At 42.5% G+C, this 72,089-nt stretch overlaps 1 protein-coding gene across 1 annotated transcript; it reads left to right on the top strand.

The window, feature by feature from the left end:
* The first annotated feature begins 25,242 nt into the window (after positions 1-25,242).
* Positions 25,243-49,863, top strand: LOC132829682 (C-X-C chemokine receptor type 5). The gene is made up of 2 exons (XM_060847031.1): positions 25,243-25,395; positions 48,768-49,863. Exons 1-2 carry the CDS (start codon positions 25,357-25,359, stop codon positions 49,824-49,826), a joined length of 1,098 nt encoding a protein of 365 aa, XP_060703014.1. The 5' UTR covers positions 25,243-25,356; the 3' UTR covers positions 49,827-49,863.
* Positions 49,864-72,089: the final 22,226 nt, after the last annotated feature.

Raw genomic sequence — 72,089 nt, 5'->3', positions numbered from 1 at the left:
GAAAGCTGTGACTAGTGGAGTGCTACAAGGATCAGTGCTGGGCCCTCAACTGATTGCAATGTATCTCAATTACTTGGAGGAAGAGACCACATGTATGGTCGCTAAATTTACCAAATGTACGTTGTCAAGAGGATACAAAAAGGAGGATTGGTGGTCACACTCCACCCAAATCACAAGCCAAGTGGTTGTACTGAAACATATGTCATGGTGATTGGTGTGGGGATCAGAGTCATAGAGATGTACAGCATGGAAACAGACCCTTCGGTCCAACTCATCCATGCCGACCAGATATCTCAACCCCATCTAGCCTGGCACCCGGCTCATATCCCTCCAAACCCTTCCTCTTCATATATGCATCCAGATGCCTTTTAAATGTTGCAATTATACTAGTCTCCACCACTTCCTCTGGTAGCTCATTCCATACACACACGACCCTGTGCATGAAAATGTTGCCCCATCTGCTCTTACATTTTTTCTTCTTTTACTTTTTTTTTCTGTATTACTTACTTTCTGTGGAGAGCCTAGTAGCTTCAAGCTGTCTAGAGCATTTGAGGCAAGGTTTCTTCCAGCCAACATTGGGAGAGTGAACCCAACGTGGAGGAGATCAAGCCCACTATGGTGGCAAGAGAAGTCAAATGGCACCTGTGTTGGTGGCAAGAGCAGGCATCTGCAGTGGAGTGCAAGCCCAGTGGTGATTGAGCCAGTGGGGTTGGAGTGCAAGCCCAGTGGTGATTGAGCCAGTGGGGTTGGAGTGCAAGCCCAGTGGAGGTTGAGCCAGTGGGGTTGGAGTGCAAGCCCAGTGGAGATTGAGCCAGTAGAGTTGGAGTGCAAGCCCAGTGGTGATTGAGCCAGTGGGGTTGGAGCACAAACCCAGGGCTGGATTGAGCCAGTGGGGGTGGAGTACAAACCCAGGGCGGGATTGAGCCGGTGAGGGTGGAGTACAAACCCAGGGCGGGATTGAGCCAGTGAGGGTGGAGTACAAACCCAGGGTGGGATTGAGCCGGTGAGGGTGGAGTACAAACCCAGGGCGGGATTGAGCCGGTGAGGGTGGAGTACAAACCCAGGGTGGGATTGAGCCAGTGAGGGTGGAGTACAAACCCAGGGCGGGATTGAGCCAGTGAGGGTGGAGTGCAAGCACAGGGGAGATTGAGCCAGTGGGGGTGGAGTGCAAACCCAGGGTGGGATTGAGCCAGTGGGGGTGGAGTGCAAACCCAGGGCGGGATTGAGCCAGTGAGGGTGGAGTGCAAGCACAGGGGAGATTGAGCCAGTGGGGGTGGAGTGCAAACTCGCAGGGGATTGAGCCAGTGGGGGTGGAGTGTAAACCCAGGGGAGATTGAGCCAGTGTGGGTGGAGTGTAAGCCCAGGGGAGATTGAGCCAGTGGGGGTGGAGTGCAAACTCGCAGGGGATTGAGCCAGTGGGGGTGGAGTGCAAACCCGTAGGGGATTGAGCTAGTGGGGGTGGAGTGCAAGCACAGGGGAGATTGAGCAAGTGGGAACAGAGTGTAAGCCCAGTGGAGATTGAGCCAGTGGGGGTGGAGTGCACGTCCAGGGGAGATTGAGCCAGTGGGTGTGGAGTGCAAACCCAGTGGAGATTGAGCCAGTGGAGGTTGAGTGCAAGCTCAGTGGAGATTGAGCCAGTGGGTGTGGAGTGCCATCCCAGTGGAGACTGAGCTAGCGGGGATTGGAGTCCAAGCCCAGCATGGTTTAGCACTTAGGAAGGACTGTAATGTTGAACATGTAATTTTATTTCTTTATTTTTCTACTTTGTACCTTGGATTTTGTACCTAGGAACCTTTGTATGTACTTAAAATGGTGTCAGGAATGTCAACTTTATTCACTTTTCTCTATAGTCCTGTATCCTTGTACTTGAGTACATGACAATAAAATCTAATTCTATTTCTAATTACTTTAAACTGAGAAAAAAATAAAATTCTTAAATGAGCAAGATTTCACAGAAATGTTGAACATCCTGGGACAATTGTGGAAAATGTCATTGCTGACCTCTACAAATTAGTGGAGAATGGTGACTATGGAGCTTTGAAATCAGAATTCATATAAGATGGAATTATTAATGAGTCTTTGTCAGCTTTATCAAAGTGCAAAAAGACATGGCTTTGGGGAAAACTGTGAGAATTGTACTAGAAGCAAAAACTAGAATAACTCAGAGAAATCCTGAGATATGCTCAGTCCTATCAAAGGAGACCAAGAGAATCTATCCATGTGATAAGATATAATGACTTCAGACACAAATGGCAAGCCAACACAAAAGAGTAGGCCAAACCGCAGCTATTCAGAGTCAGCATCAGTGCTGTGGAACTAAAAGCCTCACAAGCTCAAGTGATGCCCCATTCTGACAAAAGAATGCTACCTTTGTAAATCTATCAGACAGTTCCAGAAGTTGCACTGAAGTAGAACATAGTTTCAGAGCTACAAAAATAATGATTATTAATACAAAGGGAATGATGCAGTAGAAACCCATCCTTTAGATACAAATATTAGACAGTATACCTCCATCAGAAAAAAATACTTCAGGCATTCCTAAGGGAAAGACGTATACATCAGTGGACTTCTCATTCTTTTAAACTTGTCAGAGGTGCGAGTATCATTGTCCTATCTGAAACAGAGTTACAGTCTACAGAGATGAAACTCCATGGCACAGGAGGAATAATTCTCGAGGGCAAAAGTTTGTATATGCAACAATTGATATAAGAGAGTCAAAAATGTTTACATGTTTTACAATCAACACTTTATAGCCTTCGTGCTTGGCTTGACTTCAAATTTCCTCATATTAGCTGAAGGAGATCAACAAGTTCCAAGGGAACAACTGTTTCAAAAACAAAGCACTGTCAATTAATTAGTAAAGGTGCAACTGGTAAAGGATTCTATTGGGCTTCCTAGGTTCATTGTGGAAACTAAAAAAGAAGAAAGAACCTTTTGAGATTACCTAATTTTTTTTATTCACTCTTGGGACACGGGCTTCACTGACTGAGCCAGCTCTTTTTGCCCATCATTATTTGCCCTTGTGAAGGTGGTACTGAGCTGCCTTCTCACACTGGTGCAAACTATTTAATGGGTACACCCTCAATGCCACTAGGGAGGGACTTCCATGATTTTGCCCCAACATCATTGAAGGAACCAAGTCAGAATGGTGAGTGGCTTGGAGGGGCACTTGCAGATGGCAGTGAACCCAGGTATATGCTGCCCTTGTCCTAGATGGCAGTGTTCATAGGTTTGGAAGGTGCTGTTTAAGCAGCCTTGGTGAACTTCTGCATTGCATCTTGTACTTTGTACACACTATTGTTGCTATTGGCAGAAGATAATTCTTTCATACTGTCAACCCGAAGGTGGTTGTAGACTTTACAGGAATGCTGGAAATGTTTTCATAGAGCCATAGAGTCCTACAGCACTTTGGTCCAAATTGGTCCATGCCAACCAAAATGTCCATCAATGCTAATCCCATTTCCCTGCACTTGGCCCATATCCTTCTAACCTTTCCTATCCATCTATTTGTCCAAATGCCTGATAAATATTGGTAATGTACCCGTCTCAACTACTTCTACTGGCAGCTCATTCCATATGCTTACCACCCTTTATTTAAAAAAAAGTTGCCCCTCACATTCCCTTTTATTCTTTCCCCTCTAGCCTTAAACTAATGCCCTCTAGTCCTTGATTCCCCAACCCTGGGAAAAAGAATAAGTGCATGCCTCTCATGATCTTATATACTTCTTTAAGATCCACCTCAGTCTCCAATGCTCTAAAGAAAAAAGTCCTAGCTTGTTCAACCTCTCCCAGACCATTGAGTCCTGGCAACAGCCTTGTAAATTTCTTCTGCACTCTCTCCAGTTTAATAACATTCTTCCAAGGTGACCAAAACTGAACACAATACTCCAAGTGCAGCCTCACCAAACATCCTGTACAAGTGCAATATAACAACTTCCCAGCTGATATACACAATGTCCTGACTGCTGAAGGTTCATTGTGCCAAAAGCCTTCTTTACTGCCCTGTCTGCCTGTGACTTCACTTTCAGAGAATCTGCACCTCAACTCCAAGGTCCCTTTGTTCCACTACACTCCTTAAGGCCCTACCATTCACCATGAAACTCCTACCTTGATTTACTTTTCCAAAAAGCAAGACCTCATACTTATCTATATTAATTTCCGTTTGCCATTTCTTGGCCTACTTCCCCAGCTGATCAAGGTTCTGCTGCAATTTCTGATAACCTTCCTCACTGTCCAATTCACCTCCTACTTTAGTGTCATCTGCAAACTTCGTAATCATGCCTTGAATATTCTCATCCAAATCATTGATGTGGATAACAAACAGCAATGGACCCTGCACTGACCCCGGAGGCATTCCACTAATCACAGGCCTCCAGTCTGACAAGTATCCTTCCACTATTATCCTCTGCGTCCTACCATCCAGCCAATTTTGTGTTCAATTTACCAGCTCGCCCTGGATTCCATGCGATCTAATTTTCCAGAGTAGCCTCCCATGTGGAACCTTATCAAAGGCCTTACTGAAATCCATACAGATTATGTCTACTGCCCTGCCCTTGTCAACCTTCCTGGTCACTTCAAAGAACTCTAACAAATTTGTGAGGCATGATCCCCCACTCACAAAGCCATGCTGACTATTCCTAATCAAGTGCTGTCTTTTCAAATGTATGTGTGTCTTATTTCTCAGAACCTTCTCAAGTAACTTTTCTACCACAGATGTTAGCCTTACTGTCTATAGTTCCCAAGGATTTCTTTGCAGCCTTTCTTGAATAAGGGCACAATATTCGCTATCCTCTAGTCTTCTGGGACCTCACCATGGCTAACAATGATGCAAGAATATCAGCCAGGGTTCCTGCAATTTCTTCTCTAATCTCTTGCAGTGTTCTTGTATATATCTGGTCAGGACCAGGAGATTTATTCATCTTCATACATTATAATACATCCAACACCACCTCTACTGTGATATGGACTGTCCCCAAGGTATGACCACTAACTTCCCCAAGTTCCCAAATCTTCATGTCTTTCTCCATGGTAAACATGGAGGAGAAATATTCATTGAGGACCTCACCCATCTCCTGCAATTCTATACATACATGTCTGCTTTGGTTCTTGAGAGGTCCTATTCTCTCTCTACTTATTCTTTTTCCTTTAATATACTTAAATGACCTCTTTGGTTTCACCCTAATCTTTTCAGCCAAGGCTATCTCATCTCCCCCTTTCGCCCTGCTGATTTCCTTCTTCAGTAAACTCCCATATCCCCAAATATCTCCAGGGATTCTGTTGCTCCCAGCTGCCTGTACCTGAGCCATACCTCCTGTATCCTGGTCAAAGCCTCAATATCTCTTGTCATACAGGGTTCCCTATTTCTGTCAACCTTGTCTTTCATCCTCACAGGAACACATAGACCTTGAATTCTAGCTATCTCACTTTTAAATGCCTCTCATTCGCTGGATGTTCCTCTGGCTGCAAACAAACTACTCCAATCAACTCTGCAAGCTCTTTCTAGTTTTATCAAAATTTGCCTCACTGAGCAAATTGAAATAGCTGATTTGAATTTGTTGGAAGATTTCTTCAAACCCTTCCTATTCATATACCTATTCAGATGCCTTTTTAAATGTTATAATTGTACTTACCTCCACCAATTCCTTTGGTAGTTAGTTCCATACATGCACCACCCTCTGTGTGAAAAAGTTACCCCTCAGGTCCTTTTTAAATCTTTCCCCTTTCACCTTAAACTTACATCCTACCCTCGGAAAAAGACCTTGACTATTTTCACCCTATCCGGCCAAATGGGACTAGGTCAGATTGAGATGTCTGGTCAGCATGCACAAGTTAGACCAAAGAGTCATACAGCATAGAAACAGACCCCATGACTCTATGATGAACCAACATAAATTCAAAAGCAACATTTTGATCCTTTGCCTTTGAAAGAAGAATTGACAGTTCAGTGTCAGAGAAAATGTTATGTGAGCAGCAGTCTAACGGCAACACAACTTAGGAGATTATGACTGAGTTTAAAGGTCCGACACAGATGATGTTATGGGACAACTACCTGAGTTAGCAAAGGAAGAGTTCCTCTGAAAAGAAAATTCAGAATGTTATAAGTCATCCTAATAAGATAATGAACTAACTATTATGTTTAGCGGGAACGACATCCGTCATGATGGACGCATGAGAGATAAAAGATCTTCAAATGGAAAAGTGGTTCACAGACCAATTAAGGTCAACAGAGACCTCAAGCAAAAGGCTGACTAATCTTCCATGTTGGAGGAAAATGAGTTCTAGAAGAATTGTGAGATATCCTGACCACTTGATTTTGAGAAGATAGAGACATGGGTGAGATGGGGTAGTGGCAAATGTAAAAGTAGGTTGACTAAGGAAAATCAGCTTGGGGAAGGTCTTATGAAGAAAGGCTAAGGGATTTGAGGCTATTTTCTTTGGAGAGATGAAGGTTGAGAGCTGTGGGAGATTAGAAATGTAATTTCTGTAGGCGGGGGGTGGGTGTTGTGGGGTGGGACATTATACAAACAGTCGCAGAATTCATGTAGAATGTAGCATACTTAAAGCTAAGACTTTAATGAATATAAAGGGTCTTTTAAAGAAAATAGTTTTAAGCTAGAAAATAACTATGAAGGGTTGTAGCTAACCACAAAAGAAGCAGCAGCGGCATTTCACAATAAAGCTTATAGTATGATAAAAGAAACTGAATAAAAGAACAAGCTGTAACAAACAAGGAACAAAGAATGCAGACATACAAAGACAGCAGGATGGCCAGATAAGGAAATAACTAGAAAAGAAAAGTGAGGTAACCGGCTCATGATAGGATGAGATTAGACCAATGAGAAAAGGGAGGAGTGATTCAGCAAATTGCAAACTGAACAAAGAAAGTTTACATGCTTTGTTACGCGTGCATTTTTGCTTGATTGCAGAGGTGTCCAGTACTTGCAAGGCCGTAATAAATTGTTCTTGTTTCCAAGGCTTTATCTCAGGCTGATTTGTGAGTGAGTTCTGTATCTCACAATTGGGGGCTTGTCCGGGATTAAAAACTCCGACTGCTTGACACTCTTGGGACAACGGGAAGGTGCACCTTGACGATTTCGGCGATCTCCAACTCCCTTGTTTGCCATTCGTGGTTTGGGCGAGTACGATCCGGACTGGGAGACCCTGGAAACAAGGGGGGTCAGACCCGGCGGGTTCGGTCGGGCAACTCTTGTGCACAAGACCCGGGTAGGGAAAGGTCTTAAAGGATATATTCTGGTGACCGGGGGCAGCGGTATTTACTGCAGGAATTGCCGCGGGACGGGGCGCACCGAAACGACCAGGTAACTCTGTACACAGACCAAGGTAAGAAAAGAGATCTTTAAGTATTGCCTTGGTGGTCGGGACGTACAGAAAGTACGGGGAATTGGCGATATATAAAATAAAGCATATGTCAATGGAAAACAGCCCGTGTCAGAAGGGCTAGTAGCTGAAGGGCTACTGAGGGTGTACTTCGTAACTAACTTATGGCCAGACGTCCAGAAGAATATTCAAAAGCTAGAGGAGACATTGCGGGAAGCTCATGGTGTCTGTGTGTGTGAGAGAGAGAGAGAGAGAGAAAAGAGCTGTACGGCTCGTAGAAAGTTTAATCCTTTGTGATTTGGTTTGAATGCACATTTGTTTGGTGGTGATTGAATGTTTGTGCTTTGTTCCCTGGAGCTCGAGATCTGGGACTGTTTTGAATCTGATTTCTACTATGGAAATTTTAACATGATTTCTTTTAAGATTAAGGATTTTACAGATTATGAAATAAAATGTTAACTCCTGTTCTTTTTACAGTTCATGACAGGCATACAAAACAAATTACAGTTTCTAACTAATCTCTTTTATTCTTACATAAAAGTGATTTATGGAGAACAGTTGAAATCTCAAAAAGCAGATAATTGGTCAGATTAATTGGACGAGTAAGGTGTCTAGTCAGGACCTTGAAGGGGGTGTGGAAGAAGGTGACTCCGGACCTCATTAAGATTAATTAAATTAGCAACAATGGAAGGCACAGGGAGTTGCCTGTGTAATGATCGATCTGTAAATAACATTAAAGGGGGATATATCCTGGCCAACAGTTCTTTGGGGAGAATGTTGGGTAATTGGGAACACAACTCCCGGACGTGGGAGAAAGATAAGGCTACAATGATAAACTATTGTTGTTTCATTTGGACTAGAGAAAGCATTAAGGAGTCTGGTTTTTTTTGGCCCAAATATGGGTCCGATGAAGATTGGCTGTGTCAAGATCTTAATATATATGTCAATCGAAAAGAACCGTACAGTCAAAAAGAGTCCGATTACGCGGCTTGCTCGATAGGGGATGCGGGGGTAAAATTATATCCCACAAAGGCGGAAGAATCAGGGAAAGAGCAAGAAAAGAATGAACAAGGGAAACCACAATGGGATCCCTTAACCTGTTTACCGTCCCCATACCCTCCTCTAGAGACATGTCTATCCCGTCTCTACAGCCAGCCTACAGCCCCAGAACTGAAAGCAACTCCAGTAACTGAAAGAGAAACGGACTATGAACTAAAAGATGCAGAACCTAGGGGGCCCAGAGTCACTTGAGCCACCACATGTAAAGGAGGGGCAGAGATAATGGAAAATATAAAATTATGTCCCTTAAGAGAGGTCCCGATTGGGGACGGAGAAATAGGATACGTAAACGCTCCCTTAACTAGCAGTGAAGTTAGGGTCTTTAAAAAGGAAATGAAAAGTTTAATAGAGGATCCGGTTGGACTAGCCAAACAATTAGGTCAATTCCTAGGGCCTCATTTATATACCTGGGGAAAACTGATGGCAATTTTAGGAACGTTATTTCCAGGGAAGAACGAGGTATGATTAGGAGAGCGGCTTTACCGGAATGGTAAAAGAAGTATCCAGTTGGGGAAGAAGGGGCCCCAGCAGAACAGAAATTCCCAAATGTTGACCCTCATTGGGAAAATAATGACAGAGAAGAAAGGGGGTCAATGCGGGATCCACGAGAAAAGGTAATATTAGGAATTAAAGAGGCGGCACCTAGATCACAAAACTTTGTTAAAGCCTTTGAAGTATGACAAGAGAAGGATGAAACCCCTTCTGCATTTCTTAAAAGGCTCAAGGAGGCCACAAGGAAGTATTCGGGAATGGATCCCGATAATCCGATAGCACAGGGACTTTTAAAAGTCCAGTTTGTAACTAAATCATGGCTGGACATACAAAAGAAATGACAGCAATTAGATGGATGGAGTGAAAGACAGATGGAAGAACTGTTACGTGAGGCACAGAAAGTGTATGTGAAAAGAGAAGACGAGAAGCAGAAACAGAAAGCCAAATTGATGGTGGCGACAGTAGAAGAAATAACAAAAAGGAGAACGGGATCGGGGATAACAGGAAGGGTAGGGGAGGACACGAAAGATAAGGGTCAGATACCCGGGAAAGGAGGCAACAGGCAGGGTGTTACCAATGCGGGAAAGTGGGGCATTTTAAATGGGAATGCCCGGAATTAGCACGAGGAAGGGAAGCCATTTCCCTAATGACTTTAGATGAAGATTAGGGGAGTCAGGGGTTCCTTCCTCCTGACCGGGAACCCTTGATAATTTTAAAGGTGGGACCTGAAGGGGAGGAGGCAGTATTTTTGGTGGACACGGGAGCGGCAGGACCATCCCTAAGTTTTAGACCTACCGGTGTAAAATTGACTAACAAGAATCTCAGGATTTCTGGAGTAAAAGGCGAAGAATTCTTGGTGCCTATTTTTGAGCCAACCCTAATTAGAGGAAATGATGAGGAAGTGACAGGACAATTACCAACTGTAGAGTTCAATGATAGGTTCTTTAAAAAAACTATATTGTGGCGCTCAGCTCTTCTTTGTCCTTAAGAAGAAGGGTCTGTTGACCCAGACACTTCCACTTGAGTTCGCCATACATCGAATACAACCGGGTGATTGGGTCCTGATCAAAACCTGGAAAGATACCAAACTGCACCCAAGCTGGGAGGGACCATTCCTAACCCTCCTGACTACTGAAACAGCCATCCGAACTGCTGAGAAAGGGTGGAGTCATCACACTCATGTTGAGGGCCCTGTGGATGCTCCTTCCCCTTTGGCAGAGTGGCAAGCACATCCTACAGACAACCCTCTGGAAGTCAAGCTGAGCAAAAAGAATAGACTGTGATAAGAGATTATTAATTATTGGTTAAAAAAACTGTATCCCAAAACAATTGTAAGTGTTGCATGGACTCACTCCTTCCTGGCATACAAAGGGTTAGGGAATAGACAGTTGGATTGTGAGCTGAAATGAGTGGTCAGCTTTATATTGTCACGATAAAATTGGCGCTAGCTGCCAAGGGGCGTGGAAAAAATCATTCTACCACTTTATGCTAAACTAAAGGGGCATACCGACTGTTGGGTATGTGCTGAGATCCCACACCATGGAGAATCCGGAATTCCTCTCACGGTAATACCACTTACCGAAAGAGAAGTGTACGATGTACAACAATTTGACTTGGGTTCAAACAATACAAAATGGAGATCTGACAGGGGTAATTATAACTTTGCGGGATGGTTCCCTCAACCAGCCCCGAAAACTCTGGGCGCTATCGATGGCCTTAGTGTTTCCCCACCGAAAGGAGCCGTAAATACCACTTGTTTCTGTAATCAGAATAATGCCGCACCCTTCCGATTAGGAAAATCATCTTGTGTACACAGCAGCCAAGCTACTCTCACAACCATTCCCCAAGTATTGAATGGGACATATTGGGAGTGTGGCTTAAAGGCCTACCCATTTATCCCCGGCGAGAAGTACATTGGGAGTGGCGGATGTAACGGGAATGGGTGCTGGGACCATCCAGTTCAGACAATACCCCAAAACCAGAAAGCTGGAGTGGCTGCTGCTACCTCGCCTATATAATTCCCCACTTTACGCTGTTAAAGACAGCCCCAAAAATATCTTGGAATAAACAGGGAGGAAGGCGAGTAACCCGGAAAGTAATCGAAGGAGATCGCCTCCTCTGGACTTTGATACCTATGTATGGGACCGCTCGAGCAGGAGTAGAAATACAGAAGTTGGCGGCTTCCCTGGAAGAGTTGGCCAACAATACTGCTGATGCATTGGCCGAAACCCAATCCCAAGTAGCAACCATAACGACCGAAATGATTGCCACTAGGCTAACGACCCTTCAGAACAGGATGGCTCTGGATTATATTCTAGCAGAGAAAGGTGGTACCTGTGCACTAATTGGAGAAGGTGGTTAGTCAATCTGGCTATCTATGGATTATTGATATTAGTGGGTCTGGTGGTCGGGTTCAATGTCCTAAAATGGTTAATGAACCGACTGATGACATCCCTTGGGGAAGGAACCCAAATAAATCATCAGATGCTTTTACAATCAGCAGGTGATATGCAACAAAGAGAAAGTCAAATAATGCTTCTAGAGTTCGAGGGACGAACAACACAAATGTAAAATGTAAGATTGTGAACCTCATCGCCAAAAGGCATAAGAGGGCAGAACATAAGAAAATGGATTAAAGGAGACCTAATAAGTGCAGAAACAACAGTTTTAGAGAAAAAGAAAAAAGGGGAATTGTGGGATATTAGAATTGTAGTTTCTGCGGGGGGGCATGGGGTGTTGCGGGGTAGGACATTATACAAACGGTCGCGGAATTCATGTAGCATGTAGCATACTTAAGGCTAAGACTTTAATGAATATAGAGGGTCTTTTAAAGAAATTAGTTTTAAGCTAGGAAATAACTATGAAGGGTTGTAGCTGACCACAAAAGAAGCAGCAGGGGCATTTCACAATAAAGCTTATAGTATGATAAGAGAAACTGGATAAAAGAACAAGCTGTAACAAACAAGGAACAAAGAATGCAGACATACAAAGACAGCAGGATGGCCAGATAAGAAAATAACTAGAAAAAAACAAGTGAGGTAACCGGCTTATGGTAGGATGAGATTAGACCAATGAGAAAAGGGAGGTGTGATTCAGCAACTTGCAAACTGAACAAAGAAAGTTTATATGCTTTGTTACGCGTGCATTTTTGCTTGATTGCAGAAGCGTCCAGTACTTGCAAGACCGTAATAAATTGTTCTTGTTTCCAAGGCTTTATCTCAAGCTGATTTGTGAGTGAGTTCTGTTTCTCACAGAGCTGACTTAATTGAGACATATAAGATAATCAGAGGCTTAGATAGGGTGGACAGTGAGAGCCTTTTTCCTTAGATGTGATGGCTAGCACAGGGCGACATAGCTTTAACTTGAGGGATGATAGATAAAGGATAGATCTCAGAGAGTAGTAGGGGCATAGAACGCCCTGCCTGCAACTATAGTAGACTAGTCAACTTTAAGGGCATTTAAATTGTCATTGGATAAACATATGGATGAAAATGGAATAGTGTAGGTTAGATGGGTTTCAGATTCGTTGCACAGGCTGGTGCAACGTTGAGGGCCAAGAGCCCTGTACTGCGCTGTAATGTTCTCTGCTCTATGAATGTAAACCTGCACTAAATTAGACTCAATCTGACAATGTCACTGCCTTGCTTTCTCTGCCATAGAAAGCAATTTGAGACCAAAATGTTGAATGTTTTCAAGAAAGAGATAGATATAGTTCTTACAAATAAAATGATCAAAGGGTATAAGAAGAAAGCAGGAACATTATACTGAGTGTTGGATGATTAACCATGATCTTATTGAATGGTTGATTGGTCTCAGAGGAGCAGGAATAAACCTTTCAGCCTTATTTTCTATGTTTCTATTGTCACACAGATTTTAGAAAATAGAATCTAACATGAGGTCCCAATAAGGAGAGACATGCCGTCTTTGATTCTTGATTGACTAGTTAGGCATACAAAAACTACATAGCTTGCATGTATTGATATCGTGTGATAAACTACATCTAACGTTAGGTGTCTTTTCTCATTTAGATTCATTGCTACTTAGATAAGCCCTTAGACTCAGCAAAGAGAGGAAGGTTGGTGGCAATACTCCCTCAAAACCATTCCACATCATAGGTCAGAGGAGATAATCTTACGGTAGCACTGGGCCATTCCAAGGTCAGAACTACATACTGAGAGATGCACGAAAGGTTGGGATAGCTGTTGCAGAGGTTCGGTAGGGAAAAGCCACTATTTGAAGGCTTTCAGCCCTAGTATACTGAGGGGCTAAAATTGCTGATGAACCACTTGTGCTGTGTGCTTGGTGTGGAACATATAATGTAAATGTGACAAGTATTATAATGGTATTGAAGCACCTTTCAGTGGAATGAGATGCATGTGAAAATTATTTAATTTTATTACACTTTCTGTAATGGTCCAATTTGAAATGTTTTGGAATGTAATTTTACAAAGTTTATGAATAAAGAATATGTTTGGAACAAAAAAAACTTGTCCTGCCAACAGGCTGCACATCTAGATCTGCAGCTGTACTCCCGAGAAACATTCAAATAGCTCCCACTATAAGATATTGACAATGAAAACTGAGCAGCAGTGAACCTGCTAGCTATTTATACCTGCCCAATTCTTTTCCCATTAAGTGATGGCCCCCAAATACCAATTCTGTTCTCATTGTGCATTTGGGTGATTTTTGCGCATGTCTGCCCAGGACTATTTGTTAGAGGAAGAATGTAAAACATGCAGTTTGAGAATGAATAAGAAGCATATACATACTGAGCAGAAAATCCAGGACAAGTTGTCATTTAGAGTCATTGAGATGTACAGCACAGAAACAGACCCTTTGATCCAACTTGTCCATGCCAACCACAAATCCTAACCTAATCCAGCCCCATTTGCCAGCACTTGGCCCATATCCCTCTAAACCCTTCCTAAACATATATCATCCAGATGCCTTTTAAATGCTGTAGTTCTACCAGCCTCCACCACTTCCTCTGGCAGCTCATTCTATACATGCATCATCCTCTGCTCAAAAAGTTGCCCCTTCAGATCCCTTTTAAATCTTTCCCCTCTCACCTTAAATCTGTGTTCTAGTTTTGATTTCCCCCTACCCTGAGGAAAATATCTTGACTATTTACCCCTTATCAAGAATGATAAAGGAAACCAACACAGCAGTAATGAGAGAGGATACAACACAAAGATCTTCAAAGATCTGGGTAGAGCTTAGAAATAAAAAAGGAAAAATGATCTTTCTGGCATTATAATACAGCCTTCCCAACAGTTAGAAAGAGTTAGAGAAGCAGATATGTAAGCAACTCAAGAAAAATGTGAGAGAAACAGTGTTATAGTCATAGGGGACTTCACCTTTCCTAACATTAACAGCAATCAACTTGGTTTGAAAGAATCAGACAGGGTGGATTTTTTATAGTTCATTCAGGAGAGCTGTTGTACCAGGATGTAGGTGGTCCTACTAGAGCAATACTAGACTTAATCCTAGGGAATAAAACAGGTCAAGTGGTTGAAGTTTCAGTGGGTGAGCGTTTTGAGAATAGTTCCAAACTCTGTAAATAGTTTAAAAGTAATTATATCAAGGATTAAGGATAGTGCAGAAATTGTGACTAAATTGGGGGAAGGCCAATTTCAATATCATTAGACAGGATCTACAAACATAAACTGGGAGCTGCTACTTGTAGATAAGTCTACATTTGGAAAGCAGGAGTCTTTTAAAAAAAGTATAGTGAGACATCAGGACCAGCTTGATCCTCTAAGAGTGAAGGGCAAGGGCAACAGGTTCACAGAACACTGATGTCAAGGAATATCAAGAAACGGAGCATATGTCAAGTACAGTGCATTAAAAACATGGGAGGTCCTTCAAAAGTGTAGACAGTGTAGGAGATTACTTAACAATGAAATTAAGAAGGTAGAGAGGGGAATCTGAAATATCTTTTGGTAGATGGGATCATGAAAAACCCCAAGGCTTTTTATAAGTAAGAGGATTACCAGGGAGCGTGTGTGACCTATTAGAGACCAAATGGTCAACCTTTGTGTGGAGCCAGTGGTTGTAGGTCAGGCCTTAAATGAATACTTCTTATCTATATTCACACAGACGAAGGACATTGTATCCGGGGATTTCATTTGGGATTGTGAAGTTCCAGACACGAGTGTATCAGTCAGCACTTCAAAAAAAGAGTGATCGGAATCACCAGGAGCACTGAACTTATGGCAATCGGCTGTGAGAGTGGGCCATGTGCAGAATGGTAACAGCTTCCCAATGGTTGGAGGTGGCGGCCGATGTGACACCTCCTGGTGACTGAAGGTGGCAGCAGCAACAGCAAAAACATTGCTCCTGCTGGTGATTGATGGAGACTCGCAGGCTCATCGAGACCTCAGGCCATGGCTAGGCCCGGGTACTTGCATCGGTGGTTCCAAACATCTCTGCGGAGATGAATTTAAGATCTGGACATTTCTTTTATTTCTGCTGTAGTCTTTTTCAAATTGTGGTTTCGTAACCATGATGGTGCCTGAGAATTGCGACATTCTGGCCTTTTCATGTTGTGCTCATATATTCCTATACCTGAATACACATGACAGTAAAATCTGACTCTACTTCTTATTAGTTAAGGGGAGGTATTAGTCTTTTAATGGGCGTCCAGATGCACAAATCCCCAAGACCTGATGAAATTTATCTCAGGCTGTTACATGAGGCAAGGGAGGAGATTGCAGCGTTCTTGGCAGAGATATTCAATACCTCGCTGGCCACAGGTGAAATGCCAGATGACTGCAGGATAGCTATGTGGTTTCTTTGTTCAAGGGGCAGGGATTGGCTAGGTAATTACAAACTAGTTGGTTTGACATCAATGGTCATAGAATCATAGAGATGTACAGCACGGGAACTTGTTGGAAAATATTCTGAAAGCCAGGATTAATCAATATTTAGAAAGGCAGGGATTGATCGTCGATAGTCAGAACAGGTTTATTGGAAGGAGATATTGTCTGACTAATTTAATTTAATTTTTTGAAAATGTGACTAAATATATTGATTAGGGTTGATGTGATTTACTTGGACTTCAGTAAGGTTTTTGACTTACTGAAAGGCTGATCCACAAGGTAAGAGTCCATGAGATCCAAAGCAAATTGGCAAACTGGATCCAAAGCTGACTTGCAAAGAGGAGGCAAAGGGTGATGGTGGAGGGTTGTTTATGTAATTGGAAGCCTGTGAGCAGCTGTGTTCCATAGGGATCAGTGATGGGACCCTTGCTGTTCATTATTTACATTAATGACTTGGATGTTAATGTAGAAGGGATAACTTATAAATTTGCAGATGACACAAAAATTGATGATGTTGTTGATAGTGAGGAGGATGGTCTCAGGCTACAGTCTGATATTGATCAACAGATAAATTGGGCAGAGCAATGGCAGATGGAACTTAATGCTGTTAAGTGTGAGGTGATGCAGTTTGGGAGGTCTAATAGGCTGAGTTTGTTCTCCTTGGAGCAATGAAGATTGCGTGGGGATTTGATTGAGGTAAACAAAATTATGACATACATAGACAGAGCAGATTATGAGAATCTTTTTTTTATGGCAGATGTGTCTAAGACTGACAAGTATAAATTTAAGGTGAGGAGCATGTGGCTTAGAGGAGGAGGCATGAGAAAGAATGTTTTTCACCCAGAAGTTGGTAGAAATATGGAACATGCTGCCCGAGAGGGTGATGGTGGAGGCAGATATCTCCCAACATTTAAGAACCATCTGGCTAAGTACTTGAAGTGCGAGGGCATAGGTTATGGATCAAGTGCAGCTAAATGGGATTAGTGTAGTTTGTGTTTGTCAGTTGGCATTGACATAGCGTGCCAAAGGTGCTGTTTCTACGCTGTATGACTTTGTATTAGATTTGATATTATGTAATGAGATATTGGGACACCCCAATGTGTCTCAAACTCATCAATTGTTGGGGGTATACGGAAATATGGAAACCAAACCACTAATTTAACACTAATTTATGCTTTTAATTTGTACGTCCTAGTACTTTGAGTAAGGGCACTGTAAGTAGCAGCAAACACTATATGAATTTTACATTCAGATTGAAAGGGTGAAGTGAGGGTCAAAGATTAGTTCTTTAAATTTAAATGGGGCAACTATGCAAACATGAAGGCTGAGCTACTGAATACTCAGAATACGTATATTCCTGGGAGAAAGAAAATTCCAGGAGAAGGGCCTGTGATTATTTGAAGAACATAAATATCAGCTTTGGAACTGTCTACCTCAGAAAGCAGTGGTGACAGGAGTCATTCAATATTTTTAAGATGGCAGTAGATGTATTCTTGTTAGGCAGGAAAATCAAAGGTCATCAGGTGTAGATGGAAATGTGGAACTTGAAACACTAACAGATCAGCCATGATCTTATTGAATAGTGGAACAGGCCCAAGGGGTCAAATAGCCCTTCTCTTAATTTTCATGTTCATAGCAAGTAAGGATTTTTTAAAAACTGCTAATCTTTTGAATAAGGCTGAACACATGAGTTCATCACTAGTCCTGAGAACAGTGGGTTCTCCTAGCAATCTTTATGCCATTTTTCACTCTGTTTCCCTTGTGCTTCCCTAGCAGGTGAGGCAACAACTTGTATGTACTGCATTAAGTATGTTCAAGCTGCCCTTCACCTTTTAACTCACAGTTCATATGTTCCACATGAATTTGTCAAATTATCCATTCATCTTGTTCACAGTGGACCTCTATGTCCTTGAACACCAATATGTCCAATATTTGTCAGTAATTGGCAGTCTTACCCTAAAAAAGCCTGGAGGAGCTAGATACTGGCAGGTATATGGGACTATCACAGTGGAGCTGAAAATGTGTTGCTGGAAAAGCGCAGCAGGTCAGGCAGCATCCAAGGAACAGGAAATTCGACGTTTCGGGCACAAGCCCTTCATCAGGGCTATCACAGTGGAACTGGAGGAAAGGATCTATAAGATTTAGAACAGGGAAGAGAAAGCTAATGGTCCAGCTAAGCTGGGGGTGTTTACATAGTTAGAATTCCACCTGCGACTCCCTTGCATTCATCACCTTTCTCAACACAAAAATTTAATTTTTTTTCCCATGTTCTTCATATGTGAATCTCAGTTGAAAGGATATAATCTTATCCTATCTTATTGGATTGGGCTCCTGTGATATACCTTGTCAGGTTACACTTTACATTGTTTGAGGGTAAGAGTGAGTACATAAATGTCACAGGATCAGATATGTTCTGATGCCTTGTTGAGAATTACGGCCTACCCCCACCATGAATGCAGCATACCATATTTGATATTTACTATATAGCATGAGACCTCATCTAACCGTGTCACATTAGTAACTAGCCTTCTGCAAATGTAAACAAATCTCCAAATGAAAACAGCGGAGAGGTCATAAGAATCAACCAGGTCTTGACTCACATCAAAGATTTACCAGGTGTCATCTTGCCCCATTATCAGTGCAGTGGAACAAAAATTTTAAAAAATTAATCGTAGAAGGAATGAAAACTAACCTTCGAATGGAATTGGACAAAAGAACAACAGTTGTCCGATGGCATGAGTAGCTGTCCCATGGACCTTGTCCAAGTGGGGTCAGACTGGTGATTGACGTAGCATTTATGGACAATCCCCAAAATAAGGTATATTACCAGGGCCAGGAGGGAGGAAAGAGCAAGATGATCTAGGGTGATGAGCCACTCCATCTTCTTGGTGGAAAACCAGGAGTTTCCCTACATCAGCCCAAGGGAAGAATAAAGACTAATGGTACTAAGACCACAAAATCTACCAGAGGCCACCAAAGACTACGAAAGATCTCCACTAAAGACAACAGGACAACTAGAATGTGGTAGTATGCTGCCTCTATTTCTCCATTCTACAGAATAGTTCTAAGATCAGTAAAGCATTCTCTTCTGTCAGGGAAAATATATATTTCATTTTTGTGTCTAATTAACTAATACCTAAGCTGTTACTTCTCAATAAACTATCAGAAATTGCTATAAATTGACAACTGCATATATTAGGTAACTGTAATCATGAATCCCCAAAAGTCAAAATCAAAATGAATCCACCACATCTGAATAATTTTCTGACAAGAAGAAACGGTGTGTTTGTGGGGTAATGCAGGACTTGTGGGGGAATAAGGAAATGTGGAGTCATTTGGGAAAATTCCAACCAGATATGTGCAATGCAAATGCTTCTGAGCATGTGTCTGAGCATAGAAACAGACCCTTCGGTCCAACCCGTTCACACCAACCAGATATCTCAACCCAATCTAGTCCTACCTGCCAGCACCTGGCCCATATCCCTCCAAACCCTTCCTATTCATGTACCCATCCAAATGCCTCTTAAATGTTGCAATTGTACCAGCCTCCACTACTTCCTCTGGCAGCTCATTCCATACAAGTACCACCCTCTGCATGAAAAATTTGCCCCTTCTGTCTCTTTTATATCTTTCCCCTCTCACCCTAAACCTGTGCCCTCTAGTTCTGGACTCCCCCGACCCCAGAGAAAAGACTTTGCCTATTTACCCTATCCATGCCCCTCATCATTTTGTAAACTTCTATAATGTCACCCCTCAGCCTCCGATGCTCCAAGGAAAACAGCCCCAGCCTGTTCAGCCTCTCCCTGTAGCTCAAACCCTCCAACCCTGGCAACATCCTTGCAATAGAGTAAAAAATGAGGTCTGCAGATGCTGGAGATCACAGCTGCAAATGTGTTGCTGGTCAAAGCACAGCAGGCCAGGCAGCATCTCAGGAATAGAGACCAGCAACACATTTGCAGCAACATCCTTGCAAATCTTTTCTGAACCCTTTCAAGTTTCACAACATTAACTGTCTGTAAAGGCAAATGAGGTTCAAGTCTTAAACAAACAGAGAGAAGAAATAAAATGAGGAGAAAGATCACAAGTATGAGGAATGGCTTCTTATGAATATATGAGAGTGAGAAGAATGAGCAATAAAACTACTTGTAGCTTTGAAATTGTTGTTTGTGTGCCCACCAGGGGGTGCAAAAATGCAGCATCTCTGTAATTAAACTTTCAAAACAAAGTCAGTTTGTGACTGGTGGAAGGAACCTAAAGCTCCGTGCCAGGAGCTCCAAGTATTCGAGAATCTAACCCACATCATTCTTTATATGGTTATGTCTTGATTTTAAAATGCTCAAACCTTATTTTCAAATATTCTCACCTCACCTTCTCCTAATCTCTGTAATTTCTTCCAACCCTTCAAGAGTTCTGTGCTCTTCTAATTCTCGGCTCTTGCACACCTCCAGTGTAACTCCATTGATGACTGTGCCTTAGTCGCCTAAACCCCTCTGCCTCTCTTTCCCCCTTTAAAAGCCAATTCTGTGACCAAACCTTTGGTTGTCTGTTCAACTATTTTATTATGTGACTCAGTGCAAAATTTTATTTATTAATTGTGCCTTTTGGGACTTCTTGCTATTTTGAAGGTACAACATGAATACATAGAAGGCAAAATACTGCAGAATTTGGAAATCTGAAACAAATACAGAGATTACTGGAGAGGCTCAGAAGATCTGGTAGCCTTTGTAGAGAGAGAAAGGGAGTTAAAATTTCAAGTCTGGTAATGGCTCTTCTTCAGAGTCTTCAGAATTTATATTCATAAACGTAAGTTTTTTTATGCTATTGAGTTTGTTACTGGCTGTCTTCAGATTTTATGCATCAGGCTTAATAACTGCAAACTGTGTATGATGTTTAGCCATGTATGAGAGAAAAAACAGGATGGCAATTCTGTTAAAAGTTTTAAGTCCTCTACAGTCCACTCCTCCCAAGACTAAAGAACTTATCATGCAATAAATACAACAAGCATAAATAAATATTTAGATATTGTCATTTTTCCGTAACTTAATGGTTCTATTCTACTCATAAATAGTGAGATTGCGCAGATTAAAGGCCTTATTCACAGATGGTTTGGCTGCAATGTTAACTTGCTCTGGAGATGCCTCAAGAATAAACTTCACTGCACCCCCAACACACACACAGACACACACACATACACACACTTTAACTTCACTGCATCCCCAACACACACACACACACACACACACACGCGCACGCGTGCTCTCTCGTAAAACCGAACATCTCTCCAATTTCTCCTCCTGAATTTGCCACTGATCTCCACCTCCAGCCTTCTGATCCACACTGCAATATGCTGTTAACACCTTTCATGTTCTATTTCCTGAATTCTGGTGTGATGACTATGTAAAGGGTTCAATTGGGCTGAATAAACTGGGCTTGTATTCCCTTGAGTTTCAGGAAGTTGAACGTTGATCTGATTGAGTTTTATAATATGGAAAGGATTTAAATAGGGCATTGGAAAAAGTTTACCTTCCCTGCTTGGGGTGTGCAGCAAAAAGCAACATAAAGTTAGAAGTGTTCAAAGTGAAGTATGGAGTCATTTCTTCCCATTAAGCTGAGTGGAAATCTGGAACTTCCTCCTCTAAAAATAATGGACATTAAAGTTTAGGAGAGTTAAATGGTTTCAAAACTGAGATCAATAGATTTTTGTTGGGTTGAAATATCAAGAAGAAAATGCGCAAAAATGGAACTGAAGGATACAGTAGCCATTATCGAACTGAATGACAGAGCATATTTGAGGGGCTGAATGGCCTCCTATTGATCTTAAGTTGTTGTTATTGTGTTCAGTTAATTTGTATTAGTGACTGTACCACTCTGTAAGACCTCCTTGAGACTTCTCTTCTGCAACACTTCAAGAGGACTTCGTCAGCTAAATGCACTTTAAGATCTCCTGAGGTCATGAAATGTGCTGTTAAAATGTTAGTTTTTCTCTGTTCAAATATCCTAATTTCCTTAACCAAATTATTTAATCTAAGCTGAATTGGCATTACACTACTGGGCTGTTTTTGGAGAAAATTTTGTACCTGAAATATATGGATAAGACAAGATAAGCAGCAGATGAACTGTCAACATTAAAAACCTGGACAATATTATTGTTGAGCTAAGATGAGCAGTCAGTTTTAAACTATTTTGTACCATCTATTCATGATTGTGAATACCTTTATTCCTCTGTTGTCAAAAAGAGCTTGCAGTTTTATAATATCTTTACAATATCTTTCATGACCAAACTCTACAGCCAGCGAAGTACTTTTGAAAGTATAGCTATTATTGTAAAGTAGGAAATGCAGCAGCAAATTAAAACACATCACAATTCCATAAAGAGCATTGTGATAAATGATCATGTAAGCATTTTTTTAAGTGATACTTGTTCAGTAATAAATATTGGCAGCTTCCTAGGAGGAAGTGTGTAGTAGGCATTATGTCAGCTGTGTATATGACTTTTCCAATACTCCTCCTCCATGATTTTCGCTTCCCTGGCCCCCAACGCCTTATCTTCACCATGGACATCCAGTCCCTGTACACCTCCATCTCCCATCATGAAGGCCTCTAAGCCCTCCGCTTCTTCCTCTCCCGTCGACCCAACCAGTACCCTTCCACTGACACCCTCCTTCGACTGACTGAACTGGTCCTCACTCTTAACAACTTCTCCTTCCAATCCTCCCACTTCCTCCAAACCAAAGGAGTAGCCATGGGCACCCGCATGGTCCCAGCTATGCCTGCCTCTTCATCGGATATGTGGAACAGTCCATCTTCCGCAACTACACTGGCACCACCGCCCACCTTTTCCTCCGCTACATCGATGACTGTATCGGCGCTGCCTCGTGCTCCCACGAGGAGGTTGAACAGTTCATCCATTTTACCAACACCTTCCACCCCGACCTCAAATTTACCTGGACCGTCTCAGACTCCTCCCTCCCCTTTCTAGACCTCTCCATTTCTATCTCGGGCGACCGACTCAACACAGACATTTACTACAAACTGACCGACTCCCACAGCTACCTAGATTACACCTCCTCCCACCCTGCCCCCTGAAAAAACACCATCCCATATTCCCAATTCCTTCGCCTCCGCCGCATCTGCGCCCAGGAGGACCAATTCCACTACCGTACAGCCCAGATGGCCTCCTTCTTCAAAGACCGCAATTTCCCCCCAGACGTGGCCGACGATGCTCTCCACCGCATCTCCTCCACTTCCTGCTCCTCCGCCCTTGAGCCCCACCCCTCCAATCGCCACTAGGACAGAACCCCACTGGCCTCACCTTCCACCCCACCAACCTCTGGATAAATCATATCATCCTCCGTCATTTCTGCCACCTCCAAGCAGACCCCACCACCAGGGATATATTTCCCTCCCCGCCCCTATCAACATTCCAGAGAGACCACTCCCTCCGCGACTCCCTCGTCAGGTCCACACCCCCCACCAACCCAACCTCCACTCCTGACACCTTCCCCTGCAACCGCAAGAAGTGCAAAACTTGTGCCCACACCTCCCCCCTCACTCCCCTCCAAGGTCCCAGGGATCCTTCCATATCCATCGCAAATTCACCTGCACCTCCACACACATCATTTACTGCATCCGCTGCACCTGATGTGGCCTCCTCTACATTGGGGAGACAGGCCGCCTACTTGCGAAATGTTTCAGGGAACACCACTGGGACACCCGCACCAACCAACCCAACCACCCTGTGGCTGAACATTTTAACTCCCCCTCCCATTCCGCCAAGGACATGCAGGTCCTTGGCCTCCTCCATCGCCAGATCCTGGCCACACGACGCCTGGAGGAAGAGCGCCTCATCTTCCACCTAGAAACCCTCCAACCACACAAAATGAATGTAGACTTCTCCAGCTTCCTCATTTCTCCTCCCCTCACCCTATCTCACTCCCAGCCCCCGGATTCAGCACCTCCCTCTTGACCTGCAATCTTCTTTCTGACCTCTCCACCCCCACTCCCTCGCTGGCCTATCACCCTCCCCCTCACCTCCTTCCACCTATCGTATTCCCAGTGCCCCTCCCCCAAATTCCCTCCCCCCTACCTTTATCTCAGCCCACTTGGCACACCAGCCTCATTCCTGAAGAAGGGCTTATGCCCGAAACATCAATTCTCCTGCTCCTTGGATGCTGCCTGGCCTGCTGTGTTTTTCTAGCACCACATTTTTCAGCTCTGGTCTCCAGGATCTGCAGTCCTCACTTTTTCCAATATTGCCAACATGTTGCTGGTCTGGTGAGGTTTCCAACTGAGACCATCAGGTTAGAACATTGTCTAAAGATCTCCCCCATGATCAGGGCAACTGATGTATTTTGCAACATACTTGCCTTGGATTATCCTGCAATCAACATCAGTAACACTAAAGCCACCTGTTTGGTCCTCATCAGTTGCAGGCACAACCAAGTAAAATGTGTTCTTCTTAACTCCAGACCCTGCCTAAAATCATGTTTCTTCCTCCTCAATCTCACCCCTTCTATTCACACCACCAACACCCCTAGAATCAAATTCCCTTCCTATGTTACATGAATTGCTGTTAATGTGAAGCAAACCTCAATGCCTTGAATCCTCTGTCACAAAAGCCTGTCCAAACTACGCCATATAAACTCTGTGTACCCATTTCTATTCATTTTGAAATTGTCATTTTCAAATTGTTCCACAACTGATCTCAGGAATCTTAGATTAGATTAGATTACTTACAGTGTGGAAACAGGCCCTTCGGCCCAACAAGTCCACACCGACCCGCCAAAGCGTAAACCACGCAGACCCATACTCCTACATTTACCCCTTACCTAACACTACAGGCAATTTAGCATGGCCAATTCACCTAACCTGCACATTTTTGGACTGTGGGAGGAAACCGCAGCACCCGGAGGAAACCCACGCAGACACAGGGAGAACGTGCAAACTCTTCTCCAGTCACAAGCTGCTGCCCCTTACACTGTGGTTTATTGTTTGCATCTCATTCCCTCTGCTACACTATTTGAACTATTCCATCAGTCACTGTACCTGTAACTCTTTGATTCAATGCCTTTGTATTTTGCCTCCAAAATCTTTTTAAAAATCTGGCTTTCAATCAATGTATTTAGGTTTTTCTTTATTTTTCTTAACTTTGCCTCAGATTACACTCTTCCCTGTTAATTAATCATTATGACATTCCTACCCTTTGGGTCACTGTCTCTTCCCTGTTTAAGTACATAGGAAAAAGGATGTTTTAATTTTAGGAATAAAGAGGTCATGTACAGAAATGAATACACTTCAGTACTTAATTGTCTGTGAAGCAATTTGAGATATCCTGACATTGGGCAGGTGCTATATGAATGTAATTCTTTCTTTCAACTGCTCTGAAAAGCTGCTCACGGTCATGTTGTCTAATGCAGATTCTTTATGCAAATCAAGGAATAAAAGGGAAAATTGCCAGTGGCACCCACTCCTCCCCCTTACATTATTTGTCAGACAGGAAGAGTGTCAATCATTTGAAAAAAACACCTTTGCACACCAGAATCTGGTGTTGAGCAGCAGTTCTGAGTATTCAGAAGGGACAATAATGTATTTGTGAAACTCACAGACAATTCAGCAACATATCAGTAACGTCTATTACCTGGTGTAAATGTCCAAGATGAGATTCGTCATAGGAAACCTAACTGATGTAAGTATTCCTTATTCGCCAGTACTGAGGTATGATGAGGAACACCGGTAACAATTTGAGAAATAGTCCGACCGTCTCTTTAGCTTTTGTTCGGAGCTTTTAATTCTAGCAGTAGAATTGATTAATAAGCTGGGGAAATAAAGACTGTGAATATAACTATCTGTACAGTGTAGTTTGTAATTTTGCGTGATGCAATTCTTTTAGGTAACCCACTCTATGTTCTGATGGTATTTATTAATGTGAGCAATTTACTGTTCAGCTGTAATTTTAGGACTCATCCCTAATTTGATTGTTCATCTATTCACTGATCTCAGTGGGTTGGGAATCTTTGGAATTCTCGACCCAAGGGTTGTGACTTTTCAGTTTTTAAGCATAATAGAAAACAAGATCAATCGATTGTTTTTTAGTCGAGTATTCTAGTTATTTTTCATCAAGACGTTTAGGCACACTACAGGAAAGGTGGGAGTTGAACGTGGACATTCTCACTCAGCAGTAGGAACACTACAACTGTGTCACAAGAATCCTGTTAAAGTGTTGTATTATGAGTTTATGGCCCTTAGTTCTAGACTGCCCAGCCAGGAGAAATCACTTCTCAGTAACTGCCCTCTCTGGATCATTTTATGTATTGGTAGGATTACCTCACAAATGCCAGAAATTACAGGCCCATTTGACTCAATCCATTCTCAGAAATCCTCTTATTCCAGGAATCTAGCAAATTGTTGGGTCAACTGGTCTGAAGTAAGAATATCTTTCTTGGGGTAGGAGACTAAAAGTGTACACAATGGCCTCACCAATCTCCTGTAGAGTTGCAGCAAGATTTTCTTATTTTTGTACTGAACCCCTTTGTAATAAAGGCTAACAGACTTTTGTCTTTCTAATTGCTATACCCGTCTATTACCTTTGTACATTTCTTACATGAGAACACCCAAATCTCTCTGAACGCTGACATTTACTTGATAATCACTTAGAAAAAAATAAGATTTTCTATCCTTCACTTCGAAATGAATAATGTTACATACCCCCATTTTTAAAAAAACATTTATGGATTTACATTCACATTTATAGCCAGTTGCTAATTGCTACGGCAAAGGTGGTGGTGAGCTGACTTCTCAAATGACTGCAGTCCTCTATGTCGAAGGGACAAGGCTGTAAGGAAAAGACTTTCAGGATTTTGACCCAATGACACTGAAAGAGTAGAGATAGATTTCCGATCAGGATGGTATTATTCTTGGAGGAGAATTGTGGGTGATGATGTTCCTGTGTATGTTCTACCCTTGTCCTTCTATGTGGTATAGGTTTGGAAGGCGCTGTCATAAGAATGTAAGCTCTCAGAGCAGATGTAGGAATTTCAGTCTCTCAAGCCTGGTCCACCATTCAATACAATCATGGCTGATCTCATCTTGGCCTCAATTCCACTTTCCTGCCTGCTTTCTGTAACCCGTCAACTTGTTGCTAATTACAAATCTATCTCCTCCTTAAATTTGCTCAATGCCCCAGCATCACCATACATCCAACACATGGAATTGAGGGAAATTTGACAAGGTGGACTAGAAATTGGCTTAGTACTTGGACCTGAAGAAGGGCTCATGTCCGAAACATTGATTCTCCTGCTCCTTGGATGCTGCCTGACCTGCTGCGCTTTTCCAGCAACACATTTTCAGCTCTGATCTCCAGCATTCTGCAGTCCTCACTTCCTTCCCCTTAGTACTAGGACATAAAGGGTAGTGGTAGAAGGCTGTTTGAGGCCGGTGTCCAGTGGTGTACCATAACGATCAGAATGGGACCATTGTTGTTTGTTATATACATAGATGATATTGATGAAAATGGGGGGTGGTGTGCTAAGCAATATGCAGATAACACTAAGGTTGTTAGAGTGGTTAATAGTGAAGACGAAGGTTGTAAGTTACAGGAAAGTATAGATAAGTTGTACAGATGGCAGACGAATGGTAGATGGTATTTAAACCTGATAAGTGCAAAGTGATGCACTTTGGAAGAAGAAACAAAATAAAGACGTATTTAATGAACAGCAGGACATTGGGTAGCTTATAGGAACAGTGGGATATTATTGGGATAATTATTCATAGATCCCTGAAGTCAGCAGAATACATGAATAGGATAGATAAGAAGGGATATGCAACACTTACTTTCATCAGTTATAATATAGAGTACAAGAGCAAGGAGGTAATGTTGTACAGAGCATTGATCAGACACAGCTGGAGTACTGTGTGCAGTTCTGATCATCTCGCTACAGGAAGGATGTGATAGCACTAGAGAGGGGACAGAGGAGGTTCATGAGGATGTTGCCTGAGATGGAAAAATTGAGCTATAAGGAGAGACTAAATGGGCTTCAATTGGTTTCTTTACAGCAGAGAAAACAAGGGGGGGATATGATTGAGGACAATATTGCAGAGTCAGGAAGCTACTAAGTAACTTACTGCAGAGTGTTTAGCCTCTGACCTGCTCTTGTAGCCACAGTATTTATATGGGTTGGTCCTGTTTGTTTCTGGTCATTTGTAACCTTAGGATGTTGATTGTGTGGGATTTAGCGATTGTAATGCTATTGAATGCCATGGTGAAAGTGTTAAATTCTCTCTTACTGAACATGGTCAATGTTTAGCACCACTGTGGTCGAGATGTTACTTCCACTTAACAGCCCGAACATGTATTTTGTCCAAGTCCATGCTTCAATTTCTGTGGAGTTGCAAATGATTCTGTAAGAATTCGTCCACATCTCCAATTCAGATCTTACAATGAAGGGAAGGTCTTTATTGAAGGTAATTGGGCTTAGGGGATTACATTGAGGAACTCCTACAGCAATGTTCTCTGTCACCTTCATCCCTTTTCCTCACCATAACCCTATTGCTTCTTTATCCTCATCACAGCTTACTTTCCTAATTAGCTTTGAACTGTTAGCAAATTTAGACATATTATACTCAGCCTCAGCATCCAAGACATTAAATTAAATTGTAAATAACCTTCACCCAAATATTGATCCTTTTGCTTTGTTAATAACAAGATGATAATACAAATGCCCTGTTTATTTCAACTCTGTTTCCATTCTTTAACCAATTCTTTATCCATGTCAGATCGTGTACAATACCAGACTGAATGCCTATTGAAAATCCAACCTAATCTCACTGGTTCTGAAGAAGAATCATACTGGACTCAAAATGTTACCTCTATTTCACTCTCCACAGATGCTGCCAGGCCTGTTGAAGTTTTCCAGTGTTTTCTGTTTTTGTTCTGAATCCCCTGGTTTCCCTTTATGAAGCTGCTATGTAAATACTCAAGAGATAAATTTGTCAAACATGATATCTCTTTCACCATGTTTGCTGTGCTTTATCATATTTTGATTTTCTATGTGTCATATTACCTAATTTCCAAAGTTTTGGTCAACAATGAATTATGGGTTGTGAAGCTTGGGTCATTCTGAAAGAGGAAGAAGAGAAAATCGTTAGCTTAGTCATGTGTTTCTTAAGAACAAACCTAATGGTGAACTGGGTGGAGGAACAAGAAATCTAACAAAGCAGTATGAAATGCACCTGGAGGGACAAGCTAATACTTACATATTATCAAAAAGAAGGTAGTGGTTCAGATATGTTTGTTTAGAAGCCTAGTTACCACCTGAAGGATTAATGGAAAAGCAGCAAGAGACCATGAGAAGGAAGCAGCAAGGCAACATCAAAGACCAGCCTAACCAAAACTCCAACAATTAGGTTGTTCACTGTTGCTCTGATCAAAACGTTTGCGTTTGCCTGTCACGTATGACATAGTACTTAGATGATAACAACAGTTATATCAGGTTAACCTGCTCTGTCGGTCCCTGATTTCATTCTCCGTATTTTCTTAAGTAGCCATATTATATTTGCTATCATCCAATCCCCCGAGATTGCTTCTGCACCCAGGGAATTTAGGAAGATCACAATTAGTGATATCTATTATCTTCCCAACCATATCATTTCAAACCCTAGTATATAGGTTGTCAGGTCCAGGGAATGCATCAACATTTGGTCCCATTTATTTCTCTGATACTTTCTCTGATGCTATTTTTGGTATGTTTTGTTATCTTCTGCAGCGAAGACAGACAAAACATTTTTTCATATCTGCATCATTTCTTTATTCTCCATTGTAATTACTCCAGTCTCAGAAATCACTTTCTTCATTTACTTTTGCTTAATCTCTTTTAATTTACTTACAAAATCTATCTATTTTTATAGTTCTGGCTAATTTACTGTCATATTTTATTTTCCTCTCTTTATCAATATTTTACTTGTGCCTGACAGGTATCCAAATCTCTTACAATCCAGAGGATTACTAGTTTTCTCTGAATATTTTCTCCCTTTAATCCCGTACTGTTTGGAACCCCTTTAGATAATTAGATCCACAGATGGATCTCATGGATTGCTTTCCCCATTTATATTTTTATTTCTCAATGTCCACATTTACTCTTTTGCTTTCAAAATTTTTAATCAAATTTCCCATACAACTTCAACCAATTTGACCCTCTATATAAGTAATTAAATTAAAAACAGATAAAATCAGATCTTTACCTGTAGCATGAACCACCACAAGTAAATGAGACAAAAGGTGACATCGCCTTCCATCTCTGAACCAAATTGTCAACTTTACTTCTTTATTTATGTCAGGCACTGTTGAAGGTATTCTGTGTGCCAGATGATGGTGTTTCCCACTATCTTTCCATTAACCTGCATCATACTATATTTTCAACTCAGTCTCAGGATGTTGCTGCCATTGGTACCCATTTTTTGCCAAGCACTAATGGGGCTACATCAACTCTATTGGTGTCAGACTGGAGTTAAGCAGAGTTCAGAGCACATATGGTTGGTGGTTCCCTTACCAAAAGAACATTAAGTGAACCAACCTTTATTTTACAAACACTTAGGATCTTGGGGTATAGCATGAAAACAGATCCTTTGGCCTAACTCTTCCATGCCCACCAGATATCCTAATCTAATCTGCCAGCATTTGGTCCATCTCCCTCTAAACCTTTCCTATTCACGTACCCATCTGGATGCCTTTTAAATGGTATAATTGTGCCAGTCTCCACCACTTCCTCTGGCAGTTCATTCCACACACGCACCACTCTCTACATGAAAAGGTTGCCCCTTAGGTTCCTTTTAAATTTTTACCCTCTCACCCTAAACCTATGCCCTCTAGTTCTGGATTCTCTCACGCCAGGGAAAACACCATTTATATTTACCCTATCCATGCCCCTCATGATATTATAAACTTCTATAAAGTCACCCCTCAGCTCCAACACCCCAGGGAAAACAGTCCCAACCTGTTCAGCTTCTCCCTATAGCTCAAATCCTCCAACCCTGACAACATCCTTGTAAATCTTTTCTGAACCCTCTCACGTTTCACAACATCCTTCCGATAGCAGCGAGACCAGAATTGCACACAATGTTCCAAAAGTGGTCTAACCAATGTCCTGTACAGCTGCAATGTGACCTCTCAACTTCATGGTCAGTTCCACTGCTGCAACTTTGCTATTTCCAAAATTAAGAAAGATTTTGATTTCAAATGATCAAACTGCCCAATATAAGAAGCGAACCCAGGTCATCTGGAAATGCCTTTAAGAATCTGGGGACTAACCATACAATCTTCATTTACATAATAACTTTAAAGTAATAAATTATCCCAAGGCACTTCTAAATCAAAAGAAATATTGAGCCACAGAAAAAGATATCAAGACAGGTGTTTAAGAGCTTGGCTAAATTGTAGGCTTTAAGGAGTGTATTAAAAAGAGGAAGGTGAGGGAGAAAGGCAGACAGGGAGATCAGTTCTGAAGCATCTGAAGGTTCACTCACCACGGGGGAAGTGATTAAAATCAGAGATGCCAACTGAGCCAGAATTGGAGGAATGTGGAGGAGTTGTAGGGCAGAGAAGGCTATAGAGTTGGGAAAAAAAATCAGGCCAAGGAGGAATTTGAAAACGTAGTTGAGAATTTTAAAATGGCTAATTACTCGTCTGGGAGCCAATAGATTTCATGGACATAGGGAGAATGGAAAGATTAACACAGGATTTGATTGGAGGAATCAGTTCTTTGGATGAGCTCATGTTTCCAGACGCTGCGAGATAGAAGCCAACACTAATAGCAAAAAGAGTCAGTGCATGTACAGTATAAAGATTAACCGAGAGAACAACCACTGCTAGGGTAGTGCTTTTCACACACGTTCCAGTGAGGTATTCATTCTGATTAGTTTGTTCAGAATTGTAAAATCAATGTTGTTGAATCTATCCATTATCATTCTGATCAAACAATGAGGGAAAACGTTCACGCATTGAGTTCCAGTATAAATATGTTGCAATGTTACAGGGTCAGTACTGAGGTGTGCACAGCACAGTTGGAGGGTTAATACTCAGGGAGGGCTGCACTATTGGAGAGTCAGTACTGAGGGCTTGTTATACTATTGGAGGATCAGTACTAAAGGATTGAGCATTAAGCCAATGCTGAGGGGGTGTTACACAGTCAAAGGGTCAGTACTGAGGGAGTGCTGCATTGTCGAAGATGTGTCTTTTGGATCAGACTTTAAACCAAGGTCCAATCTGCCTTCTCAAGTTACTTTTGAATTCTTTTATTGGAGGTTGGTGTTGCTGGCAGTGCCAGTTGTCTATCCCTAATTGCACTTAAGAAGTGGACATGAAAAATTCTATGACATAATTTTTAAGAAGAGCAGTGAAGTGCTCCTTATTGTCCAGGACACAATATGTACCCTTCAACCATTAATAACAATCAGACTATCTGGTCATTAATATATTGCTATCTGTGGCATCTTTCTTAAATTGTACACATTGGCTGTCATGTTTTCCACAACTCGGCACTGCCCTCATGACCTACCCTACCTGTCCCTCTTCCTTCCCAGCTATCCACTCCACCCTCTCCACTGACCTATCACAATTACCTTCCACCTGCACCCACCTATCACCCTCCCACCAACCTACCCCCAGCCCTATCCCCATCTCCCTATTTATCCCTCAGTTCCTTCCCCTTCCACATCCCTGATGAAGGGCTCATGCCCAAAATGTCAATTCTCCTGCTCCTCGAATGCTGCCTGACCAGCTGTACTTTTCTAGCACAACACTTTTTGACTATATTTCCCATAATACAATAATGACTGCTCCAATAAAAGGTTTTTCACTGATGGTAAAATGCTACAGTACATTCTAAGATATTATATAAATGTATGTTTAATGTTTATTATAAATTGAGAACATCAGGAATGAAGGATAGTGCATTTAACTTACAGCAGCTCCATGACCTTTGTAGAGAGAAAACAAAGTCAACATTTCGAGTCTAGTGACCCATCTTCAGAAAATTGACTGTCTGAAGAAGAGTCACCAGACTGAAACGTTACCTCTGTTTCTCTTCACAGATGCTGCTAAGCCTTTTGAGCGTCTCCAGCAATTTCTATTTTTGTTTCAAATTTCCAGCATTCACAGTTATTTGTTTTGTTTTAACTCCATAACTTTGCTGCTCTCTATGTATATTGAAGTGATCAGGTGCAAGACACAGGAAAGGAAAAGCGCTGTATCGTCAGAAAGTCCAAATCAAAATCAAATTGCTGAATCTACAGTGGTTCGTCCAGACTTCCAAATAGACTGTCCAGGATGTGAGTTTATCCTATACAGTGATGCTGTACAGTATGTATCCTACACAGTGATGCTGTACAGTATGTATATATAATAACTGGTCTTGTGCAACCAGCAGTTGCACTTACACAGTACAGCACTTTAACAGAGGAAAAGGTATCTTGTGTCACCTTAGAAAGATAAGCTTTCAAACATTTATGTCAACTCCATCACCAATACTGCCAACTTCTGTTTTGGAAATGTTCTGTACCTTCTGCATCATCCACTACTGAAACCCTCATCTCTGCCTTTGCTCTAGATGTGAAAATGTGTTGCTGGAAAAGCGCAGCAGATCAGGGCAGCATCCAAGGAACAGAAGAATCAACGTTTCGGGCATAAGCCTTCTTCATTCCTGAAGAAGGGCTTATGCCCAAAACGTTGATTCTCCTGCTCCTTGGATGCTGCCTGACCTGCTGCGCTTTTCCAGCAACACATTTTCAGCTCTGATCTCCAGCACCTGCAGTCCTCACTTTCTCCTCCTCTGTTCTAGATGTGACTATTCGAATTCATCTTCCATCTTGCACCTTTCATAAAAATGGACACATCCAAATTCTGTTGCCCATGTCCTAACTTGCACCTAACTCACCCTCTGCACAATGACCAACGTTAGCTTTTGGTTTGGTAGTGCATAAATGTTACAAATTTCATCCCCATTTTCCATTTCTCCATGGCTTTTTCCATCTGTAGCTCAATAATGTGATTGTGCTGGGTGGACAAAGTTAAAAATCACACATGTCGAAGAGTGTGGTGCTGGAAAAGCACAGCAGGTCAGGCAGCATCCGAGGAGCAGGAGAATCGATGTTTCGGGCGTAAGCCCTTCATCAGGAATAAGGCTTTGGGCCAAGGCGGCTGAGAGATAAATGGGTGGGGGGTTGGGACAGGGTGGGAATGCAGTAAGTAGATGAAGGTAAGGGTGGAAGTGATAGGTCGGTGAGGAGGGTGGAGCAGATAGGTGGGAATGAAGATGGACAGGTACGACCATTCATGAGAGTGGTGCCAAATTGTAAGGTTGGGACTGGAATAAGGTGGGGCTAGGGGAAATGGGGAAACTGGTGAAATCCACATTGATCCCGTGTGGTTGGAGGGTTCCAGGGTGGAAGACAAAGCATTCTTCATCCAGGTGTCGGATGGTTAGGGTTTTGTGATGGAGGAGACTCAGGACCTGCATGTCCTTGGTGGAGTGGGAGGGGGAGTTAAAGTGTTCAGGCACAGGGTGGTGGGGTTGGTTAGTGTGGGTGTCCCAGAGATGTTCTCTGAAATGATCCGCAACTTGGCATCCTGTCTCCCCAATGTAGAAAAATCACAAAGGATACAACGGATACAGTAGATGAAGTTTGTGGAAGTACTGGTAAATTTCTATTGATGTGGAAGGGTACTTTGGGGCCTTGGATGGAGGTGAGGGAGGGAGGTGTAGGCAGGGTTTAGGACTTCTTGTGGTGGCAGGGGAAGGTGCTGGCAGTGGAGGGGGGTTGGGGGGGTGGGGCATGGACCTGACAAGGGAGACGTGGAGGGAGTGGTCTCTCCAAAATGCAGATAGAGGTGGGGAGGGAAATATATCTCTGTTGATGTGGCTGTTTGTAGGTGGCAGAAATAGTGGACGATGATGCAATGTACCAAGGTCAATGTGGTGGAAGATGAGGACCAGTCTTATCATAAGACACAGAATTTTGCTTTAAATTCTGTGTCTTATGATCCTGCACCGCAGCTACCTGATGAAGGAGCAGAGCTCTGAAAGCTAGTACTTCCAAATAAACCTGATGGATTATAACCTGGCGTGTGATTTTTAACTTTATCTCCATAAGGTTTTCTAGTTTACACTTCTCGCTGCTCTCTCCCCAGAGACCTGTACTAGTTCTAAACTAATCCCTCTGCCCACTAAATCCCTATACCCCTGTATTAATCCCAAATTACTCCCACTGCAGTATTGTCTATGAGACACCTGTATTTCTGCTTCAAAAATCCGTTCAATTTTCCCTGAAAAGGCTTGCTATTTTCTGCCTTAGTGATTCCATGTGGAGAAAACATTCTATGCTTCGATAAAAACAATTTCTCCAACTTTCCCTGTCTCTGTTATGGGACAAGATCGATTTAAGGCTAAAACATTAGTGTCCTCATCACTGATTGTGATTGGCTGATGGAATTAGTTTTTGTGCACTGCTGACCAAACATAGAATGATCAAAAATGCTTAATGGCTCAAAATAATCCAAATTGGGCTTTTACTGAATGACTATCAAAGGACCTTTAAAGCAACTGAGAATTATGGTGGTTTCAGAAATAAGTAGCATGAGATATAAGACACAGTTGTCTCAAAATAGAGTCTCTAAATGAGTAAGGTTCTGGTTTGACCCATTTCATTTAGATTGTGGAACACTTGTTTTCAGTCTCCTGGGACTGTGGGGAAGATTCTTCTGTTTCTGAGGCCGCAGATGATAAATTAGCTTGTCAATGTCTCATTCTGGGCACAGCAGCTGTCGTCCCCAGCTTAGCGGGGGAGGATGTTAATCTCTATAAATCTGTGCATCCTTTCCCCACACAGTGCTGTGTGGTTCCCTCCACATCCTCCCCAGACAAAGTCTTGATAACCGTCCATGATCTTCTTCCCCTTTGGCTATTATCTACCCTGTGAAATGGCCTGGCTACTCAATTGTTACACACGGCTAAAATCATCTGGAAGTAATGAATTTGGTTGGAACAATCGGCATCAACACAGGGATCAGAAACAACAATGGCAAACATAGCCCTGTTGACCCTCCATAATCCTCCTCATTATTGTAATCAGTGCCAAAATTGGGAGAACTATCTTACCAAAAAGTCAAGCAACAATCTGACATAGTCACACTCACAGAATCAAAACTATAATGTCCCAGACACCACAGCCATCATCCTGGATATGTCCTGTATCATCAGCAAGACAGGGTCAGCAGAGGTGACGACAAATATACAGACAGGAGGGAATTTCCTTCAAAGTCCTGACTGAACAAAGAATTCTCCTGTTGATTATCAGGTACTGCACCCCTTCTTCTGATGAATCAGTATTCTTCTATGTTGAGCAACAATTAGAGGATGCACTGACAATGGCTTGGGGGTAGAATTGACTCTGGATGGAGGACCTGAACTGAATGAGGTGACTGAGTCTTAAAGTATACAGTTGCTAGACTGGATCTATGGCAGACAGTCAAGGCAAAACAAATTTGGCTTCATCCTCACCAATCTGCAAATGCATTTGTTTATGTTAGTTTCAGTAGGAGGAATCACTGTGTGGTCCCTGTGGAAATGAAATCCTGTCTTTCCATTGATGATCCATTCTGTTGTGTTGTGTGGCAGTATGATCATGCTAAAATGGACAGATCTAGCAAGCCAATACTGGGTACTGCAGGCCATCAGCAGCTGTGAAATTGTAATTGGAAGCTTCAATCTGCAAATTTCTGAGCTGGCATATCCCCATTACCATCAAGTCTAGGAATCAGCCAGGTTCACTGGAGAGTGCAGGAGGGCGTGCCAGGAGCAGTGCCAGGCACGCTGAGAAATGATATATCAATCCTAATGAAACTATAAAGACAGGATGTCTATGGTACCAAACTTAAACATCAATTGATAAACAGAGTTAAGCTTTGCAGTTCTCCCACACCCAATTGTGAGTGGTAGTGGACAATTAAATCACTTACTGGAACATAAGAACATGAGAAATACGGGCAAGAGTAGACCACTTGGTCTCTCAAACTTGCTGTGCCATCAAACAAGATCATGGCTGCGCTGCCCAAACGTCAACTCCTTTCTTGGCCAGTCCATCAGAGTCCTCAACTTTTTTGAACAAAAAGTCTATCTCTGTTTAAATATTTTCAGTGGTCTAGCCTCAGCAACATTCTGGTAGAAAATTCCAGGCTTTCACCACCTTCTAAGAGAATAAATTCCTTCAGCTCTCCGTTTTAGAAGGGTTTATTTATACTGAAACTATGCCCCCCTCCCATCCCCCCACCAGTTCAAGATTCTCCCATTAGTGGAAACATCTCAATATGTACTCCATCAAGCTCCATTTGAATATTCTGCATTTAAAAAGATCACTCCTCATTCTAGTAAACTCTAAGGAATAAAGGCTAATCTGTTTAGCCATTCTTGGTTCATCTAAATCTCTTTTAAACTGCCTTCAATGCCAATACATCCTTCCCTAAATACAAGGACTGTATCAGTACACAGTACCTCTAGGTGTAGTTTCACCTACACCCAGTACAGTTGTAACAAGACTTCCCTGTTTTAAAATACCAACCCCCCTGGAATAAACACCAAATTCCATTTGTTTTCTTAATTACTTGCTGCAGCTGCATGCTAACTCTTACAGTTTCATGTTCAAGAGCATCCAGATCCCTAGGTGCTTTAATTTTTTGGAGTCATTCTCCATCTAAATAATAGCTTACCCTTTAATTCTTCCTACCAAAATGTATGTCCTCATACTTTCCTACATTAACTCCAAGATTTTGCCCCCTTCCTCAATCTATATCCCCTTACATTTCCTTACATCACAACATGCCCTCCCGCCTATTTTCATATCATAGGCAAATCTAGATGTGTTACACTCTGCTCCATTAATGTATGTAGTAAATAAGTGGGCCCCTAGGACTGATACTTGCATCATTGCATTAGCAATGCAATATGGTAGTGTTAGGGTTAGGGTTTTCAACCTGAAAAAGATCCATTAATCCCGCTCCGCCTTTTGTGTGTTCACCAAACCACAATCCATACTAATACATTACCCCAATACTTTGAGCACTTTTCTGTGCAATAACCTTTTCTGTGGCATCTTACTCAATGGCCTTTTGGAAATACAAATACACGACATCTACTGGTGTTTGTCACATCTGAGAAACTCTTAGGCAAATAATTGGAAGTTGTGAGGTAAATCCATGGGTTTTATGAAGGTTCACAAGGTCAATACAGAGAAAGGCACTCGTACAGAGTGCGACAGAGTTGTAGCTCTGACTGCAGATGTGAAAAATGCATACCTGAGAATTACAGAGAATTCTTGTCAAACTTCTGTGGGGATAATCTGAAGAATCTGTTCAATAAATCTTCTCAGGTCGAGGTTCACTAAACCAATCAAAGTTCAATAAAGTAACCTGATTGACTCAAACTAATTGAAGTTGAAGGAGTTCCTGAATATTACTATATGGCTGTAATGAAGAAGTGGAGACATCTTACAGGCCAGTAGGCAAAGAGTAATGACGGTTGACCTTATAGTGGTACCTCTCAAATATTGTCAAGAAAGGATAAGGGTAGCCCTATTCCTATAGTCAGATGTGCAGGAATCTGTAAGATGCAAATGTATTTAAGTTTTATGGCCAGCTCTTCACCAGGACATCAGGCATGTTATACAAAACTGCACTATGTGCTAGGTGGTGGGAAAATAATAAACGTCATGGATTGGTAAAATAAGCATTAATTTCCATGCCAGTTTTGAGGAACCATTTAGTAGAGTGTGGATTGTGTCAGTCCTTTAGCAAAAACAAAAGCAGGATACAGTATATCCTTACAATCAGGGATATAACTGCTCAATTCCTAGAGGTCATATTCCCTTGAGATCAAATACTGATAAAGTAGTGGTGGAAAAATTAACTCATTTCTTTACCAAAAATGGATTACTGATGGAGATCAATCCATTCAGCTTGCCACCCGCAGATTCAGGTAGCTTTGGAAAGGTACAAACCCTCAAAATGATGATCAGGGCACATTGTCATGGGACTGGAATTTCTTTTGTTTGTCACGCAGTGTTTACCTAATGAATTGACTAGCCTGCTGGCTTAGTTTATGAACGTAAGGTGAGGGGACCTTTGAAATTAAGTATACTGCGTGCAATTCTGGCCTTCCTGCTTTAGGAAGGATGTTGTGAAACATGAAAAGGTTCAGTAAAGATTTACAAGGATGTGGCCAAGGTTGGAGGGTTTGAGCTACAGGGAGAGGCTGAACAGGCTGGGACCGTTTTCCCTGGAGTGTCGGAGGTTGAGGGGTGACATTATAGAGATTCATCAAATGAGGAGCATGGATAGGGTGAATATCCAAGGTCATTTTCCTAGGGTAGGGGAGTCTAAAACTAGAGGACATAGGTTTAAGGTAAGGGGGGAGGATTTAGATTAGATTACTTACAGTGTGGAAGCAGGCCCTTCAGCCCAACAAGTCCACACTGACCCACCGAAGCGCAACCTACCCATACCCCTACATTTGCCCCTTACCTAACACTACGGGCAATTCAGCATGGCCAATTCACCTGACCCGCACATCTTTGGACTGTGGGAGGAAACCGGAGCACCTGGAGGTAACCCACACAGACACAGGGAGAACATGCAAACTCCACACAGTCAGTCGCTTGAGGCGGGAGTTGAACCCAGGTCTCTGGCGCTGTGAGGCAGCAGTGCTAACCACTGTGCCACCGTACCGCCCACCAAATGGAGTTGAGGGACAACTTTTTAAGGCAGAGGATGGTTCGTGTATGGAATGAACTGTCAGAGGAAGTGGGGGAGGCTGGTTCAGTTTCAACATTTAAAACGCATCTGGATGGGTATATGAATAGGAAGGGTTTCGAGGGATATAGGCCAAATGCTGGCAAATGGGGCTGGATTTATTTAGGATATCTGGGATACATGGACGAGTAGGATCAAAGGGTCTGTTTCCATGCTGTATGGCTCTATGACTCAATAAAGAACAGAACAGGTCATCATGTTCAACTATGCATAAATGTTCCAGGACCAGCTCACTGGAGCCTGGAAAGTAGCTCAGACACACAAAAGCATCACAAAAAAAACCATGGGACAATGGGCTAATACATTTACCAAATCCCGACTATTTCAAACATGGAATTGGAATTGCTGCCTTTACAAGGTAATAGTCATGATTTGGAGATGCTGGTGTTGGACTGGGGTGTACAAAGTTACAAATCACACATCACCAGGTTATAGTCCAACAGGTTTAATTGGAAGCGCACTAGCTTTCGGAGCGACGCTCCTTCATCAGGTGATAGTCACTCCGAAAGCTAGTGTGCTTCCAATTAAACCTGTTGGACTATAACTGGTGTTGTGTGATTTTTAACTTTGTATAAGGTAAACCATTGAAAGCACAGGCCATTGGTCCAAGCAGAATTATCAGAACAACTGGGAAAGTAATTGTCTAATTGACACCTCAGATTCCTGGGGGAAAAAAATTGGCTGTGTCAAAACAATCTGTTGAAGCAGTATCACGTTTTGGAGAATGATATGGTAATGAGAATAGTGGGAGATAAAGGGATACTGGCAGGTTCCTTTAACATCCACAGCTAAAGGAATATCAGCCCATCTCGCATCAGACCTTTTCAATGTCGAATGATGCCATTCAGACTGAAAAATGTTCCAGCAACTCTTTAGAGACTGATGAATCAAATGGTAGCTTGATTTCTAAATTGTGTGGATAATTTTATGATGTACTGGTATATGTTAACATTTGAAATGGTCACTTAGAACAAACAGAAGTTTTCTTTAAGAAGTTGTAGTCAGCAAGGATCAGTGCTGGCTCCAATACTTTATGCTATTTAGATAAATGATTTTGATGGATACACTGGAAGTACAGTTAGTAAGTTTGCAGATGACACCAAAATTGGAGGTGTAGTGAACAGCAAAAAAGGTTACTTCAGAGTACAATGGAATCAAGATCAGATGGGCAAATGGGCTGAGGAGGAGCAGATAGAGTTTAATTCAGATAAACCTGAGGTGCTGCATTTTGGAAAAGCAAATCAGGGGAGGACTTATACACTTAATGGTAAGGTCCTGGGGAGTGTTGCTGAACAAAGAGACCTTGGAGTGCAGGTTCATAGTTCCTTGAAAATAGAGTTACAGGTAAATAGGTTAAGAAGGCATTTGGTATGCTTTCCTTTATTGGTCAGAGCATTGAGTATCAGAATTGGGAGGTCATGTTGCGGCTGTACACGATATTGCTTAGGCCGCTTTTGGAATATTGCGTGCAATTCTGGTCTCTTTCATATCGGAATGACGTTATGAAACTTGAAACGGTTCAGAAAAGATTTACAAGGATGTTACCAGGGTTGGAGGGTTTGAGCTACGGGAGAAGTTGAATAGGTTGGGGCTGTTTCCCCTGAAGTGTCGGAGGCTGTGGGATGACCTCATTGAGGTTTATAAAATGATGAGGGGCATGGATAGGATAAATAGACAAAGTCTCTTCCCTGGGGTGGGGAAAGATATAAAAGGGACAGAAGGGGCAACTTTTTCACGCAGAGGGTGTACGAATGAGCTGCCAGGCGAAGTGGTGGAGGCTGGTACAATTGTAACATTTAAAAGGCATCGGGATGGGTATATGAATAAGAAGGGTTTGGAGGGATATGGGCCAAGTGCTGGCAATTGGGACTAGATTACATTAGGATACCTGGTCGTGTGGATGAGATGGACTGAAGGGTCTGTTTCCATGCTGTATATCTCTATGACTCCATAACTATGATTTGGTGATAAATTTTGCACAAAGTGAACTTGCAAACTCAGTGCTAACCAACCAGGGCATATTGTATGCGAGGACAAGTTCTGCCAAAGAGTGAAAAAGTACAAGAATTGTAACTAAGAGTTCCCAGGCCCTAAAACTAAACGGAAAACATTGATTGTGGTGATGTAGTGGTAATGTTGCAATGTTTGTGATGAAGGACATGGGTTTAAATCCCATATTGATGACTGGTAGAAACTCAATTTATAAATCTGGAATTTAAAGCTAGTCCTACGAATGGTGGAAGTGCATTTTATAGAGGTAATGTAGTGGTAATGTCTCTTGCCTAGTAATCCAGAGCCCAATGTTCAAAGGACATGGGTTCAGATCCCACCTTGGAAGATGGTAACATCTCAATTCATTCAAATATAAAACTGGGGTCAATAATTACTCAAATGGTAACCATTATCAATTCTTGTCTTATATTTTGAAATATCTATTTTTCTAATGTTCATATATTAGACAATAGACAATAGGTGCAGGAGTAGGCCATTCTGCCCTTCGAGTCTGCACCACCATTCAATATGATCGTGGATGATCATCCTTAATCAGTATCCTCTTCCTGCCTTATCTCCATAACCCTTGATTCCACAATCCTTGAGAGCTCTATCCAACTCTTTCTTAAATAAATCCAGAGACTGGGCCTCCACTGCCCTCTGGGGAAGAGCATTCCACACAGCCACCACTCTCTGGGTGAAGAAGTTTCTCCTCATCTCTGTCCTAAATGGTCTACCCCGTATTTTTAAGCTGTGTCCTCTGGTTCGGCACTCACCCATCAGCGGAAACATGTTTCCTGCCTCCAGAGTGTCCAATCCTTTAATAATCTTGTATGTCTCAATCATATCCCCTCTCAGTCTTCTAAACTCAAGGATATACAAGCCCAGTCGCTCCAGTCTTTCAGTGTAAGGTAATCTCGCCATTCCAGGAATTGACCTCGTGAACCTACGCTGCCAGAATGTCTTTCCTCAAATTTGGAGACAACTGCACACAGTACTCCAGGTGTGGTCTCACCAGGGCCCTGTACAGCTGCAGAAGAACCTCTTTGCTTCTATACTCAATCCCTCTTGTTATGAAGGCCAGCATGCTATTAGCCTTCTTCACTACCTGCTGTACCTGCATGCTTACCTTCATTGACTGGTGTACAAGAACACCCAGATCTCTTTGTACTGCCCCTTTATCTAAATTGATTCCATTTAGGTAGTAATCTGCCTTCCTGTTCTTGCTACCAAAGTGGATAACCATACATTTATCCACATTAAACTGCATCTGCCATGCATCTGATCACTCACCTAACTTGTCCAGGTCACCCTGTAATCTCCTAACATCCTCATCGCGTTTCACCCTGCCACCCAGCTTAGTATCATATTATTGCTAGGCAGAAAAATCAGAGGATATTGGGGTGATTAGGAATATGGAATTCAAAGTGTAAACAAATCAGTCATGATCTTATTGAGTGGTGAAGCAGGCTCATGGGGCTGAAAGCTTTATTTCCACTCCGACTTTGTATGTTTGGGATTTTTGGAGATTCACGGATAGCAAGCTTGTACAAATTTGTTCATACTGTAATTATTCCACGAATAATTCTCTCCAAAAGAAAGCCAAAGCAGCATGGTCATTGGATTGCCAAGCATCTTTTGAGAATTTAAAAGTCATTCTGATCACTCAACTGGTGTTGGCTATACCAAACTTCATTAAGGTCTTCAAGGAGTAATTGCTCCTTGTGATCTGGAATTTGGTGCAGTCCATTACATCAAGGTGGGTTGGTGCAGTCCATTACATCAAGGTGGGTTGGTGCAGTCCATTACATCAAGGTGGTTTGGTGCAGTCCATTACATCAAGGTGGGTTGGTGCAGTCCATTACATCAAGGTGGGTTGGTGCAGTCCATTACATCAAGGTGGGTTGGTGCAGTCCATTACATCAAGGTGGGTTGGTGCAGTCCATTACATCAAGGTGGTTTGGTGCAGTCCATTACATCAAGGTGGGTTGGCATAAAGAAGCCAGTGAAATACTTTCCTCAGTAAAATCTAAATCAACTCCAAGAAAAATACTTTACACTAGTAAAATAAACCAAGAGATTGCTAGTGACTGTTAGGCATTTTGAAATATAGGTCCTATGTCTACATATAATAATCATAATCCTCAAGCCTCTGCCTATTTCAATGGAGCTTGCTATTACAGCCTTATCACTTCAAACTTGTTTATAATTTGGGCGAAAAATTGCAATTTTTATGCTTTGCCAAAAATGTTTAAATTATCTAAGTGCTTAGAAGGGATCAGAGATAATTGTATGAGATGTGAGTAAAGAGCAAGTGAGAACATGTATATAAATGTGTCCACTTTTTATTCATTTTTGTCTTCTCCAGAAAAGTGAGTGTGTTTGTGAGAATGTGTTTTGGGGATATTTAGAGGGTTAAGTATTTATACTTCTATATTACTGACTGTGTATGTTAACAAATCATTGCATCTTCTTTGTATTAGTTTTGTTTTCACCATAAACCAATAACTGTGTTATTAAGAAACTTGGTGCTAGATATATTATTTATAATGCATATGTATTTTATGTGGTATATAAGTACCACCTTGACAACCATACAAGTTATTTTTATTGAATGTTGTGACCATGTGGAATAGTAGGACTAGGGTGATGGTGCACTTGTCCAGCTTAAGTTTTAACATATCAAGCCTTTGAAGTTGTGTTCGAATCCCCACCCCTCCCTGCCCCACATATACACACATACACAAACAAACACTATATATATATATATATATAGAGAGAGAGAGGAATGGAAAATGGTGGATTAGGATGATTGCTAAGGCTTTTGTGCTGTGACTTTTTGGAAGTCAAGAAGTCGAAGAGAACTGGGATTGCCTGTTGCTTACAAAAGTCCACTGACTATGTGAGGAATATAAATGAAAGCTTCTCAAAGGAAGGTAAAATATAGGTAACTTATTATGATTGTTGGACTTGGAAAAATGCTTACAATCTGTGCTGCCCATTGCATTGCAAAAGCCACTGGACTGAGGTATACGTTTGATCAGTCTCATTACAGGTAGTTGTTGGAGAATCATCAAATCATTTGGCATGGAAACTAACCCTTCAGTCCAACTTGTCTGTACTGACCAGAGATCCCAATCTGGCCTGGTTCCATTTCCCTCTAAACCCCTTTCATTGATATACCCATCTAGATGCCTTTTACATGTTGTATTGTACCAGCCTCCACTTCTTCCTCTGGCACCACTAATCTTCTTATGAAAAATTGCCCTTCAGGTCTCTTTTAAATCTTTCCCCTCTCACCTTAAACCTATGCCGTCTTGTTTTGGATTCCATCCCCCTAGGAAAAAGACTTTGGCTATTCACCCTATCCATGCCCACCATGATTTTATAAACCTCTATAAGATCATCCCTCAGCCTCCAGTGCTACAAGGAAAAAAGCCCCAGTATTTTCAGTGTCTCCCTACAACTCAAACCCTCCAGTCCCAGCAACATCCTCGTAAATCTTTCCTGTAAGGTAAAATGTAGGTTCATTATTTAGGTTCATATAGTTTCATAAGGGCAGTATGTGGCTCAGTAGTTAGCACTGCTGCCTTGCAGCACCAGGGACCCAGTTTCGATTCCAGCCTCGTGTGATTGTCTGTGTGGAATTTGCACATTCTCCCCGTGTCTGCTGGGTGCTCTGGTATCCTTCGACAGTCCGAAGATATGCAGGTTAGGTGAATTGGCCATGCTAAATTGCCCATAGTGTTCAGGGATGTGTAGGTTAGATGCATTAATCAGGGGAATTGTAGTGTAATAGAGCAGGGGAATGGTTCTGGGTGAGTTGCTTTCCAGACTGTTGGGATTCTGTGAGATTCAATGAGAAGTTTAACAACATCCTTCCTATAGAAGGGCAACCAGAATTGTATACCAGAATTACAGTACTAAAAGCAGCCTTACCAATGTCCTGCACAACTGTAACATGATGTCCCATCTCTTATACCCCTATAATGTTCTAGAAGACCAATAAAGGCACCACCCTGTCTACCTGCGACTCCACTTTCAAGGAAATATGTACTGCGCCCCTAGATCTCTTTGTTCAGCAATCTCCCTACCATTAACTGTGTAACTCCAGCCCTGGTTTGCCTTACCAAAATGTTGCCAAGGAAAGATTGGCATTTTTGTATGCTCTCTCCCTCAGTGAAGCATTTCTGAGTCCTGTAAGTTTCATGTATTAGTGCCCCTAACTATTTTCTAGCTGAATCTGAAATCTGGTTTGAAGATCATCCATCACTCTATGACCAATAGAAATAGGATCTCATTGACGGGAAATCATAGGAACTATGGGAGGTCAACCCATTCTATCTCTGCATTTGACTAACAAGCATGTTATTCTCTTTTTTGCTTATTTTTTCCCACTCATAATCACTCTGCAGAGCTGTTTCCTTTTGTTCTGGCTTAATATTAATGGGTGTGAGTGTGGTTGTGATGAGGGTGATAAAGTTTAATCTTCCACAGGATCTTATTTCATCATTGTTCTTGTCTTTAATAAATGTGTTATTTTCGTGTTTCCTGAAGAAACTCAGTGAAAGTGTCTCTTGTTCCAGTTAACATAATAAAGAGAAACAAGCTGACCATTTTGGTGATTAAATGGAACATTTATAAGTTCAGTACAGCTCATGTAATGGAGGACCTTGATTTCCAGTACACTCTTAATGTGTCTTAATGTGTAGATAGAGAGAAATTATTTCCTCTGGTAGGGAGTTCAGAAAAGGAGATGGAACCTCAAATTAGATCCAGGCAGATCATGGACCATGTCAGGAGGCAACTGTTCAAACAGAGGATAGTGGGAATCTGGATCTCTCTCCCTTGATAAGCTGTTAGAATAGGGAGGGTCGATTGAAAATTTCAAAACTGATATTGATAGATGTGATGTAAATTCATGGACCTGAAATATTAACTCTGTTTCTCTCTTCACAGAAATTCTCTGATTGGGTGAGTATTTCCAGCATTTTGTTTTAACAATATCTGTTTGGTGTTGATAGATTTACCCAGGTTTTGAGGGTTCTGGTTTCAAGGTCAGGTATATTGGACATGTGATCAATGGTACAGGTTATCCATTGATTATACTGAATGGTGAAATAGGCTCAAGGGGGAATGGTCTGCTCTTATTTCTCAGCATGCCAACTTGAAATTGTAAAGTTCTCCACCTCCCCCATGAAATACTTAGAACTTCATCCCCAAGAAATGTCTTGCTCATCAATACCATTGAAAGATGTAAAAAAATTATAATATTAGAGATTGAAGTGTTTGGTTGGTGATTAGAGGACCAGGCTTTCTGATCAATATAGTAAACATATGGATTTTTGAGTCCTGAACCAATCCCCATATAGTTGCAGATTTTATCCGAAGATGATGCTGACTTGCCCTATACTTAAGGTAAAAGTGACAAGGACCCAATCTCAGAGCTGTGTCTAGCGGCTTTTGTGATGCAGTGATAATGTCCTTACTTACAGCCCAGCAGACCCAGGTGTTACGACACTGGGTAAACCCCTTAGCAACACAGAAAAGATTTATCTTGTACAGTAATCTGTGAAAATTCAAGAGGCCAATAACTATTTAAAGTAAAAATTAACAACTTTATTTCTTAAAATATAACAGAGAATAATTAACTAACACTATTTACAACTCCTTTCTCTCACCTATTGTCAGAGAAATCCGCCCAATAGGTTAGAGATCACAAAGCACAGCTCGAAGTGAAATTGACAAACACTTTATTACAAGCGATATGGCTGGAAGGGAAACAGACTAGGCTGACACGGAACTGACAGTCTGTACAGGTAGATCAGAATTTCTCTTCCCAGAACTGAGGATGAGACCAGTTTTTTATAATAATGCTGCACAATAAGGCTAATTAAGAAATGGGGAAAATACAATGTATCTGGAAATGAAGTAATCTAGTTACAAGGATGCTAATTGGAAAACAGTTATCAGATGAATGTTCTGTTCCTTCACACATTGCAACATCCTGACAGTATCGATGGTTCCATTCCTCTTCACAGGTAGGTGTAAATGTCTCCTCTGAAGTGGTGAGCTGCTTCCATTGTCCTGTGCCTGGAGCATGCCCTTGCTGGTGCCTCGCTGTCTGACCAGCTCTTTGTGTGGCTCTGGTATTGCTGGGTTGAAAAGATGCCCTTGGGGCTTTGAGATATCTGCGGTGCTCTGTCATTGTTAGTGAGCTTGAAGTGTATTCCCTTGTCTGGAAGGGCTGTCTGATTTGGCTTGTAAGTTTGCATGTGCTTTCTGGGTATTTTTTGGCCAATTTTGCTTTTGTGGGGCTATTGTGGGTTGGTAGGGTGGCAGATCTTTTCCCACACTTATCTCCTCCTTTCCCTTCTATAATACTGGCCCGATAAAACCCCCAATTAAGATTTATCAACAATTCAAATTTCAAAACCAGCCAGCTGTTGAATCTTCTCTTTATATCTTCCTCTGTCTTCTTTTCTTCTTCTTAGGGTTTCTGTTTCACAGGTCACTGATCAATAAAGGTACCTTTAAGAGAGCTATTCTCTGGGCAGCTTGCATGTATTGGTGGTTTAGCAGTTCTCTAACTGTTCAATTTGCCCCAGTCTTATACCCCTAAAGCATCGGTTTGTGTCATTAGCTTTTAATATTGTCAATATACTAAATTCAAACTTAATTGGAGTTTGGTATTTTTCGGGAGATAATTTAAATGGATTGGCCTAAATCAAATTTGCTTTTATTTTTGTCTCCAGGCAACCAGCTACAGTAGCTGCTAGACCAAAAGGTTACATTGTATCTTATTCAGCACACTTGGAGTGTCAGGTAGTTCTGCTAGCTTTTAACTTTCTTAAAGGTACATCGCACCCACATCTTCATAACACAGGTTCAAGAACCACATGCTCCAGAGTTGTGCAATAACATTTTTAGGGCCATCATGTGACACAGTGGTAGTGTCCATACCCCTGGATAAGAAGGCCCAGGTTCACATCCTACCTACTCCACAGGTGTGTGATAACATCTCCAAAAATGTTGGGAAGAAAAATAGGTTAAATTTTTTAAAAAGTCTAAGGTCAGACCTGTAAATAAGAGCTGCTCACTTGGTAGCAAGCAAGACAGGAATTTGTAGAAAGAATAAGGTAGACATGATTGCAAATTAAATTTTTTTAAACCATTTTCAGGTCAGTGTTTGTGATTTTTATTCTTTCTGATTTCAGGAATACATGTATGAAAATTTTACAGAGGACATGGTATATGAAGAAACATACTGCCCTGAAGAAGATGAAACCCCCAAGTATTTCCGGAAAATTCTTGTCCCATTGCTATATTTCATAGTTTTCTTGTTCGGGACCATTGGCAATGGCTTGGTGTTGCTGATCCTGCTACGTTACAGGCACTTCCGGACTCCGACTGACAACTACTTGCTGCACCTAGCAATGGCTGATCTTCTCCTTGTCCTGGGCCTTCCTTTCATTGCTCTGGAAAATATTTTGGGGTGGCGCTTCAAAACTTTCCTTTGTAAAGTGATAGGTTCCCTTCACAAGCTCAACTTCTTCTGCAACAGTCTGCTTTTAGGGTGCATCAGCTTTGACCGGTACCTGGCAATTGTCTATGCGGTCCAAACCTACAAAAAACGCAAAGCCCGGTATGTGCACCTGGTCTGCTCAGCTGTCTGGGCCATAGGATTCATCCTTCAAATTCCAACTCTTGTCTTCTTAAAAGTTGAGACAAAGTTGCCAGAGAACATTTCCAAATGCACTTACCCATCAGATGACATCAGGGCGAACGACTGGCTCTTGGCCGAGCAAATCCTGTACCATGGTATTGGCTTTTCCTTGCCACTTGCTGTCATGTGTTACTGTTACACCAAAGTGATTCAAACTCTGTGCAAGACCCAGAACTTTAAGAGGCATAAGGCCGTCAAGATGGTGCTGACAGTCACTGTCATGTTTTTCATCTGCTGGTCTCCTTACAATGTGGCCATTATCATCAAGACACTGCGATCACTGGATGTGTTCATTGCTGACTGTGAGTTCTACAGAAAACTGGCTTTTGCCATTGTTCTGTCAGAGAGTGTTGGCTTCAGTCACAGCTGTCTCAACCCAATCCTCTATGTGTTTATTGGTGTCAAATTCAGAAATGACATTTTGAAACTTCTGAGAGAGATTGGCTGTATTAGTCAAGCCACCATGGACAGTCACTTCCATCTGAAACGTGCTGGGAAGAATGGGAATCCATCTGTCTCTGACAATACCACCTCCTGGTCTAATGTTTAAACATGGTAGTTGTTCCAGTCAGAGATTGACAGGAACTGCAAAATGGTAGGATTAATAAATTTAGGTGGAAGATGTTACTCTTTTTAATAAATCAAGCTGTTCCAACACACTCCAGGGTAGGCTTGACTGGTACCTTCTGGCTGAATGGTAGAGCTTGTATCACTGCATCATAAAACCCTCCTGGGAAAGATGTCAGAGAAAAATTGGGTGTCCAATTGTATAATTTCAAAATAAACAAGACAAAAAGGCATAGGAACAAAAGTAGACCATTCAGCCCATTGAGTCTGCTCCACCATTCGCAGAGATCTTGGCTGAACTCAACAGCCCCGTACTGCCTTTTCCCCATAATCCTTAATCCCTCCACCCATTAAAAGTATGTCTGCCTCAGCTTTAAATATACTTATTGACCCTTGCCTGTGGCAAAGAATTTCACAAATTCACAACCTCTGAAAGACAAAATTTCTCTTCATTTCTGTCTGAAATATGTGATGTTTTATTCTGAGATTATGCCCTTTGGTCCTAGACTCTCAAGAAGGTTCCTCTCATTCTTCTATATCCAGTGAGTATGGGCCCAACTTACTCAACTCTCTTCATAAGATACTCCCTCCCCACTTGAGAATAGGCAAATGAACTTGGGTTAAAAAAAAAGAGTGGGACGGTGTATTTTGATTGAATATAGTGGTCAAATATTCCTTGCAAAATAATTGAGTAAATGTGGTAGAAGGTGCTGCATATTCACCAGCTGTTATCATTGAGATCTCCCTCCCTCCTGACCTCACACTGTTCTCATCCAGCCCATTTTATCCCTCATCTATTTTCTCTGCCCCCTTCCTTCCAATTCTCTCTTTCTGTTTACCACTGAGGCTCAGAGTGGGACCAAAGTATTAAATTTTTCTTTTGATGCTGTGTACTAATTTCATCTTTCTCCAATTGTTCCAGCTTCTCCTCATTAATTTGTCTGCCTATATAAGCAGTCTCCAGTATAGCCACCTCTTTATTAACCAGATAATTGTAAAGGCAACCGATGCACTGGAAATATTTCAAGGCTTGCAGGGAAAAATGGTTAAACACCAGTGAGTGGGGTATGCAAACAAACAATGACGGAAGTTCAGTAATGTGCTACTCCAGCCTTGGGTGGAAAATTACATAAACGCTGATATAATTACACGAGTTGAGAGTCATTTTTATCTCTGATGATTTGTCAGGTTTCATAGAATGGTTTAGCACTGGAAGAGGTCATTGGTCATGGCGCAGATGCTGTCAGCCTGAAATTAACCCCAATGTTTTAATTAATTAATAGAATATGGGTTTCGCTGGATAGGCCAGCATTTATTATCCACCTCGCATTGGAATTTAGAAGGTGCCTTCTTGAACTCCTGCAGTTCAAGAGCTGTAGAGATGTCTGGAATGCTGTTAGGGAGTGATATTGACCCAGTGATAGTGAAGGAACCACAATATATTCATCCCTCAGTCAGGATAATGAGTGGTGGAAAGGACCTTGTAGGTGGTGGTGTTCCCATATATCTATTACCTTTGTCCTTCTAGGTGGGAGAGGTTGCAGTCTAGGAAGGTGCTGTCACAGGAGCCTAGCTGAGTTACAGCAGTGCATCTGGTAGATGGCAGACACTGCTGCTGCTCCCAATTCCTCCTGCTATTCATCAACGACCATCACCAATTCCCTTTTAAATCCAGAGGTGTTATCACACACAGAACAACTTTCCCACCGCTAAATCACCATGACTTTTGTTGTTTCTCCCCTTTTTTAAAAACTACTAACCATCACAAATAATGACCTGTGTAGCCAATTAAATATTTGCAAACAAAGCCCATTATGGTAATCTAAACAACCCAAAGTGAGGGAGAGAGGAAGGGGGACCAATTTCCTTTCAAAAGTTCCAATCAAACCGGTTTCAGCTGTCCTTCCATGCAGCATTTTCCAGATCACATCCACCGACTGTGTAAAAAGCTTTCTACTTCTTTCATATATCTTGTCTCAATTACTGTGAGCAATCATTAATGCCCCTTCCTTATTGGACCAGAGCTCAGTATTAATACCTTCTTCACCAAATCATGGCCACTCTTTGATTTACCAATGCATTGCCCATACCAGTTAGTATAAAAACATACTCTCCCCTTACCTGGCTAAGAACATCAACCCCAGTGGCGTTCATTAGATCAGAAGACATAAGAGCAGAAGTAGACCATTCCGCCCATTAAGTCTGATCATGGCTGATCTACAAGCCCCAACTTTCCTGTCTTTTCCTCAAAATCATTGATTCCCTTCCTGATTAAAAGACTGAGTATCTCAGTGTTGAATGTACTTGATGACCCAGCTTGGTCCAGGGTGCGTCTGTCACACATTCCTCAGTGCTGCTGCAACACCCAGAACTCCCCTCTCCCACACCAGCCTCCAAGCCACCATTCACTTCTCTCATCTGATTCAGAGAGTGTTCAGAGCCAGAAGTAAACGGAACCCAGCAGCCATGGTTCCCCCTCTTTGTGATTATCAATCAGGAGACCATTCAGCCCCTCAAGTCTGTACCAATAATCCATCATGGGCCTAACTTGATGCTCAGACTCTTAATCCACTCATCCAACAACAAAAAAATCACAAATTAGACTATGCTACTTGTCCCAGCTTCAAAAGCTTTCATGGGAAGAGAGTTCCAGATTCCAATTCCCCTTGTGTTTGGTGAATCATCCTGAACCGAGGCCTGACTAAAATCTTCGACCAGGCATTCTCCCCCAGCTCCTTCCTGAGATCCGGCCCCTGAAACTCAGACCTTGCCCGAGTGTGGAAACATGATAGTGTTGGTGTCAAACGTGCACAGGAGTGGTGACAGACTGGGTGTCAGATGTTCCTGTGGTTCACACTATTTTTCTGGTTTCAATGTAATTACAACCAGCCTGTCAGCGACCCTAACTAGGGGTGTTCGACTAGAATGAAGTCCATTTAACAATTCATGTGTGATGCTTGTGCAGCTGAATAGCTTGTTGAGAGTCATTGACGAATACTAGCTCTGAACAACATGCGGCTCTTTGATAACAGGGAGTCAGAATTGGAGAAAAAACTTTGTGCCTTTGTCTAAGTATTTTATCAAATTATTGCATAGAACAAAACGGCTGGGAAACGCGCGAAACTTCCTGATACTCTTAATAACACAGCAATTCATCTCGCTACCAAGATGTGACCAAACATCAGCAAGACCGCTGGGACATGTCGAAAACAATGTGGGAGAGATTCAGTTTGGCTTCACTGAGCTCTCTCAACATTCCCCAGCAGCTGAGCGGAGGCCTGTGCATGTGCGGCTTGGGGATTGATCCGACTATAGTCACCAGAAACTGAAACAAAAACTCTCTTGGAATTTTGCTTTTTGCCGATTTTCATTGTAATGATCAAAGCGAGAGTGTGTTGACAGCACTGTAGGAAGTCCCGCGATTTCAGCTCAGCCATTGAGTATTGCCTTGCTTGTGTCTGATTATTAATAATAAAGACGAATGTTCCCGCACATGTCCACAGTCTGCTTCATTCTGAAACTCATTGCATTGCTTTTGTGATATTTTCTAATTAACCTGTTCAATTATGATCAAAAGACACTAGACTCGAAACATTAGCTCAGTTTTTCCTCTCCAGAGATGTTGTCAGACTTGCTGAGCTTCCCCAGCAATTTCTGTTTAGAAACTTTATCACACATCTCTGGTGGCATGTAGGACTTGAACAATGATAAATTATAGAGGTAGGCATACTAACACTTCACCACAAGAGCCCTGTTGCTGGGCTTCAAATGTAAATTGGAAACATGAGAGATTTAGTGTTGGGGGAAAAAACATTCAAGTGTATGTGGATGTACTTCTGGATATCAGACAAAAAAATAAAAACATCAGAGGGTGAGATCGGGTGGACAGGGAGAGCCTTTCTCCAAGTATGGGGACAGCGAGCACGAGGGGGCATAGCTTTAAACTGAGGGGTGATAGATACAGGACAGATGTCAGAGGTAGTTTCTTTACTCAGAGAGTAGTAAGGGTGTGGAATGCTTTGCCTGCAAGGGTAGTAGATTTGCCAACTTTAAGTACATTTAAGTCGTCATTGGACAAGCATATGGACGCACATGGAATAGTGTAAGTTAGATGGGCTTCAGATTAGTATGACAGGTCGGCGCAACATCAAGGGCCAAAGGGCCTGTACTGCGCTGTAATGTTCTATGTTCTATATACTCTGTTTTTTTCTTATTCTTCACTGGAGGCATAAGTGGAGGCTCAGTGGTTAGTACTGCTGCCTCACAGCGCCAGGGACCCAGGTTCGATTCCAGTCTTGGGTGATGGTTGAGTTTGCACATTCTCCCTGTGTCTGAGTGTGTTTCCTCCCATAATCCAAGGATGTGTTGGTTAGGTGGATTGTCAATGGTACACTGTCCATAGTGTCAAGGGATGTGCAAGCTAGGTGGATTAGCCATGGGAAATGCAAATTATAGGGATAGGATAGAACTGTGCACCCAAGGTATGGACTCGATAGGCCGAATGGTCTCCTTCCTCACTATAGGGATTCTATAAATTCTTCAGTTTCACCCTCTCCCTTTTCTTATATTTGCAAACAAACCTGTATTTACACTTCAACATGTTTTCCAATGAGTGTACTTGTTCAAGTCCCACTTGCTCCAGACTGTGTTGTAATAACATTTCTGAACTGGTTGATTACGAAATACTTTCCCTCTTTAGTAAGTGATTGCTATTGTACGATGTAGCTAATAACAACAAAAAAAACACATTCTGGAGAAGTCAGTTCATTTAAAGTGACTTAAAACCAGCACCCAACCACAGGTGGTAAGGGGGAACTTTGAACTTAGCCAAATAATTAGCTCAAACGTTGATGTGTTTTATGATTAATGGAATGAAGGGCTTTTGCCCGAAACGTCGATTTCATTGTTCCTTGGATGCTGCCTGAACTGCTGTGCTCTTCCAGCACCACTGATCCAGAATCTGGTTTCCAGCATCTGCTGTCATTGTTTTTATCCCTCATATGATTAATGCCCAATAAAAATCAACGGAAACCTTTTATTCTACCTGTGATAGAATCAATGATTGTGAATGCAAAATGTAAAGGGGAAACAGAGACAGGAGCCTCAGACTCTGAAATTATCAAACAGGTTTAAAGTTTGTTCACCTTGTCAGGAGGAGAGTAAGAGCTTCAGAATAAGGTGACTAACTCACCATGGGCCGTGGTCCAGGGAATGGGGGTGGAGGGGAGGGAGGACTGACTGAATATAGTATGCGTAGGAGATAGTATAATCAAGGGTATTGACATCACTCACTGCAGCAAAGAGTGAGAGTCCAGGCAGTTGCCAAGTGCCAAGTTTCAGAACATCTGCTCAATACTGAAGAGGAACTTGCGATGGGAGGGAGAGTTTTCGTGTTCCATGTAGGTACCAACAACATAGAACAAAGAAGGAGGTTCTGCAAAGATATTATAAACAACTAAGTAACAAATTAAACAGAACACAAAGATCATAATCTTTGCATTATTACCTGAGCCATATGTAAATTGATGTAGGGCATATCAAATTAAGAGAGATGATTACGTGGCTGAAACGCTAGTGTGGCAGAAATGAGTTCCTGTTTGTGGGGCTCTGGCAACTGTCCTGGGGTAAATGTGATCTCTCCTGATGGCTTATTCTCCACCTGAACCCGGCTGGGTTGGTATTATCGCCAGATGCACAACTAGGTAAGAAGAGGGGAGTTTGACACTGATTAGTGGAGTAAAAGATCAAATTTGGGAAGGTATAGTAAATCAAAGGATAATTAAGGTTAAAAAGCCTTAAAAGCTATCTAAGGCTAAAAAAGAAGGTACTAATGCAAGAACTGATAAACAGACCATGACAGGAAGGGATTGAAAGTACAAAGCTAAGAATCAAATGGCAGATAAAAGAATTTACGAAGACTGTAAAAGGATAAAGCTAAAAGCTCTGTATCTGAATGCACATGGTATTCAAAACAAAGCTGATGAACTGAGAGCACAAATATAATGTGATATTTACAGAGACTTGGCTGCAGGATAACGTGGTTTGGGACTTTGAATCTCAAACAGTATATGATATTTAGGAATGACAGAAAACTGGGCAAAGGTAGAGGGGTATCTGTTAGTTAATTATAGTATTAGTACAATAGAGAAGCATGAGGGATAATCTCAATTCAGAAATTGAATGAAGAGTTCAGGAGGGTTTGCCAGGAGCAGCATCAGGAATACATAAAAATGAGGGGTCAACCTACTAAAGTTACAGAACTGGGCAACTTATAGTCATAAAGGTGTACATCATGGAAACAGACCCTTTGGTCCAACCCGTCCATGCCGACTAGATATCCCAACCCAATCTAGTCCCACCTGCCAGCACCCGGCCCATATCCCTCCAAACCCTTCCTATTCATATACCCATCCAAATGCCTCTTAAATGTTGCAATTGTACCAGCCTCCACCACTTCCTCTGGCAGCTCATTCCATACATGTACCACATTCTGCGTGAAAAAGTTGCCCCTGAGGTCTCTTTTATATCTTTCCCCTCTCACCCTAAACCTATGCCCTCTAGTTCTGGACCCCCACCCAGGAAAAAGATTTTGTCTATTTACCCTATCCAGGTCCCTCATAATTTTGTAAACATCTAAAAAGTCACCCCTCAACCTCCAACCCTCCAGGGGAAACAGCCTCAGCCTGTTCAGCCTCTCCCTGTAGCTCAAATCCTCCAACCCTGGCCACATCCTTGTAAATCTTTTCTGAACCCTTTCAAGTTTCACAACATCTTTGGGATAGGAAGGAGACCAGAATTGCATGCAATATTCCAACAGTGGCCTAACCAATGTCCTGTACAGCCGCAAAATGACCTCCCAACTCCTGTACTCAATACTCTGATCAATAAAGGAAAGCATACCAAACGCCTCCTTCACTATCCTATCTACCTGCGACTCCACTTTCAAGGAGCTATGAACCTGCACTCCAAGGTCTCTTTGTTCAGCAACACTCCTTAGGACCTTACCATTAAGTGTATAAGTCCTGCTAAGATTTGCTTTTCCAAAATGCAGCACCTCGTATTTATCTGAATTAAACTCCATCTGCCACTTCTCAGCCCATTGGCCCATCTGATCAAGATCCTGTTGTAATCTGAGGTAACCCTCTTCGCTGTCCACTACACCTCCAATTTTGGTGTCATCTGCAAACTTACTAACTGTACCTCTTATGCTCACGTCCAAATCATTTATGTAAATGACAAAAGGTAGAGGGCCCAGCACCGATCCTTGGGGCAGTCCACTGGTCACAGGCCTCCAGTCTGAAAAACAACCCTCCACCACCCCCCTCTGTCTTCTACCTTTGAGCCAGTTCTGTATCTAAATGGCTAGTTCTTCCTGAATTCCACGAGATCTAACCTTGCTAATCAGTCTCCCATGGGGAAACTTATCAAACACCTTACTGAAGTCCATGGAGATCACATCTACTGCTCTGCCCTCATCAATCTTCTTTGTTACTTCTTCAAAAAACTCAATCAAGTTTGTGAGACATGATTTCCCATGAACAAAGCCATGTTGACTATCCCTAATCAGTCCTTGCCTTTCCAAATACATGTACATCCTGTTCCTCAGGATTCCCTCCAACAACTTGCCCACCACCGAGGTCAGGCTCACCAGTCTATAGTTCCCTGGCTTGTCCTTACCATCCTTCTTAAACGTGGGTGGCACGGTGGCACAGTGGTTAGCACTGCTGCCTCACAGTGCCTGAGACCCGGGTTCAATTCCCAACTCAGGCGACTGACTGTGTGGAGTTTGCACATTCTCCCCGTGTCTGCGTGGGTTTCCTCCGGGTGCTCCGGTTTCCTCCCACAGTCTAAAGATGTGCGGGTCAGGTGAATTGGCCGTGCTAAATTGCCCGTAGTGTTAGGTAAGGGGTAAATGTAGGGGTATGGGTGGGTTTCGCTTCGGCGGGTCGGTGTGGACCTGTTGGGCCGAAGGGCCTGTTTCCACACTGTAAGTAATCTAATCTAATCTAATCTTAAACAGTGGCACCACGTTTGCCAACTCCAGTCTTCCGGCACCTCACTTGTGACTATCGATGATACAAATATCTCAGCAAGAGGCCCAGCAATCACTTCTCTAGCTTCCCACAGAGTTCTTATAAGGTCCTGGGGATTCATCCACCTTTAACCGTTTCAAGACACCCAGCACTTCCTCCTCTGTAATCTGGACATTTTGCAAGATGTCACCATCTATTTCCCTACATTCTATATCTTCCATATCCTTTTCCACAGTAAATACTGATGCAAAATATTCGTTTAGTATCTCCCCCATTCTCTGTCACTCCACACAAAGGCCGCCTTGCTGATCTTTGAGGGGCCCTATTCTCTCCCTAGTTACCCTTTTGTCCTTAATATATTTGTAAAACCCCTTTGGATTCTCCTTAATTCTATTTTCCAAAGCTATCTCATGTCCCCATTTTGTCCTCGTGATTTCCCTCTTAAGTATACTCCTACTTTCTTTATACTCTTCTAAGGATTCACTCAATCTATCCTGTCTGTACCTGACATATGCTTCCTTCTTTTTCTTAACCAAGCACTCAACTTCTTTAGTCATCCAGTATTCCCTATACCTACCAGCCTTCCCTTTCACCCTGACAGGAATATACTTTCTCCGGATTTGTGGGCAGCACGGTGGCACAGTGGTTAGCACTGCTGCCTCACAGCACCGGAGACCCGGGTTCAGTTCTCGCCTCAGGCGACTGACTGTGTGGAGTTTGCACGTTCTCCCCGTGTCTGCGTGGGTTTCCTCCGGGTGCTCCGGTTTCCTCCCACCGTCCAAAAACCTGCAGGTCAGGTGAATTGGCCATGCTAAATTGCCCGTAGTGTTAGGTAAAGGTAAGGGTATGGGTGGGTTGCGCTTCGGTGGGTCGGTGTGGTCTTGTTGGGCTGAAGGGCCTGTTTCCACACTGTAGGTAATTCTTGTTATCTCATTTCTGAAGGTTTCCCATTTTCCAGCCATCCCTTTACCTGAGAACATCTGCCTCCAATCAGCTTTTGAAAGTTCTTGCCTAATACCGTCAAAATTGGCCTTTCACCAATTTAGAACTTTAACTTTTAGATCTGGTCTGTCCTTTTCCATCACTATTTTAAATCTAATAGAATTATGGTCGCTGGCCCCAAAGTGCTCCCCCACTGACACCTCAGTCACCTGCCCTGCCTTATTTCCCAAGAGTAGGTCAAGTTTTGAACCTTCTCTAGTAGGTACATCCACATACTGAATCAGAAAATTGTCTTGTACACTCTTAAGAAATTCCTCTCCATCTAAACCTTTAACACTATGGCAGTCCCAATCGATGTTTGGAAAGTTAAAATCCCCCACCATAACTATGCTATTATTCTTACAGATAGCTGAGATCTCCTTACAAGTTTGTTTCTCAATTTCCTTCTGACTATTGGGGGAATCTATAATACAATCCCAATAAGGTGATCATCCTTTTCTTATTTCTCAGTTCCACCCAAATAACCTCCCTGGATGTGTTTCCGGGAATATCCTCCCTTGGCACAACTGTAATGCTATCCCTTATCAAAAACGCCACTCCCCCTCCTCTTTTGCCTCCCTTTTTATCCTTCTTGTAGCATTTGTATCCTGGAACATTAAGCTGCCAGTCCTGCCCATCCCTGAGCCATGTTTCTGTAATTGCTATGATATCCCAGTCCCATGTTGCTAACCATACCCTGAGTTCATCTGCCTTCCCTGTTAGGCCCCTTGCATTGAAATAAATGCAGTTTAATTTATTAGTCCTACCTTGTCCCTGCCTGCCCTGACTGTTTGACTCACTTCTGTTCTCAGCTGTACCTGTCTCAGATCTATCTCTTTCCTCACTATCTCCCTGGGTCCCACCGCCCCCTCCCCCCCCCCCACCTTACTAGTTTAAATCCTCCCAAGCAGTTCTAGCAAATCTCCCTGCCAGTATATTAGTCCCCTTCCAATTTAGGTGCAATCCGTCCTTCTTGTACAGGTCACTTCTACCCCAAAAGAGATTTCAATGATCCAAAAATGTGAATCTTTCTCCCATACACCAGCTCCTCAGCCATGCATTCATCTGCTCTATCCTCCTATTCCTGCCCTCACTAGCTCGTAGCACTGGGAGTAATCCAGATATTACTACCCTTGAGGACCTCCTTTTAAAATTTCTACCTAACTCTCTGTAATCTCCCTTCAGAGTCTCAACCTTTTCCCTTCCAATGTCGTTGTTTCCAATGTGGATAATGACCTCCTGCTGGTCCCTCTCCCCCGTGAGAACATTCTGCACCCTCTCTGAGACATCCTTGATCCTGGCACCAGGGAAACAACACACCATTCTGCTTTTTCTCTGCTGGCCACAGAAACGTCTGTCTGTACCTCGGACTACAGAATCCCCTAACACAATTGATCTCTTGGAAGCCGGCATACCCCTTGTTGCATTAGAGCCAGTCTCAATACCAGAAACTTGGCTGTGTGTGCTACATTCCCCTGAGAATCCATCACCCCCTACATTTTCCAAAACAGCATACCTGTTTGAAATGGGTATATCCACAAAAGACTCCTACTCCTAACTTATCTGATCCTGCGCTGTGAACTTTGCCCAACAGTTTCTCCAAGATCGGTTGTGAATTTCACTGTTTGTTAGTTTTCCCAGATGCACTCCGATGTCCAGCGATACACAAATTCAAACAGCAAAGGCAGTAACTGTGCAGGTTCTCTCTCTCTCCCTCTCTCTCTCTCTCTCTCCTGCACTGCCCTCACCATGTGCTTCCTTTGTCTGCTCTTCTCCCTTTTAAACTGCTGTTGTTTTGATTTTGTTTTCCCCAAAGTTATGTGCCAAACAGCATAAGAAAGAATTTATAGACATATTTTTCAAAGATGTGACCAGGTGTGTAGATAAGGTAATGCAGTTTTTTTTAATTTTAACAAAGTCTTCGACAAGGTTCTACATGATAAAGAAGGTAAAATCACACAGATCCAGGATAACTTAGCAACTTGGATCCAAATTTGGTTTAGTGGTAGGAGGCAGAGGGTGATGGTAGAAGGCAGTTTGTGTGACTAGAGCTCAGTGTCCATTGGTAAACTATAGGGATCAGTGATGGTCCCTAATTGTTTGTGATATAGACAATATTGATGAGAGTGAGGGGGGAATGATAAGTAAGTTTGTAGATTGCATAAATATTGGCCCATGGTTGACAGTGAGTAAGCTTTTCACTATAGTTAGGTACACGTGACAATAAATCCAATCAAATCAAGGTCTTCGGTTACAGTGGGGTATAAAGGGATGGGTCAGACAGGCAGATCAGATGGAGATGAGGTACACTTTGGAAAACATAACATGACAAGGAAGCATTTGCAATAATCTCAGCCCACTCCAATGGTCCCCAGCATTACAGATATCCGTCTTCGGCCAATTCGATTCACTCTACATGATATCAAGAAATGGTTGAAGACACTGGATACTGCAAAGGCTATTGGCCCTGACAATATTCTGGCAATATTACTGAATACTTGTGCTTGAGAACTTGCCACTCCCCTAGCCAAGCTGTTCCAAAATAGCTACAATACTGGTACCTGACAATGTAGAACATTGACCAGGTATGTCCTATACACAAAAAGCAGGTCAAATCCAACCCAGCCAATTCCCGCCCCATCAGCCTACTCTTGATCATCAGTAAAGTGATAGAAGGTGCCATCAATAGGACTATCAATCAGTACTTGCTCAGCAATAACCTGCTCAGTGACACCCAGTTTGGGTTCTGAGAAAGCACAGCCGTTCAGGCAGCATCCGAAGAGCAGGAGAGTCGATGTTTTGAGCATAAGCTCTTCATCATGAGGAGTGGAATAGAATACTACTTGCCTGAATGGGTGCAGCTCCAACAACACTCAACAAACTTAACACCATTCAGGACAAAACCGCCCACTGTTTCTCACCCCATCCACAAACATCCAGGTTAGATACAAAATGGATGTTTCCCTTTGTGGTCTACCAGCAGCAATGCAAGAAGACAGCTCATCACCACCTTCCTGAGGGGAACTAGGGTCAGTTAATAAATACTGGCCCCCACTAGCGACACCCATGTTTGAATAAAAATAAATGTAAGTGGAGGTTTCTTTGAATTGCAGTCATCTTGAGCTGTTACTCCTGTGATGGGCATTCACTGACAGCCACTGAGGCAACACCAACCACAAATGTTGCAAATTAAAGCTGGAGATACAGAACAGGAACCTGAAAAGATCAAGGACTCATCTTTTATTTTTGGAAGTGCAGATCCTTTGTCAGAACTCTCTTCTCAAAATCTAAAACCCTACCTTTTTCATCTCAGGTATGCCTGGATTGACTGAATTTTCAATAGTTTCTGCAGTTAAACCTTGGTGAAATCACACTGTTAAAGAGATTAAAATCAAAACAGTAGCAAAATACTGCAGATGCTGGAAATCTGAAATAAAAACAGAAAGTGCTGGAGAAACCCAGCACGTTTGGCAGCATCTGTGGAGGGACAGAGATTTCAGATCAATGATCTTCATCGGAATTCACAAAAGTCAAACGTTTCTGATCACGAGATTCAGACTCGCACCCGGCCTCTCAGGCTGCTTCACTTCATGTTCTCACATGTTAAGTTGAAAATGTTTTTGCCTCAAATGTTTTAATTGCAACTTCAGTTTTTAAACAGGAAATGAAACTCTCAAGGGCTCTGCAGGTCTTTGAACAATCAAACTGTTTTGTTATGTGAAGGGAGCTCGGCTGAGCAGTGCAAAGCTGCTGTACAGCTAGAGAAAAGATTCAAGTTGCTGTCAAAATATATCACAATTGTAGGAAACTCTGAAAAAACAGGCCAATAATTAAGACAAACTGACAAACTGCACAATATTGCTGCTCAATTTATATATCACATCATGAATATTCCTTGAAGCTGCAGAAATGTTATTCTTTTAAGGATAATGCCTCACAAACATGATGCACTTGGACAGAACAAATAAGGCAAAGGGACACATGATGAACATTAGGGCCCTGGGAAGCATCAAGTATCAGAGGGACATTGGTGTGCAGGTCTGTCAGCAACTTGAGGTGAATAAAGTGGTGAAGAAGGCATAAGGAATACTTGCTCTATTTGCTGACGCACAGAGGTTAAGAGCAGGGAAGTTATGCTGGAACTATATAAAACATGGGTTAAGCCACAGCTACAGTATTGTGTACAGTTCTGAATCCTCTGGAGAGGGGGCTTGGAGATTTACTGGGATGTTACCCTGGGCTGGACAGACCAGTTTCAGTTACGAAGAGAGATTGGAGAGACTGGGGTTGTTTCTCTCAGAGCAGAGGAAACTGAGTGGGGACATGACTATGATGTATAAAATTATAAGAGGCATAGAGAGGATAGACAGAAAGAAACGTTTTCCTTTGATGGAGGGATCAATGACTAGAGGAATAGATTTAAGGGAAGGGGGCAAGAGTTTCCGAGGGGGATTTTTCACCTAGAAGGTGGTGGGAATCTGGAACTCACTGTCTGTGAGGTTGGGAGAGATAGATATCCTCATCACATTAAGGTATTACTTAGATGTGCATTTGTGATACCAAGGCCTACAAGGCTAGGGCCAAGCATTGGAAACTGGGATTGGTATACTTTTAACCAGTGCAGAGAGTTCTGTTCTGTCAACCTCTCTGATGCCAAATACATTGACAGTTGAAAATTTAGGAGTGGAACTTAAGAACAGGAGGAGACCATTCTGGGGGCAGGCAGTGTATAAACCTCTAAATGTACAACATGGCTAGGAGACTATACTTGGAGATAGCTTTCTCATCCATATGCCCAATGAGAAAAAAGATGGACATCTGACAGTCAAATTCTCACTCAACTCAACCTTCCAATCCCAAATCTCTCTCTCTCCATTACTTTGTCTATTTTTAATCAGTCCTCATTGAGACTTTTCCTTGTTTCTTCTGAAGTTCAAACATCTTTTCCCAAAGATTCATCATTCTTGCGATGTTGAAATGTTCAACTACCATCCAAAGAAGTCATACTCAACTCAAAACATTAATTCAGATACTGTGAGACCTCCTGAGTTTCTCTAGCACTTCATGTTTTTCATCTCAACCATTCCCTTTGGCTCCGACTTCCTTCTGCCAGTAAGATTGGGTCCGTCCCTTGGGATTCTCAGTGAAACAATGTCAAGGAGATAATCTGGAGCTGGGTCACTCAGTCGTCACCTACAAGTGGATAGGGATTAAACAGCCACACCATCTCCCTCTGGTCAGGTATTGATGAATAGTTTAATGGAAACTGGAAAAGAGAGCCACTGAAATGGACTAACCCCTATGATCTACCCCAAATAACACCTGAATCAGGGAGGCAAAATCTCATGAGCATCAGATTTTGCCCAGTTAAGTGCCCAATGCCATCTGCCCTGTGTTAGATCTGTAACAGTTAGAAACTACGATCAGGGACATGCTTTCCCCAGCTCATTCAGGTGCCAGTCACCTAGAACTACTTCTGCTTTTCACGCACTCCTGAGCACGCAGCTTGTCTGCTTCTGTTTTAAGTCAGCCTCTGTGTCATTTATAGCCTTGATATTAAATAATCTTGCTTTTCAGCTTGTGTGTAAGTGCTATTGTTCTGGCTCAGCAATCAGAGAACAGTGACTGGGTGTTGGTCATTGCAATGACTTGAGAGACACTGAGGCTCATTGGTCAAGAGGTCCCCGTGGAGTGACAGAAACTCGCTGGGGACAGGGAGTGAAAATACTGTGATTGATACCTTTTGCAAAAATAAGCAACTTTCAAACACTACCTTTCTTGAAGAAATTCATGTTTAGCACTGCAGCTCCTCCAGAACAAACAGTCACCAAAAGCTACACCCTCATCCTGTTCCCCGTTCACCCTCTCCTGTTCCTGAGACTGTGCCCTCTAACTGCTCTCACGGGCTGGTACTAATTGCTCTCACCAACAGAAACCATCTGACAACTCCATCAAGAAGTAGAGGAGATATATTTGAATGCATTTCTGGTTACCCTCCAATGTTCCACACCAGAAATTTGAACCAATATTCTGGCACCTGCTTCTGACTTGCTCTAAGTCCGATTCTGACCAACATTCATTTATGTTTTCACGTTTCCCTGGCTTTGTTCTTCCCATCCTTGCACTCTCTTCCAGCTCTCAATCTTCTGAGAATCTGTGCTCCACTAAATTCTGTTCAAGAAATTGTTCTTGCTGCAAGATTATATGAGCAAAAACATCAGGAGAGGAGATTGTTGTAACTCACTGGTTAAACCCATTGTTATGTAAGATTCTGGGCAATGAGGTTTGGAAGGATGCGAAGGCTTTGAAGGTGGCAAGGAGATTTACTGGGAGCAACAGAATTCAGTTACATGGAGAGAATGAAGAACAGCAGAGAGAATTTAAGATGATGTTCAACATGTGTTTAAAACTGATGAGTAAATAAGGAGAAACCCTTTCCAGTGGTCACCAAGGGGACACAAATTTAAGATTAAATAAAAACATAAAGAGGAAACAGGCATCACATTTGGGGGGAAAGAATATTTCATGTTTAGAGCAGAGTACAACTCTTCTTCCAAACTGAAGGAATTCGGTTTCTGTCTCCAACTCCAAATATTTTCCGTACTTGCTGTTTATCTACCAAATTTCCAGCATCTGTAGAATCCTGCTTTCCTTCGAGATTCAGAGAAGTTGACAGAAGAAGATGTAAGACAAGGAAGCATTTTACTGCAAGTTGTTACAATTTGCAATGCGCTGCTTAAAATGTAAGTGGAAGATTTAATCATGACTTTCAGAAATGAAATGAAGGAAAAGAAAACCTTACAGGGCTCTGCAGAAAGAACAGGGAAATGGCACAGATTCATAGATCTCGCACTGAGCCAGCATTATCATGGAGGGCTGAATGGCCTTATTGTGTGCTGAGTCTAGGACAGGTAAGGAACGGAGAATGATGACTAACACAGCACCTGGTGATGTCATAGTCATAGAGTCATTGAGATGTACAACACGGAAACAGACCCTTTGGTCCAACCAGTCCATGCCAACCAGATTTCCCATGCTAAACAATACTAAACATGCCTGACAAACCTGTTGGAATTCTTTGAAGAGGTGACAAGTAGGTTAGACCAGGAAAACCCAGTGGATGTGGTCTATCTAGACTTTCAAAAGGCCTTTGATAAGGTGCCACACGGGAGGCTGCTGAGCAAGGTGAGGGCCCATGGTGTTCGAGGTGAGCTGCTGGGATGGATTGAGGATTGGCTGTCTGACAGAAGGCAGAGAGTTGGGATAAAAGGTTCTTTTTTGGAATGGCAGCCGGTGACAAGCGGTGTCCCGCAGGGTTCAGTGTTGGGGCCGCAGCTGTTCGCGTTATATATTAATGATCTGGATGAAGGGACTGGGGGCATTCTAGCGAAGTTTGCCGATGATACGAAGTTAGGTGGACAGGCAGGTAGTACTGAGGAAGTGGGGAGGCTACAGAAGGATCTAGACAGTTTGGGAGAGTGGTCCAGGAAATGGCTGATGGAATTTAACGTCAGCAAGTGCGAGGTCTTGCACTTTGGCAAAAAGAATAAAAGCATAGACTACTTTCTAAATGGTGAGAAAATTAGTAAAGCCAAAGTACAAAGGGATCTGGGAGTGCTAGTCGAGGATTGTCTAAAGGTAAACATGCAGGTTGAGTCCGTGATTAAGAAAGAGAATGCAATGTTGTCTCTTATCTCAAGAGGGTTGGAATATAAAAGCAGAGATGTGCTACTGAGACTTTATAAAGCTCTGGTTAGGCCCCATTTGAAGTACTGTGTCCAGTTTTGGTCCCCACACCTCAGGAAGGACATACTGGCACTGGAGCGTGTCCAGCGGAGATTCACACGGATGATCCCTGGAATGGTAGGTCTAACATATGAGGAATGACTGAGGATCCTGGGATTATATTCATTGAAGTTTAGAAGATTAAGGGGAGACTTAATAGAGACGTACAAGATAATACATGGCTTGGAAAGGGTGGACGCCAGGAAATTGTTTCCGTTAGGCGAGGAGACTAGGACCCGTGGACACAGCCTTAGAATTAGAGGGGGTCAATTCAGAACAGAAATGTGGAGACATTTCTTCAGCCAGAGAGTGGTGGGCCTGTGGAATTCATTGCCGCAGAGTGCAGTGGAGGCCGGGACGCTAAATGTCTTCAAGGCCGAGATTGATAGATTCTTGTTGTCTCGAGGAATTAAGGGCTACGGGGGGAATGCTGGTAAGTGGAGTTGAAATGCCCATCAGCCATGATTGAATGGTGGAGTGGACTCAATGGGCCGAATGGCCTTACTTCCACTCCTATGTCTTATGGTCTTATAAACAAGGTCCACTTGCCTACTCGTGGCTCATTTCCCTCTAAACCTTTCCTATTCATCCAGTTATCCAACTATCTTTTAAATGTTGTAACTGTACCCATATCCACCACTTCCTCGGGAAGTTTATTCCACCTCAGGTCACAGCAGCCAAACTGGATTGTGTGAGATTTCATTGTTTTTGACAGTGGAAATGCTGAATTTTATGTTTTAATGCAAATCTCACAGAGGAAGGAGTAGGAAGTGAGGCTGCTATTTTTCCTGGTACCTGCTACCTTTCTGTGTCCCAGTTAGAAAAGTTTGCAGTTTGGTTTTCACTCAGAGTTATATCTGATATAACGGCTTTCAAGCAGTTCCTGTTATCTCTCAGGTGACACATCAAGGTTTCAATCTCCGATAACAAAATCTTGGCAAATCAAGATTCAGTGAAAGGTTTGTATTGTCTTCAGCAACTCTAGGTGAAAGCTGCAGATTCATGTTTCAAATTCAGGTCCAATTACTAACCGTTTCGGAGACTGACATGAACAAGGTGTACAGTAGATACAGTAGGGGAAAGAAATCTCTGAAGAATCTACATTATGGCCATTGTGGAGGGAAACAATGTCACACTCACACTGAGAACTGTCTACTTTTTCCATTGTATAAGTGAGTGCTCGATTGCCAGGAAGCACAGAGGGAGATTGCACCAATCACTACTCCGATCACGCGAGGGAAGCTGCCAACTGAGTCACTCTTTGCTGATTGACAACAGAAAGTCAGCCAGTTCATCCATCCTGTTCTCCCGCTGAGCGAAACAAAACTTGGAGTTTTTCACGTCTAAACCAATGTCGGTGTAAATGGGATCTGCATACATACAACAGCCAGGTCACAGGAGGTTAAAGCTATGGTCAAGAGCTGAGAGACTGGGGCAGCTGCAATGTTCTTAGTCCTTGGGGTCAGAGTATAAACATTGCACACATGTGGAACAATTATTGGCCAAGGTTCATTACTAACCCAATGGGTATATGCTTTTTGGGAAAGACTGATAAGGCAAAGGAATGTGCAATAACTGAGAGCATATTCCGAGGTGTAGATGGTGCTTGAGGTGCATGCCCAGCTGTCTCTGAAGGTAACAGAATAGGGAAATAAGATATCAAGAAGGCAAGGGGAATACTTATCTTTATTAGACAAGGCATGAAAGAAATTGCAGTTGATGCTGAAACTGCATTAAAACTTTTTAGTTTAGTCTCAGCTGGTGAACTGGAAGGGCTTATGCCCGAAACGTCGATTCTCCTGTTCCTCGGATACTGCCTCACCTGCTGTGCTTTTCCAGTGTTACACTCTCGACTGGTGAACTGCAGATGCTCTGACTGTATCGTTTCAGGATTATACATGACAGGGAACACAAGAGGTTAATAAGACTGCAGCTCAGACTGGAGAGAGCTCATTACACAGAAATATTGTACCTGTTTCAGCTGCTTCCTTTCAGTAGAGGAGGCTGAAGGAATTGAGGTGGGAAAAGTTATGAAGGGTCAAGACTGAAGTGGATAGGAAGATCCTGTTCCCCTTTGATGAAGGGCCACATCAGGAGATGGAGATTCAGGTTAAAAGATCAGAGATTTAGAAGGGATTCGAGGGAACATGTTTTCATTTAGGGGGTGGTGGGAATACAGCATGAAAAGGATAGTGGGGGCAGAAACCCCCATGACATTTAACAAAGTACTTGAACTGCTGTAAACTACAAAACGTGAGAATTGGATCAAGAACCGGAAGGCGGGATTGGCTGTATGACCCCCCCCTTGTCAGCTGGTACAGACAGAATGGGGATGAATGGCCTTTTGCCAGTGCTGTACGGATGCTGTTAACTCTAGACTCCTGACAAACCTGCAGCCAAATGGAGGGGTTTGTCACTGAGAGGACAACAGGCAACGTGGGTCTGACCCTCCAGGTAATGGGAGGCACATTGTGTGTGTGTCGCTGTTCGATGGTGTAATTTACAGACAAAGCAGGTTCAGTCGAGATAGTGTAACGTGTAGCTGGAGTACGTCCAAATCAAGGAAGTGGCTGTGGAACTTGGCAGGCTACCAAAGCCATTGAATGCTGGTAATGGAAATGTGGGATCTGCCACATAGGCAATCACCAATGCTGAACTGCTGTGACCAACTGAAATATCAGCCTTCAAACAGTGTTACTTTCCAACCCTCTCCCCAGGTCAGCTCGCTCCTGCCTCCTCTCTCTCAGATACTTCAAGTGACTGTCTTTCTTTCCTCCCTGTCCCCATATTTCTCCCTAATTCTCACCCTCTGTTTCTCCCCTCCAGTTTTCTGCCTCTGTTCCCCTACCCCCAACTACTTGAATGACTGTGTCTTTTTAATGTATTTTTTAATCATGGACTGAAATGAGAAAGAACTGTTTTAAAAACTGGTGTTTGAAAGGTGAGTGTAGTTTTGAAAGTGACAGGAGGCATTGTAAACAACTCTCTGATCAGGGGGGATTGGAATTTCAGACTGGAGATGACCTGGGCCTGAGGCAAGTTCTAACTCAGCTCTTATCAACAATGAGGAGTTGATTGGGCTGCGGACAAGTGACAGTTATCAATGACATGTCTGTTATTTCCCAATAACTCGGCCATTAGCTCTCAAGGGGATGAGCAGCTTGGATCTGGAAACAAATCACAGAAACATGAAGTGAGAGAGACAGAGGAGAAAATAAATATGCAGACATATCCCAGCCATGCATCAGCTGCTGTGAGCTGTACTATTGAATTGATAAATCAGAGACATTTTCCAAGTGACTCAGTCACTCTGGATGTCTGACAAACCAATCAAAGAGAACAGAACACTAACTGCTTGGCGAGCCAAAACAGGATCATCTCCACAACAGAAATGAGAAGCAAAGACACTGAACAGCACTTTTCTACCCCTGCCAATCATCTATTTTCCCTGTTTTTGTGAGAGACAGAGACCGGGACAGTTTATAAGGACAGTAGAATTTTGGCTAATAGCATTACATGTCAATGGTATCCTGTTTACCTGCAGCTATGTTCTCATTAATTATAAGGAAGAATTTGTTTTTAGTGGCCTACACTTTCTATCAACCCTGATGTGAAAGCCAGGTATATTGGGTACAGAGCATACTGGAAAAAAAAGCATTTGGGAATGTTAACTCCAGGAATAACAGGGATCAATTTACAGCATATTACTCCAGTGCAGAACACTCCCAGTGTATGTGTCTCCTCTTTCTTCTGCCTCTCTCATGCAGTGGCTGAGTAAACTTGTGTGCTATGTTAATGTATGTGATCTCTGATGAGACCCTCCCAGGATATGAAACCCCATCAGACATGGGGAAGCGTGCAGAGCAGAATAACAGAAAGCCTGCCTCAAACTCAGCCACAGCTTCGGGGTAACACCACGTGGGAGTAACAGAAAGTGCGAGAGGAAGAGGTCTTGGTTGCACAAGGGGTTTCTGTTGGGTGTTTCTGACAGTCAATCTCGCTTTACTCTTCCACAGATGGAACAAGGATTTTATTCATTTACACAATTCCATTGCCGGACACCTCCCTGACTCAACCTGGAATTCCAAGTGGTCATTATCCTTGAGGAGGGTGGTATGAGCAAAGTGGAAAATAGGCAAAGAGGGAATAGAGGGATTTCTGACTGTGGGCAGTGGTTTCTGCTGAGTGGCTGAGAACAGGCAAAAGGTTTCATACTCTCCCACACTCCTGTGTTTGAACTGTGCCTGTACGACCCTAACACGACCCTCCCTGGGAGCAGGATGTAAGGATGTAATCACCCTGACCGTATCACTGAGGAGGCTGGATGCCCATCACAAAATCCCTTCTCCTCTGGCTCAACTCTTCTCAGCTACATGACATTACTAACAGAGCTGAAAATGTGTTGCTGGTTAAATCACAGCAGGTCAGGCAGCATCCAAGGAACAGGAAATTCGACGTTTCGGGCATAAGCCCTTCATCAGGAAGTGATCTCCAGCATCTGCAGACCTCATTTTTTACCCATTACTAACAGAGCATCAACCTTCAGGACAACCTGAAGGCCATTCTCAGATCTACCCAGGGACCTGAACATCACCTCCCACAGGCAAACAGTTTGCTCAATGACCACTGCGTGGCTGTGCCTTCTCCGCTCACCACAGGAAGCCTTAGCCATGTCCTCAGAGAGGTGTCTTAGCACTGAGCAGACACTCCCTGACTCTGTTTGAGGAGTAAATATCAGTGGGAGATGTGACGGTGACAGTGTGAAGCTTTCATAGCAATGTGCAGGATGTCTCTCTGAGTCACAGCACCAGATTAAATCCCTAGACTTCAAACGTGAACTCTGCTTCTCTCCCCACAGATACTGCCACACCTGCTGAGTTTCTCCAGCAATTTCTGATTTTCAACATCTTCAGTACTTTGCTTTTATTTTCATAGGAGAAAGTGAGTTCTGCAGATGCTGGAGATCAGAGCTGAAAATTTGTTGCTGGAAAAGCGCAGCAGGTCAGGCAGCATCCGAGGAGCAGGAGACTCGACGTTTCGGATATGAGCCCTTCTTCTTCAGGAAATTTTGTTTCCTGAAGGGCTCCTGCCCGAAACGTTGATTCTCCTGTCCCTTGGATGCTGCCTGACCTGCTGCGCTTTTCCAGCAACACATTTTCAGCTTTTATTTTCATATCCTGGTTATATAAAATCCTTACAGTGTGCAAGCAGGCCATTCAGCCTATCGAGTCCACACTGACCCTCTGAAGAACATCAAACCCAGACCCACCCCTCTACCCTATCCCTGTAACCCTACATTTCCCATGCCCAATCCACCCTGACCTGCACACCTTTGGACTGTAGGGGGAAACCAGAGCACCCGGAGGAAACCCACGCAGACACGGGGAGAATGTGCAAACTCCTCAGAGACACCTTAGGGTGAATCATAGAACATAGAACAATACAGC

Source organism: Hemiscyllium ocellatum, chromosome 29 (genome assembly GCF_020745735.1).
Source record: "Hemiscyllium ocellatum isolate sHemOce1 chromosome 29, sHemOce1.pat.X.cur, whole genome shotgun sequence".
Taxonomy (NCBI): domain Eukaryota; kingdom Metazoa; phylum Chordata; class Chondrichthyes; order Orectolobiformes; family Hemiscylliidae; genus Hemiscyllium; species Hemiscyllium ocellatum.
Note: the sequence above shows the minus strand (reverse complement) of the source record. Positions and strands in the feature narration are given on the sequence as shown.

Coding starts and splice junctions, on each gene's coding strand:
- LOC132829682 (XM_060847031.1), top strand. CDS start 25,357: ATGTCCAAGATGAGATTCGTCATAGGAAACCTAACTGAT. Junction 25,396..48,767: donor TCATAGGAAACCTAACTGAT/GTAAGTATTCCT, acceptor TTCTGATTTCAG/GAATACATGTATGAAAATTT.